At 33.1% G+C, this 71,026-nt stretch overlaps 5 protein-coding genes across 8 annotated transcripts; 3 read left to right on the top strand and 2 right to left on the bottom strand.

Moving 5' to 3' along the window:
* Nucleotides 1-31,201: 31,201 nt before the first annotated feature.
* Nucleotides 31,202-33,069, top strand: LOC108472571 (NAC domain-containing protein 43). Its single transcript, XM_017774116.2, has 3 exons — nucleotides 31,202-31,615; nucleotides 31,699-31,967; nucleotides 32,265-33,069. Exons 1-3 carry the CDS (start codon nucleotides 31,432-31,434, stop codon nucleotides 32,943-32,945), a joined length of 1,134 nt encoding a protein of 377 aa, XP_017629605.1. The 5' UTR covers nucleotides 31,202-31,431; the 3' UTR covers nucleotides 32,946-33,069.
* A 6,163-nt stretch (nucleotides 33,070-39,232) lies between these two features.
* On the top strand, nucleotides 39,233-42,094 carry LOC108470913 (protein IQ-DOMAIN 17-like). Its single transcript, XM_017772437.2, has 5 exons — nucleotides 39,233-39,814; nucleotides 39,958-40,236; nucleotides 40,354-40,602; nucleotides 40,810-40,947; nucleotides 41,043-42,094. Exons 1-5 carry the CDS (start codon nucleotides 39,680-39,682, stop codon nucleotides 41,835-41,837), a joined length of 1,596 nt encoding a protein of 531 aa, XP_017627926.1. The 5' UTR covers nucleotides 39,233-39,679; the 3' UTR covers nucleotides 41,838-42,094.
* A 791-nt stretch (nucleotides 42,095-42,885) lies between these two features.
* Nucleotides 42,886-47,853, top strand: LOC108473759 (heterogeneous nuclear ribonucleoprotein Q). Of its 2 annotated transcripts, none has more exons than XM_017775497.2 (9): nucleotides 42,886-43,468; nucleotides 44,252-44,659; nucleotides 44,747-44,863; nucleotides 44,973-45,113; nucleotides 45,201-45,377; nucleotides 45,578-45,779; nucleotides 46,815-46,993; nucleotides 47,081-47,166; nucleotides 47,259-47,853. In XM_017775497.2, exons 2-9 carry the CDS (start codon nucleotides 44,261-44,263, stop codon nucleotides 47,395-47,397), a joined length of 1,440 nt encoding a protein of 479 aa, XP_017630986.1. In that variant the 5' UTR covers nucleotides 42,886-43,468; nucleotides 44,252-44,260; the 3' UTR covers nucleotides 47,398-47,853. The 2 variants fall into 2 exon arrangements, with proteins under 2 accessions (XP_017630986.1, XP_017630987.1); XM_017775498.2 differs by having other exon boundaries at nucleotides 42,887-43,473.
* Nucleotides 47,854-48,247: 394 nt separating this feature from the next.
* Nucleotides 48,248-48,920, bottom strand: LOC108473760 (uncharacterized). Its single transcript, XM_017775499.2, has one exon. It carries the CDS (start codon nucleotides 48,752-48,754, stop codon nucleotides 48,392-48,394), a length of 363 nt encoding a protein of 120 aa, XP_017630988.1. The 5' UTR covers nucleotides 48,755-48,920; the 3' UTR covers nucleotides 48,248-48,391.
* Nucleotides 48,921-54,790: 5,870 nt separating this feature from the next.
* LOC108474033 (CBL-interacting serine/threonine-protein kinase 9-like) lies at nucleotides 54,791-59,689 on the bottom strand. 3 transcript variants are annotated; one of them, XM_017775907.2, is made up of 15 exons: nucleotides 59,281-59,689; nucleotides 59,009-59,086; nucleotides 58,833-58,904; nucleotides 58,530-58,637; nucleotides 58,340-58,420; nucleotides 57,224-57,277; nucleotides 56,994-57,119; nucleotides 56,827-56,916; nucleotides 56,590-56,712; nucleotides 56,233-56,340; nucleotides 55,928-56,044; nucleotides 55,773-55,829; nucleotides 55,370-55,444; nucleotides 55,128-55,198; nucleotides 54,791-55,041 (listed from the first exon to the last, which is right to left on the bottom strand). In XM_017775907.2, the coding sequence occupies exons 1-14, from the start codon at nucleotides 59,470-59,472 to the stop codon at nucleotides 55,130-55,132; spliced, it is 1,350 nt and encodes a 449-aa protein (XP_017631396.2). In that variant the 5' UTR covers nucleotides 59,473-59,689; the 3' UTR covers nucleotides 54,791-55,041; nucleotides 55,128-55,129. The 3 variants fall into 3 exon arrangements, with proteins under 3 accessions (XP_017631396.2, XP_017631397.2, XP_052877494.1); XM_017775908.2 differs by having other exon boundaries at nucleotides 59,009-59,071; XM_053021534.1 differs by having other exon boundaries at nucleotides 59,009-59,101; nucleotides 59,281-59,421.
* Nucleotides 59,690-71,026: the final 11,337 nt, after the last annotated feature.

Genomic DNA, 71,026 nt, shown 5'->3' with positions numbered 1-71,026 from the left:
CTAAACTTAATTTCCCCCCATTCAAACATGAACAAACCAACAAATTATAGTGAGTCAGGTACAATATTTTATTTGCTACTGATGACATCAAGAAGTCGAAGTTGCCTCAACCAAATCATGGGTTTTCTCAGTAGAATCTACCATTTATACGATAGCATCCATCAATCTACCTATATACTTGTCGACAACAGTTTTTAATGACTTTTATGAGTTTGCTTTAATTATTAACTAATTGTTTAGTCTATATGTTAGCTTTTATCAGTAAAACACAACATATTGGGAAAAGGAGATAACAACAAAGTTTAACTCCTGATTTTTAAAATGCCTTAATCACTACTCCCTTATAGCCTTATGCTTTTTGGTAATATAATATATACTATTACAAGCTTATAAACATGTCCCCTGGATTTTTACACGGAGGGAAATCATGGAGAAAATTTTGTAATTTAAACTAATCATGACGCTCTCTAACCAAATTTCACACAACAAAGCGGTTTTCATGAAAATAACGTTGCAAGTAAAATTAGTATGTTATGGGGGTGAAAAGGAAAGTTACAGGTGACCAATTGGCAAAGTCAAATCTAGCAGCCATGCCTGAAACTTCAAGGTTTTTGTTTGTTAGGATAAGCACATGGCTTATGTTTGGGGCATCACGAAATTCAAAACCCCACTAAGCAAAGGTGGAATTTACGTGCTCTGTGTATCCATAACCTATAGGAGGACATGCTAAATTGTAAAAGACTATTTTAGATAATGTTAAAATATGCTCTACTTTTATATATCTGAAATTTAATTTTCTTATTTTTATTTTTAAAATTTAGTCCTTTAACTTTTAGATTTAAAATACAAATTCAATTATTAATACGGTTAAAATTCTTCTATTGATTTTAAACTCATTACAACATTTTTTTTTTTGTTACGTAGCTACTAAGTGAATATACTTATTATTTCAAAATGTCACATTGGCGAATTTAATAGAATAATTTTAACACCATCAACAATTAGACATAAATTTTAAATCCAAAAAGTAAAAAATTAAATTCCAAATATATAAAAATATAGAAACCTGCAGAACATTTTAACCTTTAAAATTGACATAAAAATTAATTTTTCTTTTTCATTCAACTTCATACAAAAAAAATCATTTGTAAAACTATTCAAAATAACTCACTTAAACACTTAAAATTAATTTTAAATAATAAATAATTAACTTTGTTAAAATTTAATTTAATTTAATTCATTTTAATAATATATAAACTAAATTAATTCATTTAATAATAAATAAATCACCTTCCAAATATGTTTAAAACTCAAATAACAGTAAGTGGAGGTGAGTTACAATTTCATTGAACAGAAAATGATCCTTTTCATGAATCAAGGATAATAATTACAAGTCTGAAAGTTTTTAAAAAATAACTAAGAAATTATAAATAATTTCAACAGAGTAAGATATCGAATGAATACCCCTACCACTAAATAACATATCAATTAAAGGTAACATTTTCACCCATACCATCACCGACAGATTTTTTAAGTTGCCTTTCCATGTAAACTTTTACAAAGTTCAGCTTATTATATTCATGTCTTACCACACTTCCAACCAGCTTATGGGAGACAAGTAAAACTTTTCACGATTATTATTCGTTTAGGTTTAAAAGTTCGTATGAAGCTTGAATTTAGACTATTTTTAAATTTATGATAATTTGTATTATGTTATTTTATATATTATATAATACATTGAAAAAATAAATCTATGCAGGTGGACTTAAAATGGGTCTAAAAATAAACCTACTCTAAAAAGGTTGAAATGACTATAAAAATTTAATAAATAAAAATATTAAAATAAAATGAATTAAATATTTTTAAAAATAAAAAATAACACGGGTGAGTCTAAAATGAGTTTGAGTTAGTCTTTTATACATATGGACAAGTTTAGATAAAATTTTAGGCCCATATTTCGGGTCAAACTAAAATTGAAAAAATATAAAATATGTTAATATCATGTTTAGATCTAGCCAATCCAGTCCATGAACACCTCTATAGAGAAATCATGAATTTTGTATATATTACCTATTAATTTTTTTATTTAAAACGAAAGAGAAAACGAGAGATTATTCTTCAATTATATTTAGAAGAAAAGTAGAATATTTTAATAATGGTTCTTTTATTTTTAAAATGTACGGTATATACTCCAATCTATATTTATACCTATTATATATATAAATCAATTCTAAAATTATAAATAGTTATTGACTGCTCATTTTAAAATTTATTCAATCCCATTTATTAAAATAAAATTTATTTTATTACCATTACCATTAGATTATTTATTAAAGTAGAATTCTTTAATTTATTTTTATTATATTGAATATGACCTATCTCTTTCTATTTTTTAAAGTTCATTGATAAAATAAATTATTGTTGATAAAATTTAAATTATTTATCCTCCATTGATTTTTTATTTATCATATATATTTTATCAAGTAAACTATCAATTATCTTTATTGATTTTTATTATCTTTATTAAAGTAAAATATTTTAGTTAATTTATATATATATATATATATATAATTTTTCCATACAAAAATATTTGTTGGTTATTTTGATCTTATTCAGTAAAATACATTATTGGCTGAGAAAAAAATATACTCGTTTTATTGTATTTGTTTTTTTAATAACATTTATTATTTATTATTATTTTTGTCAAAAATAACTTCGATTTAAAAATCCTTCAATAAACATTGAGCTGAAAAAGATGAAAAGCCTCGGTGATATTTTGTGCTATGTCATTTCAGTATTAAACCGAAGAGCATGGAAACAACCCAAAAAAAAAAAAAATTGACAGATAAGCTGTCAAGCTAATTAATTAGAGACATATCGAGCCCCAGCAACAAAAACAGCTAATTCTCATTTTCTCATTCAACAATCATTGGAACATATGACAAATTTTAGTCTGATCGAAGCTTGACTTCTTTATTTAATTAGTGCATTTATGAGTTCTTCATACCCGACAAATGGTGATGCCATGCTAAGATTTTAGATTCTTCATAATTCAACAAAATTCACAACCATACTATACTATTGTCTCAAGAATATTCGATTAATGTATAAGTGTACATAATTGTTGATAAGTAATAAAGTGAAAAGTATATCAAGTATCATTTTATAGGGATTGTTTATGTGAATCAAGTATTGCAAAATTAATTACTAACAATTAATTGGTGATAAAAATAAATTTAAGTGGCGGGTTTGATTAAATTAAACTAACCTAAATATACATAAAATTAAATTAAATAAATGAAGGAATGAGTATGCATGTCTTTTAGAGAAATCACAGTACCATGCATGTGTCAGAATAATTATCCTTCCTAACTTAGAAATATTTAAATGCTGCTAATGATGTTACGAAAAATTCCATGGCAACTCCTATTTATCAATCCTATTTTAATTACGAGTATTTTGCCTTCTCTCGAAGGCTAAAGTTTAATCTCTTGTCTGCATATGTTTATGTCTGTTACGACTTCAACGTTACCTTTTTTAGGCATCGTCTAAGAATTCAACTTATTAAATTATTAAGTATAGCAGTGTCTATATCAACAACTTAGTAAAATTAATAAGCAAAAAATAAATTAATGTGAGGTAGCAGTAATATTTCTATATTGAAATTGTTTAATCACATGAATCCTATGCAAGGTAATAAAGTTCTCTTGAATTATTACAAACTTTAACTTAATTCTCTCGAATATAAATTAAACATGCACTATTCAGATTGTAACAACCCGATTTTGGGCCCAGTCGGAACAGTGGTTTCGAGGCCACAAATCTGACGAGGAAAAATTTATTTTTATTATATTTTTATGGTCTACGGTTTCACAGAATGATTTCGTGAAAATTTCGTTCGAAAATTTCGACGTGTGGGCATTGTTCATAAGAAAAATTTTGTAATTTTGCGAAAAGTTCTTAGAGCTTCCGAATTAGTCCCGATTTGATTTTACAGTTCATATTGAGCTTCTATAGTCCAATTAAGGGACAATATGATTATTTCTGAATATGAATTGTATTTTTGAATGATTTATTTGAAATTAATCTGTAAACTCCGGTAATGCTCCGAAACCCTATTCTGGTGATGAATACAGGTTAGGAGTATTACATAGATAATGTGTCAATTAATTACAGTTTGGTTAGGATTAAATAATTAATTCAATTGCATTCCCTACATTTATAATGCATGAATAACGTAGTCATAATTTTATTTGAATGCATAAACAGTCAAAACACATAACAACACTAGCAACATAAATAATCTAAGCTACGGAAATTAAATTATTATAACACTGAAGAAATTAAGCAGCCATAATTATATTAAAAACAATAAGTTCAGTTGCAAACATGATTTCTTAAATTGAACAACAAGAAATTAAAAAATAAAGGGAAAGAATTGCAAAGCCGTTTTCGATGATTCTCCGATCCTTGCTCCTCTTTTGTGCTTCACTCCTTGCCATAACAATCAAGCCAAAATGCTCCTCCAATGGCCAAATGGACTACTCTTAAATCCTTACACAACTCACTTGAAAAATGAAAAAATGAGAAAGAAAAGTAAAGAGAAAAAAGTGAGAAAGATGGATGAACGAGGGATAACGAAATGATGGAGTGATGGGTGGTATTTATACTAGTAGGGGACAACTTGTATTTGCTAAAAATAATAGTCAATCCCCCTTCCCATGACCGACCACCTTGAGAAGAGGAGTGAGTAGAATAGCTTTGCTAAAAATAGTAAAAACAAGGCATGTTTCAAGGAAGGAGTTGAACTATCACTTGGCAAACTTGCTAAGGTTGTTTTGCAATTTTTATAAAGTCTAGGGACCTTTAATTTAATTACTCCATGGATGGTTGGGCTATTGGTTAACTAAATTTGGGCTCTTCCTTAATTGGACGGTTTAGCTTCAAAATTGACCAGGAGGCTTGACTACTTCACTGATCCAATTTCCGAGCTGGGTTAAATCTGTCAATTATCAATTATTCTAATTAATTTTGGATGTCCATAGCTAATTCATTATCAGCCTTCCTTTGCATGACTTTTGCTACAGAAGACTGCTATAGCATCGAGCATTGAGCAAGCGAGCTTTGAGGTCAGTTTTCCTCTTATTGTACAAAACTATGAAAAACAGGTAAAAATATGTCAAATTAGCATGTAAATAATTAAAAAGAAAATTTGTCTTTAATTTAATCCATATAATTAATTTTGTAATAAAATTACAAATTTCTTTATTTAAATACTCAGAATTTGCATGAATTACAAGTAAATACATAACAAATATTATCATTGTTGAGAGGATTTTACCTAAATATTATTTTCGATCCAAATAAGACTATACTCAGATTGTAAAATGGATGAGGACACCTATAATTATTCAAAAAAAACTATATATATGATATTGTTACACCCCCTGCGACTTTGGACACAAGTCAACATAACAAGCCACTTGAGAAACGCCTACAGACAACCATCCACTCTCCCTTGCTTGAGTGGACATCAAATGACTAACGTCCCAAATAACCTATCTCCCATTGAACCATTGATCTATCATCAAATGTAGTATTCAATTCGGGTCAATTCCACACTTAAGGAGCTTATTTTCTAGACAATTTAGGATTTTATATTTTGTTTTTAATAATTAGGCCTTAGGATTAAAAATTAATTAAAATAAGTAATTTTAACACATTTTGTAGGTGTTGTGACCCAATAGGCCAATACGGGCCATAGGTTGTGCTAATTGGTTTAATTGAGTGTGTAGGATGAATATACAAAGACCCAATTGACGTGGAAGCAATGGTCGAATGATGCATAAGCTTTTCGGGATGTCAAGGCACCAAACGAATGACACAAGGCAAATTTTTGGTGTCGTGTCGCGGTACGCAAGGGGTGTGGCGTGACACACATCAACGTGTTGGCCAAGTTCATCGAGGTTATTTTCGTCAGCACAATCAAACTTATACGAAGATATAGGATCTGCTGAAGACCTAATTTGGGCTGCCAGCACCTCTATAAATAAAACATTAGGGGTTTGATGTAACTAAGTCATTCTAGACGCCTTCAAAAACCCTAGTAGTTTAAAAGTAGATTTAGTTTATTTTCTATTCGGCTTTTCAAGACTTCCTTGTTTTCATTTTGAAATTAGTCTTGATTCAAAAGTTTATTTATTTAATTCAAGCATTTCAGTTTATGTTTGTTTGCATTTGTTTTATTTCTTTATTCCAATCAAGTAATTTGCTACTTCGTTCCCCATTCAATATTCAATCCACGATTATTCAAAGCTCTTTTCTCTTACGAATCAATCGTGTTTACGTGATGTATTCAATTGAAGTTGAGATCATGAATAACATGAGTGGCTATATCCCTTAGGGGAGATTAACGAGTGGATAGGGATATAATTAATGGAGGATTTAAGGTTCCCAAGAGGGATTAGTTGGCATGAATACATGTGCTTAAACCACTAGGCTTAACAACCCTAGGAAGTTATGATAGGTTAGACGAGGTCAGGAGATAAGTTAAACCGAGCAAATCGTAATTGTAACACTCCTAACCCTTATCAGTCACTGGAACAAGTTTACAGATAATTACTGGACCTTTTAGATTAAATACGAACAATTCATAACATTTAATGTTCAAATCGAAAACTAATTATAAAACACTTAGATGGCCCTTTGAATGAGCCTTTGAGGCCAAATGTACGCATTAGAATTAAATAGGGACTAAAACGTAAGCTCAAAGAATTTTTTCCAAAATTTCAAAATTTTTCCTTAGATGCAAGGGATACATGCCCGTGTAGCCTGAGCCACATGTGTGGCTAGGCTTTGTGGCTCACACGGCCAAGAGACATGGGCGTGTCTTAGGCCGTGTGGGCATTTGATGTGAGGCACATGACCACATCCCAGCTCGTGTCAATACCCGTGTAACTCACTGACTTGGGTCACATGGCCAACTCACAAGCCCCTGTGCTTGTAACACCCTAAACCCGCATCTGTCAGCATTACCAGACTTATAACTCAATCAATCAAAATTTCATGTACATGTCTCAATCAATTCAGAAACCATTAATAAACATTCATGTGGTATCTAATACAAGCCCTCAATGCCTAAAATAATCATTACAATTAGTTCGGGGTTAAACCGAGTACTCAAGAAATTTTTCTGAAAATATATATATTTTTCAAAGAAACAGGGACACAAGCCAGTGTGGCCAGGCCGTGTGGGCGTTCAAGATGAGACACACGGTCGTATCCCAGCCCTTGTCCTTACCCGTGTAACTCTTTGACTTGTGTCACACGTCCAGCCACATGCCCATGTATTAGGCAGTGTGGACAATTTAATTTTCAAATTTTAGGTGCAGGGGACACACGGCCAAACCGCACGCCCGTACGCATGGCCGTGTGTCACACACGGCTAAGACACACGCCTGTGTCACTGCTTGTATGGACGAAAATAGACCATTTTCAAGCCACTTTTCTCACCTAAATGGTCTTTCACCTACATAACATCCAAGCATATATACAAGCCAATTAATAAACTCTCAAATCAATGCCAATACCAAGTTTTATGCATGATATGTCATGAAATTTATTCAAACACACAAGTTGCTCATTTTATCACATACTTGCTTAAACATATTTATACTTAATGTACCAATTCAACAAGTTCAAGCATATACACATATCAAGCGAATGCCAAGTCTCATATATATATATACATTCATCAAATATGCTATCAAACAAACAATCTAGATAGATCGCTAAAATGACCAATTCATTTAAACAATTATTACTTCCAATATAGCATAAGATGTCAACAAGGTATTTATAATTATATACATTTACAAAAACTAGCACCCTAAAGTTCACTAACAAAAAGGACACTATCATTGAATTTGCATCATAGGTACATGCCAAAACACAAAAAAAAAAGTCACTAACATTGAGTACGGGATTTTCACAGGATGCCGAGTCCAATTCTACCGTATATATCTAACCTGCAACATGTAAATCAATTTATCATTAATAAGTTCCATTTATTAGCTAAACACAATTCCAATCTCTCTTAATACGAAATTCTAACTTAGCAAAATAATATTTCAATTTTCTCAATAATTTCAATAACTTTATCATGAGATAAATGAACGATGTGGCACCCAGTACCTAGGGTAAATCGTAGAAAAAGGGTTGCTCCTAGTGCTAGTCGGATGAATCAACGGTAATTAATGTGAGCCCAGCTCTGGTTGGATAACCCAACAATATTTTGCACCTAGTGCTAGTTGGGTATACCGACGATAATAATTGTGAGCCCAACTCTAGTTGGATGAACCAATGGTGATTGCGCCCAGCACTAGTTGGATGAAACGACGGTTGTGTGCCCAGCACTAGTCATACAAGCTGACAAAGATTCCACCCAGCGCTAGTCGAAAGTATCGATAATTGTACGATTATTTACTTCCATAAATTCTTCATTTATTTTCTTATCATCAATTCCATAATACGCATACATTTTATATCAAGAGCTAATTTAGCATTAATCAGCTTAAATACTAATTAGAAAAAAAATTAAGTTCAAGTCCACGAACTTACCTTAGCAAAATAGTCGTAATATTATGGCCGCTAGCTACCCCGTTACTTTCGTTTTTCCACGGTTCACGTCTGATTGATTCGTTCCTTAACCAAAATTTATAATTTCATTATCAAACCCCAAAAATCCTAAATTAAACAAAAATCATACTTTGCTAAATTTATTCATAGCATTTAACTAAATTCTAGTTATTGCTAATCAATTTCATATCACAAAATAATTTATATACTTAATAGACTTAGTAAATAGGTCCCAAATTTTCCAACATACAAATAGTTCACTAAAAACAGTCCTTATATTCCACCAATTTAACAATTTTAGCTATGTTATTTTAAATTTATAACATTTTAGTCCCTAGGAATTATTATCAATAAAATCACCACACAACATGACCAACCTAGTCCACAAGATTTATACTCTAATCATCATCTCAAAGACATTTAATATCCAACAAAATAACATCAAACCTTTGAACTTCTCATCCATGGCAACTTCCAAAACTTTCATTCACATTCAAAATTTTAGCATGGGTAAACTAATTTATAACATTAACACACACAAAAAAAATTCATGTCAAAACAATCAATTATTACTTACGAATTTAAGCATGCAACTCAAACTCTATGGCCAAATGAACCCTTTCACTTTTTCCTTTCTTTTTTTCGACAAGAAGAAACAATTCTAACTACTCTCTCCTTTTTATTTCTTTTCTCTACTAACTATATGACTTACCTGTTATTATTATTATTATTTTATTCTTTATCTTAATTTTCTTTTCTAACATATTTCATAAATAAAATATTAAATAGCATAAGTTAAAACCGTCCACCATCATATACCCATATATTTTATGGCTATTTACTTGATAAGTCCTTTATACTAATTCTATATTAAAATTTAGTAGTAATTCCTACTTTTATTCATTATTTAGTTTAGTCCTTTTTTTTAATAAACATTCAATTCACTTTTAAAGTTACTCCCAAAAATATAAAAATAATATTTTTGAGTCCAATTCACGAAGGCAGAGTCTCGGAAGCATATTTCTCGACACCCCTGATTTACGAGATATTACAGTGCTAGGCAGTGTTAAGGTGTAGGGGTCACACGGCCAATACACACGCCAGTGTGCTAGGCTGTGTGCAAAAACCTGGGCATTCTATTTCTAAATTTTAAGATGCAGGGGACACACGGCCAAAACACACGCCCATGTGCTAGACTGTGTGTCACACACGGCTAAGACACACACCCGTGTCTCTGTTCGTGTGGACGAAAATAAGCCATTTTAAGGTCACTTTTCTAACCCATTTTGTTATCAACCTATACACAACATTTCAATACATCAATACATCCCAAACAAACAATTAACACAAGGCGAAATCATGTTTTAAGCATAACATAACATCACAAATACTCGATTACTTAAATTTACCTATTTAATCCATCTTTTTGGTTTATCAAAATCTACTTCCATGATACGAGTAACTCAGCCCAATTCAAAGGCCATAATAGAGATGAGTTTAGTTTTCCTCAAGGCCCAATTACGAGATCCAAATCCAAACAAATAAAGTCAAAACTCAACTTAGTGTTTCAAGACTTTATCATAAAAAAAATTCAAGAAGAAGAGTTGAAGTTTCAAGACAATAAATTCTGGAGTAATGATGAATTAGAAGAGACTAATTATGTTTGTGGGCCTAAACTCTCAATCTATGACGACAAGCCCATGTGGAAAATGCTAACAAGCTTAAGCATTTCACTTCAAGAACCCCAATTGATCTTACAAGCTTAGACATTTCATATTGGGTTTAAGTTTTAGGCTTAATTTTTATTATATATAAGCACAATATTTTGTTTATTAGCTCTTATTATTTTATTATTATTTTATTCCGAATTTTTGATAATTATAAAGTATTTTAAGTTATTTAGGAATTTTATGTTAACAAGAAAGTTTAGTTTAAAACTACTTCTTGTTTAGATTAAATTAGAGTTCTAGTATACCTAGGAGTTTTATTTAGATTTATTTATCTAGCCTATATATAGGCCTTTGCATTGTACACAGGGAGACAATTGATTATTATTCTATTTCTCTTTTGAGTTAATAAATTCTCTTTGAGTTTTTTTCTTTTGAAGAATTTCTCTTGAGTTTCTTTTAGAAGAGTTTTAACAATCTTTTTAGATTGTGGGGATCATCTTCAAACTTTTTCTTGCCAAGGTTTTTATCTTGGAGGGGAAATTAGAGCCGCTTAAAGGGGTTGTGGATTCTTCGTATTTCCAAGGCTTCTTAGGACTTCTACACGCCACGTTCTATCTTTCCATTTATCTTCTTTATTCACTTCCTGAATCCTTGATTTATTATTATTTTTAATTATTTTATCTAACTTGGATTTAATTTCGTTTCAGGTTGTGTCAAGAAAAATTCAAGTTTCTTTCCGAACTTCTAGAGCCCTAAGTCAAATCCGCGACTTTGACAAACTTTACGATCCGCTTTCGCGTTCATCCTTCTCAACCTTTATCATTTGGTATCAGATTTGGGCGTTTTAGGTGTTCTTTTTTAAATTGATTTCTCGAAAACAGCTTCAAAACAAATTTTACCCCTACAGTTTTCAAAAAAAATATTTTTCAGTGGGTAAACGATTTTCAAATGATCTAAAATTTTGCATACTATTTCTTGGCACTATTTTAAAGTATAAAAAAATATTTCCCACAAAAAAAAAGTGATAAAAAAAGTACAAAAAATAAAATATGAAAAAAAAATAAATAAAAAAAATTCTGTGGGTTGAATTTTGTGCCGAAACTTTCCAGGTCAAATCTACATTATTTTAAGAGGCTTCAGTTTAAATTTTGTGATTTTTGGAAATCGGGAACACCTTGAACGAAGTTTGTCAAGTTGCTTCGCAGTTTTTCGGGTTTTCGGGTTTCAACAATTTTCATTGACTCTTAGCTTTAAGTATTCATTTGTTTTCCTTTTTATTTGTTCCTTACGCATTCTAACACTTTCTTGTTTCTTGTGTTAGTAGGTTAAAGCATGTTGCATATTCCTTCATCCGTGCAACAAAATTCTTTGATGTCTAAGCAAATTTTGGACTCATAGTTCTATTAGGTTTGCTTTGATAGTTTGATTCTAAAACATCTTGATTGATTGATATAGACACTTTTAAAAGACTCACAAGATTAATTCTTACCTCATTGAGAATTTTTTTTTTTGAGTGCATATAGGTGAGGTTTGCTTAATTTTTTCTTTTGAAGTGTTGTGCTTTTCCAGGCTTTCACTATGACTCGTGACACTCGTGCCCGTAAAAACAATGATGAGATACCATCTGATGACAAAGAACAAGATGTTACATTGGAGAATATTGTGGGGATGGTAAAATTGCAACATTAACAATGGAACGAGGTACGTGATACATTTGAGGCCAATTTGACTACGTGTCGAACAGAACTACAAGAGAACATTAATCAGCTTTCCAATCATATTCAATTGCTCACTCAAGCTGTTGCTCGTTTGGAGACTTCTTCGAATCGACGATCTCGTGCTCGTGATAGTGATCATGATAGGGATAATGAACAACTTCGTATTCGTTCTAATCCTAGTAGACACGAATATCGTCACATTGATGAAACTTTGGGTATTTCTAATCAAGGCCATCCTTCTGTCGCTAAACCAAAGTTCAACATTCCACCATTCCAAAGAAAGTATGATCCAGATGCATATTGCGATTGGGAGGATAAAATGGAGATTATGTTCTGTTGTTATAAGTGTTCGGAGGAGGAGAAAGTTCCATTAGCTATATTGGCATTTTCTGATTATGCATTGAGTTGGTGGACTCAACTTGTGTTGAACCGCCAAAGGAATCGTGAACGAGATGTTGATTCATGGGAACAGTTGACACAAATCATGCGAAAACGTTTTATCCCACCTCATTATTATAGGGATATTAAACGAAGACTTCAACGCCTTGTTCAAGGTAATCGATCTGTTGATGAGTACTTTAAAGAGATGGAGATGCTTATGCATAGAGCAAATATCCAAGAAGATGAGGAGACTACCATGGTGCGGTTTGTAGATGGTTTGAATGTTTCGATAGCCAATGTTCTTGATCTTCAAACCTACATTGATCTTGAAGATACGGTACGTAAGGCAATTGAGATTGAGCGACAGTTTCAACAACGTCAATCTCGTTCATTTAGTACTTCACAATATTATAGAGGTACGAGTTCTAATTCTACTTTCAAGAATTCGAAATTTCCTTTTGCTACTAATAAGTTGTTGCCAAAACATGATGAGACTAAATCTTTTGAGGGGAAAAGTGGGGCTCCTACAAAACCTTCTTCTTCATCTTCTAAGCAGTTCACTTCTACTACTTCACCAAAAAAACAACGAGCTCGTGAAATTGAATGTTTTAAGTGCAAAGGCGTGGGCACTATAGCCGTGATTGTGCCAACACAAGACTTTTGTTGATCAAAGAAGATGGTGATTATACTTCGATTCGATAAAATGCACCCGGATATGCCCGAATTAATTGATGATGTCAACGATTGCGGTAAATTTTATGGTGAAGAAGAGTTGGTGGAACCACTAACTCATCCCCGATGTTTAGTTGTGAGGCGCACACTCAACATCCAATTGAAGGATGATCATGATCTTCAACGGAGTAATATATTCCATTCGAGGTGTTTGATTAAAGGTACACTTTGCTCATTTATCATTGATAGTGGAAGTTATGCTAACGTTGTGAGCAGCTACCTTGTGGATTCTCTTGCTTTGCCATGTAGCAAACACCCTACACCATACCATCTTCAATGGCTTAACGAAGGTTCGGAGGTCCGTGTGGTAAAACAGTGCTTGATCACTTTTAAACTTGGGACTTACATTGATGATGTTTGGTGTGATGTCGTTGCCGTGCATGTCGCCTACTTGTTACTTGGTAGACCATGGCTGTACGATCGTGATGTTATTCATCATGGTAAATTAAATTGATATTCTTTTATTTTCAGTGGGAAAAAGTACACTTTCACCCCTTTGAATCCGAAAGATATTCACAATGATCAAATCGACATGATGAAGTTTTGTAAGGAGGTTATGGGAAGTAAGACACAAAATTCAAAAAAGGCTGAGAGAAAAGAGGTCTCTAATGAAAAAAGCCAAATTAATAATGACCCAATGGTGAGTGCATCCTCTTGTGAGAAAAAAAGAGTGGTTCATAATTTTTATGCGAGTAGAAAAGATGTGCGACGAGCCTTACTCACTAAACAACCTTGCATCATTATTCAATTTAGGCAAAACTGTTTACCTTTGACTAACCTTCATAACTCTTTGCCTAGTGTTTTTATGTCTCTTTTGCAGGAATATGAAGATATTTTTGAAGAAGCACCTAAAGGATTGCCACCTTTGAGGGGTATTGAGCATCAAATTGACTTAATACCTGGGTCAATAATTCCAAATCGACCAGCTTATAGAAGCAATCCCGATGAGACGAAAGAGTTACAAAAGCAAGTAGATGAACTTTTAGCAAAGGGTCACATTCGTGAAAGTTTAAGTCCTTGTGCAGTGCCGGTAATTCTGGTGCCAAAGAAAAATGGTACGTATAGAATGTGCGTCGATTGTCGACCAATTAACCAAATTACTATTAAGTATAGACATCCTATTCCAAGGCTTGATGATATGTTTGATGAACTTTATGGTGCTTGTATCTTTACAAAAATTGATTTAAAAAGTGGCTACCATCAAATTCGAATGAAAGAGGGGATGAATGGAAACAGATTTAAAACTAAGTTTGGTTTATATGAATGGTTAGTCATGCCTTTCGGTTTGACTAATGCACCTAGTACTTTCATGCGCTTGATGAACCATGTTTTGAGACCTTATTTGGGTAAATTTGTGGTAGTATATTTTGATGATATTCTGATTTATTCAACTTCTTTAGATGACCATGTTTTTCATGTTAAATCAGTTTTGGATATTCTGCGAACTGAAAAATTATTTGCCAACCTTGATAAATGCACTTTTTGTTGTGATAAACTAATCTTTTTAGGTTTTATAGTAAGTGCTCAAGGTATTCATGTCGATGAGGACAAAGTAAAGGCAATTAGAGAATGACCCACTCCTAAATCAATTACCGAGGTGAGATCTTTCCATGGTTTAGCAAGTTTTTATAGACGTTTTGTGAAGGATTTCTCCACTATTGCTGCTCCATTAACTGAGATTATTAAAAAATCATGGGTTTTAAATGGGAAGAAGTTCAGGAAAAGGCTTTTCAAACTTTAAAGGATAAGTTATGTTCTGCTCCGGTTCTTAAATTACCTAATTTTTCTAATACTTTTGAACTTGAATGTGATGCTTCAGGTATTGGAATTGGTGCCGTGTTGATGCAAGAAAAAAGGCCAATTGTATATTTTAGTGAAAAACTGACAGGGGCACAATTAAACTACTCAACTTATGATAAGGAGTTGTTGGCATTAGTCCGAGCTCTACAAGTTTGGCAACATTACTTGTTGCCAAATGAGTTCGTTATCCATACAGATCATGAATCCTAAAATGGTTAAAGGGACAATGTAAGTTAAGTAAGAGACACGCTCGATGGGTGGAATTCATAGAGACATTTCTATATACAATTAAGTATAAAACAGGTAGAGAAAATGTAGTTGCTGATGCCTTATCTCGTAGATATTCTTTGATAACTACATTAAATGCTAAAGTCTTAGGATTTGAACATATAAAAGATTTATACTTAAATGATATTGATTTTGCAAATGTTTTTTCTAATTGTGGGAATGGTGCCTTTAACAAGTTTTATCTTGTAGATGGGTTTCTTTTTTGCCTAAACAGGTTATGTGTTCCACAATGTTCAATGAGAGAGTTATTAGTTCGTGAAGCACATAGTGGAGGCCTCATGGGACACTTCTTGTGTCGCCAAAACACTAGATATTCTACATGAACATTTTTATTGGCCACACATGAAAAGGACGTTGAAAAGGTCTGTTCTAATTGTATTACTTGTAAACAAGCAAAATCTAAGGTAATGCCTCATGGACTTTATACTCCTTTACCGATCCCTTCTTCGCCATGGGTAGACTTATCTATGGATTTCATTCTTGGTTTACCACGAACAAAAATGGTCGAGATAGTATCTTTGTTGTTGTTGATAGGTTTTCAAAGATGGCTCACTTTATTCCTTGTCACAAAACAGACGATGCTACACATGTGGTGACTTGTTCTTTTCGAGAGGTGGTGCGCCTACATGGGATACCTCGCACCATTGTATCGGACAGAGACGTAAAGTTCCTAAGCCACTTTTGGAAAGTATTGTGGGGTAAGCTTGGTACTAAATTATTATATTCTACTACATGTCACCCCCAAACAGATGGACAAACTGAGGTAGTCAATCGAGTCTTAGGTGCTTTACTACGAACTGTTGTGGGTAAGAACCTTAAAACTTGGGAAGAATATTTGCCATTTGTTGAGTTTGCATATAACCAATCTATTCACTCTACAACTGCATATTCCCCATTTGAACTTGTTTATGGTTTTAATCCACTAACTGTACTTGATCTTGCACCATTGCCTATAGAAAACATTTCTAGTTTAGACGGTGAGAAGAAAGCTGAATTGGTGAAATCTATGCATGCGAAAGCAAGACAACGAATCGCCAAAACAAATGAAACAACTGCCAACAAAGCTAACAAGGCGCGCAAGCAAATTATCTTTGAGCCCGATGGGTTTGGGTCCACATGAGAAAAGAGCGATTTCCAACTAAACGCAAAACAAAATTAGACCCACGTGGCGATGGACCTTTTCAAGTACTCAAGCGCATTAATGACAATGCATATCAAATCGACCTTCCCGGTGAGTATAATGTTAGTGCCACTTTTAATGTCGCTGACCTTTCTCCTTTTGATATTGCAGATTCGAGGGCGAATCCTTTTGTGGAATAGGGGAATGATACGAGTAACTCAGCCCAATTCAAAGGCCATAATAGAGATGAGTTTAGTTTTCCTCAAGGCCCAATTACGAGATCCAAATCCAAACAAATAAAGTCAAAACTCAACTTAGTGGTTCAAGACTTTATCACAAAAAAAATTCAAGAAGAAGAGTTGAAGTTTCAAGACAATAAATTCTGGAGTAATGATGAATTAGAAGAGACTAATTATGTTTGTGGGCCTAAACTCTCAATCTATGACGACAAGCCCATGTGGAAAATGCTAACAAGCTTAAGCATTTCACTTCAAGAACCCCAATTGATCTTACAAGCTTAGACATTTCATATTGGGTTTAAGTTTTAGGCTTAATTTTATTATATATAAGCACAATATTTTGTTTATTAGCTCTTATTATTTTATTATTATTTTATTCCAAATTTTGATAATTATTAAGTATTTTAAGTTATTTAGGAATTTTATGTTAACAAGAAAGTTTAGTTTAAAACCACTTCTTGTTTAGATTAAATTAGAGTTCTAGTATACCTAGGAGTTTTATTTAGATTTATTTATCTAACCTATATATAGGCCTTTGCATTGTACACAGGGAGACAATTGATTATTATTCTATTTCTCTTTTGAGTTAATAAATTCTCTTTGAGTTTTTTTCTTTTGAAGAATTTCTCTTGAGTTTCTTTTAGAAGAGTTTTAACAATCTTTTTAGATTGTGGGGATCATCTTCAAACTTTTTCTTGCCAAGGTTTTTATCTTGGAGGGGAAATTAGAGCCGCTTAAAGGGGTTGTGGATTTTTCGTATTTCCAAAGCTTCTTAGGACTTCTACACGCCACGTTCTATCTTTCCATTTATCTTCTTTATTCACTTCCTGAATCCTTGATTTATTATTTGTTTTAATTATTTTATCTAACTTGGATTTAATTTCGTTTCAGGTTGTGTCAAGAAAAATTCAAGTTTCTTTCCGAACGTCTAGAGCCCTAAGTCAAATCCTCGACTTTGACAAACTTTACGATCCGCTTTCGCGTTCATCCTTCTCAACCTTTATCATTCCATTTATATATATACAAGCATATAACATTCATAACCATATTTTTAAGTACTTCATTTCTACACCAACCCTATACATGCCATATAAACCAAAATATACATTGCAAAAGCTATCGAATTAAGCTGGATAGTATGACTTGATATGTTGATCCGATCTCCTGGCCTCACGTTAATCTACAAGAACATTAACAACACGAGTAAGCTTAATGAAGCTTAGTAAGTTCAATAGGTTAAACATAAATCTTATCGTACATATTATAACAAATCATTTAAGTAAATCATTCAATGTACATTTCCTGCCAATCAAAACTTTAATTGATGTATTCACTTATATCTGATCAATACCAATCATAACATTAAGTCTTTATACATTAATTTCATACGTCACTCACCAACCCTTGTTGAATCAGAGAACTACTTACGGATATGAGCATCGTATTTAGAAGCCCGAAGGCTACACAGAAGCACATAAGTGTTAAATAGAAACTCATAAGGGTTGAACGGAAGCTCATAGGAGCTAAATGGAAACCCATAAGGGTTAAACTGAAGCTCATATGAGCTAAACAGAAACCCATTTAGTTAAACAGAAACTTATATGAGTTAACAGAAGCTCGTGAGAGCTAAACAAAAAGTAAACACGAATGTTCGCAACAAATGTTGAACTTCAATTTACTTGGCTAATTTTTCGCCAATTCATCCTTTGCATTTACCATCAATTCATCCTTTGATACAGAACGATTGTACTCTATCCCGCGTTCCACTCGTTTTGAACAATCAATTCAATTTCATAATTTAACAATAATTTTATTTTCAACAATAAATATGAATAGATACATAATATCATTCATCAATTTAATAAATAAATATTAAATTTTAATCATACAGACTTACCTGGATTAAATTGTAAGATTTACAGTAGTTCAGGGACTATTCTGCTAATTTTCTTTTTTCACGATTGTCTACTGGCTCTTGATCTAAAATATAAAATAATCCATTCATTAGCATATATTTCAATGTCAATTCACTTCACAATTAATACCCCTTAATTTTTGAAATTACACAATTACCCTAACTTTTACAATTTTTGCAATTTAGTCCCTTATTAATTAGCCTATCAATTGAGCAAATTTTTCTCAATTTACAATTTATCTAAGTATTCGAGGCTATCTTAAAGCCCTTGATACATAAAAAATTAATAGCAAACTCAAATTATTTAATTCTTCACAATTTAGTCTTAGAATCACTATCTATCAAATTCACTGTATAAAATCATCATGCAACAAAATTAAAGCTCTATATCGATGTTAATTCATCAAAAAAATTCAGTATTCATCAATGGTAACTTTCAAAATTACCAATTAAATCAAAAACTAATGATATAGTTAGTTAGACCTAATTGTAAAAGTATTAAAAACACAAAATTACAAAAAAAAAGCAAGAATTAAACTCACTGAAGTAAAAATATGAATAAACAGCTTAAGAGGACTTTCCTATGACATTTTTTTTTGCTGAACATTGATGAAGAATTGTCTAAATTTCTCTTTTCAATTTCAAGTTGTAAGTTTAATTTCATACAAATTACAATTTTGCCTTCTATTTCAATTATTTTATTATTTTACACTTACCTGCCGCCCCACTTTTATTTTTGGCACACTTTCTCCTTAAGTCCTCCTTTGTTTAATATTTAATCCATTTAATTACTATTTCTTATAATTAACAACTTTTGCACCATTTTCAATTTAGTCTTTTTAATTAATTAACTATCAAAACGTTAAAATTTTCTAACGAAACTTTAATACTAATTTAATGACACTCCGTAAATATTTATAAAAATATTTACGGCTTGGTTTATAAAATTGAGGTCATGATACCTCGTTTTATGAACCACTTAACCGAATAAATCCTTATAACACACAAATCACTAATTCAAAAATTCTTTTAAATCACATTTGGCTCGTAGATACTAAATAGCAAAATTTACAAGCTCATTTACCAAATTTGGTGGTCTTGAACCACTGTTTCTGACATCACTGAAAATTGGACTATTACAGTAATTTATCCTGATTGAGAAAGTGAGGTTGGGAGATAAGTAAGTATCACCCAATCGATTAATTAATTAGAGACCGGAAGGTAATAATTGGTTAATCGATAGCTAATGCACCCTAAAATCCTAATCCGAAGTTAGTTACAGACCTTGAGGCGATTTAATCTTCCTTATTAGTTTATTGATTTATTTCGTTTGTTTATTTTTCTTTATTTATTCCTTTTTGTTATTTATTTATTTTTATTCTCTTTATCTATTTTATGATTTATATTAATATAAGAATTAATTAGTACCATTTAGACTTATTGTTGTAAAAGTGTTTTCATTATTTATTCCAGTCTCCCTTAGGTACGATCTTTGGAATACTTCCCAGTATTTCGTTGTATAACTATATTACAATTTGACCCATGCATTTGCAGACAGCGCCGCTTTTAATTCTTATATTTTTTGTATTATATTTAACTATAAACGATAACACGTTTATAGGTAGTCAACCCCCCTCGATCTTTTTATAAAGGTCATCCACTCTTAAGGTTAAGTCATTCATCCATGCAAATGGACTACTCACCTTGTTTAGAAGGGTCTTATCCATCCGCCTTTGTGAATAGGCTACTTGCTCCTCAAGGCACTCACTTTTCTAGTATGAACATTCTTAGTGTGAACGTGCCCTTTAGGCCACTAGACCTTATCTTAACATAACAACTTTATACCATCTTAGAAAGAATGACAAAATGAGTCTCATTACGTATATCTCTCCCATTTGTTCTATGATGATGGCTTAATGGTAATAGATTTACTATATTAACACTACTAGAAAAAAGAGTTGTACTATATATACTATTCAACACAATGAAGAAAAGGTTTTAGTTAACCTTTCAAAAGAATTATTTAAATACTTAAGAAACCTCGCAAAGAATCAGTAAACTGTTAGTCACCAATGCAATTTCCTAGACTCATTCAGTTATTTGTATTCTAGTTAAGGGTTTAGTCCCTCATTTCCAAAAGGAAAAAAAAATCAAAAAAGGGTTGGATAAAAGATAGAATGCATTTCTTAACAAAAAAAAATTATAAAATGATTTTGAAAAGATAAAAGATAAATTAAGGTTAAATATGGCGGTGAGTAACAAAATTATAAAGCAGTTGATGAAGCAAAAGTAATGATTAGAGTTAAGGAATTGAGAGCATAAAAAATGATTAGAACGATGACTTTTGAAACTTGCATAACTAGAAACACAATTACGGATAAGGTTGGATGAAAACTAAATAAGAATAAATAAATTCAGCTCTACAGTTATTATTTAATTAAATCTGTTATTTACTTCACATGTCTAAGCACTTCATCTAGAAGTTGGTAAAAAATTATTATTTTAAGGTTTTTGCATTACAAAATTAGTATAATTCGTTGATGCAAAGGTGGAAATGTTTTTATTATCTTAAATTTTAAAATTAAAAATCTTTATTTTTAAATAAGCTTTTATTTAACTCCTAACATCTCAATTTTCATATCAACTATAAATAGTATATATTGTCCGCAGAGAAGTGATATTTGACTGAGGACTTCTCAAGAGTCAAGACCTTGGACCTCCTTTTAATATATTAATTTTGTCCTTCAATGTTAGTTGGAACAATTGCAGCACATTCTTTGAACCCAATATTAGAATACAAAACCAAACGTCTCAGCATCACATCAGCTAGGTTTTTGTTTATAATACCAAACAAATTATAGAATTCTAACCATACATTTTATTTACTATTTCTCACTTAATTAATATATCAATTAACTCTATAAATATCATTTAATACTTAGACATATTCAATCAAGCAACAATTAAGAAAATTTATCTAGAGATTGTTAATTAGCAATTTTAAGTTAGAAATATATTAACAACAATGCTTCTTCAAAAATGCAGATTGAATTATATTCGAACAACAATGACACTAGAGAGATGAAAGATTATTTTAATTGATGACGAGGTAATAGTTAAATAACTATTACAAATTTTATATTATTTTGTGTTGAAAAAGTTTTCAACTATATGGTTTTAAATTTATGTGTTCTATCATAGTGTAACAATATGTCAATTTGAAATGTTTAATTTTTTAATTTAACTTGAACAATTTTACTCGACTCGACTCTGCTCGAATCTAATTTTTTTTTAAATTGAGTTAGAATGATAAAATAAGACTTCTCAACCGAAATTTTTTCACTTAGTTCGACTCGATTCGATCGAGCACTCATCCCTACCAAGAGATGTGCAAAGAACCATTGCTTGCATAGAAACAATAAGGTAGTATGGTAAGGCTTGGGCAGAATATGGTCAAGTATTGTGACTTGTCTTTACCTGTCGTCTAGAGGAATATTATAGGGGAAAGGAATGTTGGAAAAATCTTGTTTAAAAAATAGGTTTTTGTTACAATGGAATTTTTTTTAAATCGAGCTAGTTTGTGATATTTATACCAATAAATTTTTCTCAAAAACTACTTGTGTTTTGAGCGAGTTGGATCCTAAATGTTCTCAACTTTCAACCGAACGACTTTCTCTGCTATTCTTGTACCACGACTTGCTTTGAGTGTGGACTCGAACAATTACAAACCAAAAAGAGAACCAAAAGCGGTTTATTACTTTTAGTGGGAAAGCAATTCTCTTAATAGAAATCGGCAGAATTGTTTTTTTCCAGAAAATAGGATTTATCCTTTAAAAATAAATCTCAATATTTTCTAATAGAACAATAATATTGAAAACTTATATGAACTCTTGTAAATAGCTTTACCAGTGCCATTAATTTATCGAGAGAGATAGAAGAATCCTGGTTGAATTAGTATAATATAAATAATAGTTATTTAATAGAAAAATTAGTCTTCTAGTTTAACTAGAAAAGGGGGCGACCACTCCCTAGTACACTAGGGATACCATCCCTTTGGGGTTCTTCTGTATTGGATCTAATTATATGTGTTTTATAGACTTTTAACTCATACTTTATACTAGACACGCCCGTGTCACAAGCCGTGTGAAAACAGGGCATACATATTGACTTGCACCACACGGCCGAGGACACGCCAGTGTGCCATGGCCATGAGAAAACTAGGGAGGTTATTGACTTGGGTCACACGACCGACCACACGCCCATGTGCCAGCCCGTGTACCAACACGACTAGTAGATACGCCCGTGTGCCTAGACCATGTCAAAATTGTAGAGTATATTGACTTTAATTAGAAGGGTACCCTATGGGACACACGGCCGTGTAACATGACCGTGTGTCGCACACAGCTGAGACACACACCCGTGTCTCTACCTGTATGGACAAAAATAGGCCATTTGAAAAGCCAAATTTGCCACCCTACTTTCATATACACAAAGCAACCCAAATTGGTACTAATTCAACACATAAATAGGCAATCACATCATGCCAATTCATACATATATCATGCCATCTATCATCAACCAATTACTCAATTCACAACCAAAACATACCATTTCATTATGCCACAAATCATCAAATTTGCATAACTTCTAAATGCAATTACCCAACAACTTATCACCTATTTCATGCCTCAAAATATACCATTTTATCATTTCAAAGTCAAGCCACGATATGCCAAATTCCAAGCATTAGTACAACAATTTAATAACCAATCAAAAGAACAACCATTTAACTATGTCAACAACTTTGGTAAACATACCAAATTAAGCCAACATATAAGGCATTATATACATCACATAATAACTTATCAAACATATAAATTAAGCCAACTTAAATGGCCAAATCCACACCAACATTTACAAGCCAAATCTCATGGCTAAAATCAAGTTTCAAAACATACCACAATTACAATAGCCTATACATGCCATATACCATATATACAAAGCTTCAAAAGTACCAAAGAGATAATTGATAGTGCGATAAAGTATTCTCAATGATCCTCGAGTCCGAGCTAGCTTCGATAATTTATAAAACATGGAAAGAACACACAGAGTAAGCTTTAAAAGCTTAGTAAACCATATACAAATAAAACCATCATATGAACATTTGCATATCAATTCAAATATGTTAAGCATAGTTAATCACATATATGATCACAAACCTTTTTCATGATACATATATTCAATTTCACAATTGAGTTCATCAATTACTTTTCTTTTCAATACTCGTATGAATCTCGTACGTACCTGAATCACTTAGCTCATTTACATATTCTTTCTTTACTTGACTTTGCCCGTTGAACCATTTGGAATTACTAAGGATACTTGAAAATCACATAAGCTCATACAATGCCATATCCCAGATATGGTCTTACATGTTACCATATATTGATGCCACTGTCTTAGACAGGGTTTTATACGAAATCGATTAACGATGCCAATGTCCCAGACATGGTCTTACACGTAATCTCAATACAATGCCAATGTCCCAAACATGGTCTTACATGTAATCACATCTCGGTAGCCTAATGTCATGACATCAGTATCCTATACTATTCCTAGGGTTCGTATGAGACTTTCAAATGTCGTAACTTCATCGATCATTGCTGAAACTTGCTCATTCGATATTCATATCAATTCAATGATAATAAAACATATATAATTCAGTTCAAATACATTTATTTGCATATTAACTTACCTCGTAGTCAAAATAAACGGACAAGGTTGACTATTCGATAACTTTCGTTTTCCCTGATCTAAATCCGATTTCTTTCGTTCTTGATCTATATACATTCAAAATTAACTATTTTATTCATCAACACATTCAATTTCATCCACTAACACATATTTGGGTATTTTTTCACTTTTACCCTTAAAGTTACACATTTTTTCAATTTAGTCCTTATTTCAAAACAACTCAAAATACACAAAATTTCAACATGCTCATGCTAGGCCGAATTTTCATAGTGTACATATTAGCCCATATTTATTATTTATTCACACATTTACTCTATATTTTCACATTTTCACAAATTAACCCCTTTTATGCAATTTCACTGAAAATCTCTTTACAAAACATGATAATCTATCAACAAATACTCATTTTCCATCATCAAACATTCAAGAACTCAAGCATTCATCAATGGAAACTTTCAAAATCATCAATACTTTCAAAAATTAAAGCATGGGCTAGCTAGCTAGAACACGAAGCAACGATCACAAAAATATAGAAATCATCAAAAACCGAGCAAAGAACATACCTTAATCATAAATTCAAAGGGCAGAACCCTAGATGAGTATAGAATGGTGTTTTTCACTTCCAAAAATCGGCTAAAGCATGAAAGATGGACAAAATTCATATTTGATTATAGTTTTATTAACTTAATTATCAAATTCCAAATTTACCCTTGATGGTCATGAAACTAACTAAAAATTTGACTTAAGGCAAGCGCAGCTATCGAACAGTAGTATAGTTATGGTGAGACTGAAAATATCGTATCCACGAGGATTAAAAGTACTAGTAATTACTATCTTCTTATTATCTAGCCTAAAATTTAAGAAAATATTTTATCTAAAACTAATTATCTAATTAACTAAGATTGCGACAGAGATTAAAGTTGAAAAATACTTTTTTAAAAACCAATCGAGAAGACAATACCCAAGGAAGAATCCACCTAGACTTCATTTATTACCTTTGAATTAGACGATTTGTTCACTTGACTTAATCCGTAAAAATCCCTGATTTATGTTAATATCTTTCTCGAGACTAAAAACAACTGACTCTAGGTTGATTAATTGAAATCTCTTTCTAATTAAAACCTCTATTGTCGCATTAACTCGATTTATGGATTCCCTTATTAGATTTGACTCTAATTCGGCAAATTTATGTCTTCTTATCTCTAGGATTGTATGCAACTCTGCTTAATTATGAATGATCTACTCTTAAAGAGGGACTTTTGCTCCACTAAATAAGTACATCAAAAACCTAAATTAATATCCTAGAATATTAAAGCAAGAGTTAAATTCACAATTAAGAATAAGAACAAGTATTTATCATATAACTCAAATAATAATAAGATCCGTCTTAGGTTTTATCTCTTTTAGGTATCTAGGGAGTTTAGTTTATAATAATAATGGAAAACATCTCAAAGTTTGGAAAACAACAAAACATAAAGAAACCCAAAGAACTTCTAGGAAATTGGATGGAATTCTTCAGTCTTGATGTAGATCCTGCCTCTGAGGTGATTCTGATGGTTGTCCTTGAGTATTTTCTGCCTTCAACTCTCCATGTCCCCTTTTTTCCCTCTTTTTAGGTGTTTATATATGCTTTAGAATGCTTTAAAACCCTCAAAAGTGGTATTTTCCGAGTAGAATTAGACATGGGCTCGACAGGGACACAGCCGTGTGCCACGCCCGTGTGCAGGCGTTCAGGCTGTGTACAATTCTGACTTGGATTAATGTCGACACGACCATGACGCACGGGCATGTGGTCTACCCGTGTGTCTAACACTGAATCAGGCCTAATTTGTCCATTTTTGGCCCGTTTCTTGCTCTTTTTGCTATCCTAAGCTTTACTGAGTATAAAACATGAAATTAAAGGATTAGGAGCATCAAATTCAATGAAACCAAGGAAAAATCATCCATAAATATGTCAAGCATGGGGTAAAAATATGTACATATTATGGTTTATCAACCCTTAATGAAAACATTATAAAATCACCTAATATATGACCATTTATGACCATTCCCACTATCAATGGTCTAATTACAACATAAGGACCTTTCATTTAATAAGTCATATCAAATAAACACTTTTAACTTATAGATGTCACTTTTGTATTTTACGCGATTTAGTTTTTTTCTCAAATTGAGCTATTAAAAAATAAAATTAGCTCACGAAATTTTCACATATATATATATTCACATGCTATAATCACCAAAAATAATATTAAAATAATTTTATGACTTCGAATTTGTGGTTCCGAAACTACTGTTCTGATTTAGCTAAAACAGGGCTGTTACACTTTTTATTATTTAACAGATAAATTCAAGTGATTGATTAAAACTAAAATTAAATTAATTAATTAACTACGAATGCGACAAAGAACAAATTAGGAAAATATCTGATTAACAACCAAGTAGTAAAACAATACCTAGGAACCTAAATTTTATATGTCATTATTGATCGGCTGTAAACGTCACAGCAATAATGTGCAAGTGTACGCTGTCGATGCAAGTATAATAGCCAGATGTGAGTCTGTCGAATATCGATCCTACAGGGATGGTTGTCTTTTATCTATTAATGTCGGTGCAATAACTAGATGGAAATGAGATAAATTGTGAGTATAGTTGTCAAAGAAATAACTCGAAAATAATAAGATAAAGTATGCTATGGATAAATTGGGATCCCCAACATGAATCTTCAGCGGTGTACTAAGTACTCACACGGTATAAAAGATAGGTGATTGTTGACACAATAAAATTAATATATATTTTACCAAATGCCACTCTTTTGTTTAATTTGGGACTTAACCATGCACATTAACCTCACCTTCCGATGATGGCAATATGACACTATTAAGAACAAGTGGACTAAATTCCTTTAGTCTTTACTTAACTTCTGCTTAAATGCTTATTAGCTCAAACTGTCACTGCACCTTCCAGTGTTAGTGACTGTAATAACACTTCCTTGTTTAGAACATTCAAACCCGCAAGATTAAATAATAAAAATAAGATTTAATAAGATAACATTTAACAAAGCATCCATTGTACTTCCATACAGTAGAAAACATAGAGTAATCACCAGTGTTTTCAAGAAATGAGAATGAATCCTATGGAGAATACTATTCCTAGGCTACTTGATTAAATCTATCCATTTCTCATTGTTCTGCACTTAGATCTCCTCATCAGGAGTGGATCTGCATCAGCCTTCATGTTGGCTCTCCCAAAGGAGGCTCAAGCTGTCATGGCCGCAAGCTTCAAAATAGGGTAAAAGAATGGTGGTCCAGCAAAATTCACTTTCATTCTTCACACATTATCCTTTGATGTTTTCCTCAATAGTACAGGTGTTCTTCCCTCATGATTCTTCTATCCTTGGTAGTTACACCGGACTGGACAGCTCACTCATGGTTGGCTCTTATCAAACAGCTATCAACTGCGGCTACAATTCTGACGCAATATGGAATTAACTCATGTAACGACATTACAAAAATCTATCAACTGCGATGACAATTTCGGACTCAATCTGAAATTAACTCATGTAGCGACATTAGTGCAGAAAGATAGCAAAATTAAAGATAAAATAGGCTAGGATTCATTGAGTTGTAAAATGCAATTTACTAAACTTAACATGTTAAAATGCATGCTAAGGGTAACTAAATGGGAACAGTTTAAACAATAAGTAGGGAGAAAACATATGTTCTTTCTACTACAATCAATTATCAATCTAAATTACACAATTTCTTCACTTAGTATCTTGATCCATAGAAATCCTTAAATTATGCTAATATCTCTCATCAAGAATAAGAGTAACTGACTCTAAGTTGATTAATTGAAATTTCTTTCTAATTAAAACCCCTATTATCGCATTAACTCAATCTATGGATTCCCCAATTAGATTTGATTCTAACCTGGTAGATTTATATCGTCTTATTTTTAGAATTACGCTAGATCTACTCTTAAACAGGGTCTATTTCTCCTCTAATTTATGCACATCAAATATGGATCAATAGTCTAGAAATTTAAACCAAGAGTTAAACCCACATAATTGAGAACAAGATCTAAGTCTTTATTGTGTAAAATAAAAATTAAAAGATATAATTCATCATAGGGTTCATCTACGCTAGGTATTTAAAAAATTAGTTCATACTTACAAATAAAAACATCCCAAATACAGTATAACTAAAGGACATAAAGAAACTCATGATAATCTCCTCGGAAATCAACTGGGAGTCTTTAATCTTGATGGAAATCTACTTCAAAATCGACTTTAATGGTGTTTTTCAAGTTGTTTTCTTGACTATTCTATGATGACTTACTCCTATCTTCTTATTGTTATCATATATAGGTCTTAGAATGCCCGAAAAACCCTAAAAATTACGTTTTTTCGCTGTTCAGAGTGCAATTCGCGAAATCGACACAGCCTGCCACATGGCTGTGTAACAGCCCATGTGGCTCAAACGACCGTGTGGAATGGTCCAACCTATGTAACTCCTGTAACTCGCTCCGATTTTTTGGTTTTTGCTCGTTTTTCACTCCTTTTACTCCAAAATACTCTCCTAAGTATAAAAATATGAATTTAAAGGATTGGGCATAAAATTCACCATTAACATAGAATAATCACCCAAAATCGCATTAAGAATGAGATTAGAACATGTTACTTTTAGCACTTATAAACCGTTAATATTATGACAACTTTACCATAAAAGAATTTATGAGAAAATATATTTAATTTTCAGTTTAATGGATTCACAATAACTAATTAATTTAATTCCATTTTCGAACTTCAATTAATTAATTAAATTACAATTTAAAAACTTAAATTAATTTTCAACTCATTTTATACTTAATGAGAAAACACATTTATTCCCGAATGTGACCCATTTCACTAACTTTATCATTTTCATTCATTTATGTTCATTTGATTCTTTATGCAATTCTTTTATGGTTTCAATGAACTAACAGATGGAAAGATTTAATATATATAATTAGGGTTCAAATGATTTAAGATTAAGTTTTAATTTTTCAAATGATTTAAAATTAAGTTTTAATTTTTCTCCTATTAATTATAAGCTCATTTAGTCACAAAGTCATTCCATTGTAATATCATGAATGAGCTCACCCTAATTATATACCATTATGAAAGCTACTCAATTAGTGCTTGTCTAATTACATTTTCATAACTGTGTTACCCTCATAGGATATATCTCTTTGAGATAAATTTGTTCTTTCAATATAATCCTATTTTTTCTCATGATAACACATTCCTTCATGAAAAGTCAATTACTATTAAATACTAATTAAATCATTTATCACAAAGACTAATGATTTGTAGCCACGTTTACTTTTTATCTATCATGTAAAACCAATTAAAGGATATCATTCACCCATTTCTTGGATTATAAATTCCACTATTGTGAATGATGCTACATACTGTAGAAGTTGTATACTCAACGCATCAGTTTTTTGTTCCTTATCTATTTAAACTCAGACTTTTACTTACACCAAAGTATATAAGTCACACATATATAGTCTATCATCCACTCAGGATTAAGATAGGTTACAATATAAATGTCACAAGTGAATAAATTTATAAATGGATTTATAATCTATTTTACTTGGGTCTTTTCTGATATATTGTGAGTCCAGTCAATCACATTTATATTTATCTTTTGGGAGTTATTCGCTCCGATGCTCAAGATAAAACATATGTTTAATTGGACTTGTTAAATGACATGTCAGTCTTTCAATCGGTTTGCTTATTTTCGATTAGATTAAGAACATGTTTAGATTAAATTACTAATATAAGTTGTCTTTACGTATTGTGATCTGACCATCGATTAATATTAGTTAAATGTTAGGTAATTAATGAGTCTGAGATTTATTTTCATTTTGCTTTGTGTGTAAAAACTATTAAGGACAATATACAATAGTATTAATTAAGAGTGTAATTGTGCATTTTAACAACTACACCAATTATGTGCCGCTAATTTTGTTTGAAAAGAAATTTAATAATGTAAATTTAATTGATGTTAAACAATAAGGAATATTAAGCAGCAATAGGAAATAATACGGTTTGTTGAGTGCGGTAAAAAAGATGATTCACTTTGCACCCAAAAAGTGTTGCCAATAATTCATCAGATATATTGAATTCATCATTCAAAAGTACAGTTGACAGCACAGAAGGGAAAGCCTGAAAAAAGAATTCTCAAAGAAAGAGATATTGGCATGCATTACTATTCAGTAGAATGAAAATAACTAGAGACAAGTATCAGCCTTTCACATTTATACATGCTAGCTAACTTGAAGTGAAAACAAAAAGTAAAATAAAAAAGAAATCCAAAAATAGATGGAAACAAAAGGTGAAGTGAAGACAATAATCATGAAGGGGAAGCAAATGCAACTGAACAATGCAAATAATCACTCTTGCTGCTTGGAGTTTTTCAAGAAAAAAAAAAGGTAACCAGTATGTTATGGGGATTAAGTTTTGCTAGTACTCATCATCATCCCAGCTCCATCCCACGTACACCTTCAAATTTGATGCCTACTACATCATCCCTTTCTTTTTAGGGCTGAGTGGTTGCATAAAATAAGGGTTGAGGGAGAAGAGAGAAAGAGAAGGGGGGAGGGGAGGTGATGATGGATAGGTTGGGTAGTTAAAGAGGTGCTTTTCTGTGGAGATTTTAAGGTCGAAGGTCACAGTTTTGATGGAGGCATGCCCCCCGCCCCGCACTCTGAGTTGCCCCCACCCTGGGTCCTACACCCCTCTCATTTTGATAGTTGATACCCACAATTTGGATCCCACTTCACCATTTTATCCCAAAATAATGCCGTTTCTCTTTCCAACTAGGTAGCTGGCTCTTCTCCAAAGCACAGTAAAACGTTTATGTACCCCACACTTCCTCTCTTTGCCTTTAGCCTTAGCCACCCCAACCTGTCCCCATCAAATACCCGAACCCCTCCTCCCCCCCATCCCCCCTTTTTTTTTTCCTTTTTCTCTTTTATTTTTTCTTTGCATCTTGATTTGGCCTTTTTATGTTTGCAAACGCACATATATATATAGCCTTCTCTACACACGATCCATTTGGTACACAAGCTTTGGAATCAGTTACTTCTCTCATCTCATCTCCTTTTCCTCGGTCTTTCTTCGTTTCAAATGCCGGAAAATATGAGCATATCTGTAAATGGACAATCCCAAGTCCCTCCCGGTTTCCGATTTCATCCCACCGAAGAGGAGCTCTTACAATACTATCTCAGAAAGAAGGTTTCATATGAGAAAATAGATTTAGATGTAATTCGGGATGTTGATCTTAATAAGCTCGAGCCCTGGGATATCCAAGGTATATTATATTATAATTTTGTTCTTTGATTTTATGTTCCGTAGTCATTTACTTTATCAAGGTTGATCTTAATTATGTTGCAGAGAGCTGCAAAATTGGAACTACTCCTCAGAACGATTGGTACTTTTTCAGCCACAAAGACAAAAAGTATCCAACCGGGACTCGCACGAACCGTGCCACGGCTGCTGGCTTTTGGAAAGCGACCGGCCGAGACAAGGTGATATATAGCAACTGCCGGCGGATCGGAATGAGGAAGACTTTGGTGTTCTACAAAGGGAGAGCCCCTCATGGCCAAAAATCTGATTGGATCATGCACGAATACAGGCTAGATGATAACATCGTTGAAACGACTGTAAGCCTTTAAGCTCCATTCTCCTTCTCCCTCCTTCATTACTTGGTATTTTTCAATGATCAGGCACGATCTTTTACTATTTGGAAACCAAAGCTGTCACAACTTTATTGCAAGTTTGACGTTGTAACAAGACAGGACAAAGGAATATAAATATATATATATATATATATAGTATAACGTTAGGTCCTAACCTAAAAGAAATACTATACCCATATATAACTCCGATACTATTTTTTTTGGGGGGGGGGGGGGTCATTAAATTAACGTGCATTTCTCATTCCTTTTTAAATAATGAAGGTGTCCAATGCTATGGGGGAGGGGACACAAGAAGAAGGATGGGTGGTATGTCGTATCTTCAAGAAGAAAAATCACCACAAAACCCTGGATAACCCCAATAGCTCATCTCTCGGTTCAGAGAGCAGGAACCATATGTTGAGTGCATGCAACGAAGGAGAGTTGGAGCAGATACTGGAACACATGCGAAGGAATTGCAATGAAGAGGGTGTAGCAAACAACAGTTGGAGATTGATGAGGCCAATCGAGACAGCCATCAGCAATAGCTACCCAGACTCATTCATGAAACTCCCAAGCCTCGAGAGCCCCAACTCCACCAGTAGCCAGAACTGTTACCAACCCATGATAGTAGACAATGAAGGGTCAATCACAAATCAGATGAGTGGTGATCCCAACTCAAGGCTCACAAACTGGGCAGCACTTGACCGGCTTGTCGCATCCCAGCTCAACGGCCAAACCGAGACATCTAGGCAATTAGCATGCTTCAATGACCACTCCATCTCCATGGGCTACAGCAACCCCAGTGCTGATCATCATCATCATGATCTCCAATCACCAGCCCTTCGATACAACAGGTCTTACAATGGAACTCAGGATTATAACAGCGAAATGGACCTCTGGAGTCTCACCAGATCATCCTCATCGTCCGACCCATTGTGCCACGTGGTGAATGCTAGTGTATAACAGAATAACCCTACATATAAAATCATACCTTAGCTCCTAAAGTCAGAAGGTTATTATTACAGCAGTTATGTTGATGAGTATATAGATATGATAAATAAAAATAAAGCAAATTTTTTTTTCGATAGATGGGGACCATTATCTTTACTGAATCAAGATGTCTTCCATTTTCATAAATGTGCTCTCTAGAAGCCTTGCAAACTCTAGCTGATATGCTAATATATCTCTTTCCTAACCGCAAATAATCATTATAATCCTCTCACATTTTTTTTTTAAAATTTTCTCCCTTGTACGTACAATGATCAAAGTGGCCATGTTTTCTAATGATCTCCGAGCCACATGGCCTGTCGGATTGTTTTAGGTGTTTGAAGGAAGGATACTCGTCCATGCATTTTCATTTTTCTCTCAAGTGTAGCACGAGCAATTGAGGATATATTTATTTCCTCAACCCATTATGGGATTACTTATTTCACTATTTCAAAACAAAAATAAGACAGAATAGTCACTGTCATACACTTGGGCCCGCTAGCTAATGAAAATTAATTTTTAGTCCTACTACCGCATCACTATATAATCAAACAACTTGATAATTTTATACTAGTTTGATTGAAGAGATTCTATATAGGTACTTATTAAATTAGCTTGGATATACCCTTCAGAGAGAAGAAGTGTAGCTATCAATTACATCTGATATTAACCGACAAAAAGGGTAGGAATTAACAGTTTTGTATATATACACATAATTGATATTTAGTTGAGAGAATAACGTCAAGAGAATGATCCATCAAGTTGTTGTTGAGAGAAGAAAAGGAGAATGTTCTAATGATATATCTTTTTGAAACTTCAAACTCATTCCCTGCCCACCATTGGCTCTCTATTACCAAACGGTGTCATCTTAATCTCCATTAAAAACAAAGTCGTTGAGTGGCAACAAGTAGCGGGATTCTAGGCCATGCCACCAACCCATGGGATACCAAAAAGTCGACCTACGTAGTATTTTCACCTGTCTCAAAATATACTACTTTTCATATAATTTAAGAAGCAAAAATAAATAAATAAACTTCGGTGTATATAATTTCAAACCCGAAATTAATATACCATAATTTTTAAAATTATGAAAAATATATTATTGCATAAAATATTAGCCTAAATATAAATTATAAAGTTTTTCAGACATATGAAAATATATTTTCTCTCACTTCATATCATATCTGAGTCAAGGTCTTCCAAATTGTTGTACTATGCCCCAAAGAAAGTCTAATCACTTTTTTTTTTCTTTTTTTCTTTTTCAGAAAGAATTTCTCTGTTTCATTTTAATCTCCTTTTTTTTCTTTGATATGCAATACAAAAAGCCTAAACGAATATGTGTATATGTATGTTCACACTATTTGCACATGAATCCCTGATTCCATCTCAAATATCGTGAAGAAGATGAAGAAGACCATGAGATGAAAAAAAAAAACCATGAGATGAAAAAAAAAAAAAAAGAAAAAGGAAAAAGACAGTATTCCTTAATCATAGTTTCACGCCTCGGGCTTCACCAAATGCTTCCTCTTTCTCCCCACCCATGCTTAAAAATAAAAGCTCGACATTTTTTCAAACAAACAACTTTTGCATTACAAAAAAGATGTTACACTTTCCTTGCATGCACTATAGCTAGGCTTAGCATAAATTGTGTCTAGCCATCGGCGTGTGACTGTCGGCTAATTCCAATATATATGCCGTCATATATTGCACTCGATGCTTCCGTAGTTGCAGGCAGCAGCACAAGTTTAAGTGTTAAACTTTGATTGTTAAGTATAAAATTGTGATTCAAATATCAATTAAGTTGCTGGTTGGTTGAAGGGTTTCCCATTGAAATCTTTTCTTTCTTTTCTTTACCTTAATCATCATGCCAAAGCCGTGTTATGCTTTCTATCGCCTTTCCCTGTTGTCGTTTTGTGATATGGAACTGTAATAATTAATTTTGTTAGTGAAAAAAAAAACTAGTTTAAGTCAAACTTCAATCCCACCTTTATGAAATTCTAACCTTGTTTTAAGAATATTTATTCTTTTGCACTGTGTTATACAATCACAACAGCTGCCACTGAAATCAAGAATGCCAATTTGGTGCATAAAGCAACGAAATGAAATAAAAGCCAATGCCTACAGCCCTACCCTATTGAGTTTAATCAACATTTTAAACAATATATATATTTGTTAAAGTCAATATCCAACTAGCTCTTTATTAGATTCTTCTTGCTTTGATTACACTGTCTTTTCCCTACGCGGCATTTAAAAAAAAAAAACACATATTCCATTAATTGTACAAAATCAATAGAACAAAGAGGGCAAAGCATAGGATAAAGGAGAGATACTGATTAAATTTTAGAGGTTGTTTGTCGTCAGCGACTCCTCCAAAATGGTTTTTCTTCCGCAGATAGCGAGAATTCTCCTGGAAAAAAAAATAAAGAGTTTTGTTATGTTGTTCACCATCCGATTATCCAACTGGGATGGACCGATCTTATTATTTTAGTAGTAATTGTTTGCATTATTTGCATACATGAGTTTGCAAGAAATGGGTTCGTATCATTATACAAGCGAACCTTCATTTAAGGAATATGTGTTAACTTTAGAATAAGATACGTGTTAGTATGCATGGGACCTATCTAAAACGTTATGTTCAGAACTACATTATATAAATAGAGAAATTAACCTTATTGAGATATTTAGACTCACAAAAACATTCAACAAATTTCAACGAAAGTGATGAATTAATATGTGTAGCAAATGGAAATCTCGTCCATAACCCATATTTGTATTGTGCTTGCTGTCAATATCCGGGAACAAAATTCTGTGTTCATATTCCTTTCTAAGCTGCAAGATTTGTTACCAAGTCAAAGAATTGATTTTCAAGAAAGAAAACCGAACAAATAAATACAATTTGTGATTTAAGCAAAGTCTAAATTTGATTATGAATCAGTTTACATGCAAATACGAGTCATAGTTAGAACATTATATTTTAAGTCACAAGCCACAAAATGAAAGTGGAACCCAACGGTGTTAAGGGATTTGCCGACAAGGGCTTGAATTTGCTAGTCGGCATAGAAGCCCATACGTAGGCTATCAAGGCAAAAAGAAAAGGTTGGTGGTGAAGGGCTTTCAACGAAACCTGGTCGCCGTCGATGGGTCATAAATATTCTTATTTTTCTGATCATAAGGTCTAATCATGGTTTGGGACAGCTAATTCACAATTAGAGTGAAATATTAGAGAGTTAATATCATGTTAGGTACGGTGGGGTCGGACCATGCAGGCAAGGTGTTACATCTTAGATCGAAATCGGGGCACATAGAATAATTTTTATTTGCTGATGGATTAAAGCGGTTAGCTTTGGAAAAACAAAACAAGGCCGGAGAATCAAATCTCCAAGGATATTTGATGTGATTAAAAGATGGGAGTCTTATGCCTTTCTTTGAATTTTACGACACACTCCTTTTTTTCTCAAATTAAATCCTTTATCAACCAAATAATCCTTTTTTTTTTCGCTAACTTCCAGGCAGCAAGAAAACACATTTCTTCCAAAATAATTCCAATCGATATATAATTGTAAGAAAAAAAACATAATCTTTTGTGTCGTACAACTACATAAGAAAAATTTTCTTAAACGATTAAGTTGCGCATTGACTCTAATAACAGCTTTACTGCCAAATACAATAGATTTAACAAGTCAATTTAAACTAACGGTAGTTGATAACTCTTTTGATAGAATTAGTATCTACACCCATTTTTGTATATAATACTTAGCATATCTTAATTCGCAACAAAGCACAAATATTTAAATCCACCCATTCTAGAATTGCTCTATTCCTCTCTCTCTCTCAACTTACAATCGTAGTATATTCATAAAGTGATTTGGGGAAAGCCATTACTTTCATATATGTAACTAACTTACTTCGATGCTAAAATAAAACTTAATATTTATTTAGTTTAATAATTTATTTTAATATCGTAATGCTGGAGAGTTTAAAGTACTAAGGTTTTGTTGTTTCATCACTTGCATGCAGATGCAGACACATTTAAGTCAAGCCAATAATAACAAAAAACGATAACCCACCCTGCCAAAAATACCCAATATTCTGGAGTTTAATTACTTAGGGATCATGTCAATAACTGCTTACTTTTTAAATCACGTGAGTGATAATATATATATATATATATATATATATATATATAATATGATTATTTAATAGTAAATTAGATTCAGCACAAATCTAGATTAGAGGACAATAGACCAAAGCACTTGGATTTGTAGGCTAAGAAGAAGACAGCAGAATAAACATACAGTGAAATGGAAACGTTTAGTAAGCATCTTAGGTGAGTGGTGAGATTAATTTGACATAATTTGGAAAATATTCGAAAGGTAAGTATCTTTGCTGCCGCTTATCACTTCCACCCACAGAATAGGAATAGGAATAGGTAAGTTGCATATAGATATATGTTACCCACTTGTGTTAGGACACGTGACAAGTCTAGAGGATATTTAAATAGTAAATTTGTCATCAACGAGTTGGGAGGTTACTTGTGAAATCATCCTCCCGAGAAGATTACCATCCGGATAATGGATAGTCTGGTCTTCGTTAGAAACACGAAGTCATTTGATAATCAAACATCACGTAGACTTAACTATTTTATATTATCAGAGTCAAGATGAACAAGTCAAATACATCTCTCTTACACATTTCATAATGATAACTAAAGGGTAAGTCCAACACATTAACACTATATTACATGGGACTTTAACCTTCAAACTCTCTCCACCTCTATTTTTCATAACTTCTGATTCTTCACCCCGACTGAGTGAATCGACCTTCTCAATAACCGTTCCCCTCTCTTCTATACTCTCCCACAATATCAACAGTATATATGAAATCAAACACAACTATAATTTATGATATCCAACTACTGAGGATTTGGTGTTTATAATTTTCTGCTAATTATTGTATATCAAAAGGTATACTTTTTTGGTTGGGCATCTTCTTTTTTTTTTTTTTTCTTGGAGCCCCGTCTTCTGGTCGCCCCACTACCACCCCCTTTTCAAAAGGCAAAACTTTTCATTTTCTGTAATTAAAAATTTTGAAATCTTAACGCACTTCATTTCTTTTTTTGGACAAAAGAAATCATCAAATATTTCTATAAAGAAGTTTGTATCAAATAAAAAAATTATTGGTGATCACGTTACTGATAGAGTTTATAAAAAAATTCAAATTTCAATCTAAAATTTGATACTTGTGAATGATGATGTGGCAATGAAAGAAGGCTGTTGGCCCATTGAGCTTAGTTGAGATTCAACATTCCAAACCCTGGACTATTTTGAGGATCAGTTAGTTGCCTGTGAAAACCCAACAAATTTAGATAAATTTGGGTTCACTCCCTTCATACAGAATGAAAAACTAAAGATGTTACAACGCTCTGAAATTGGGCCACAAAAGCTCAAGAGTTGTGAAGCTCTTGCTCCTTTGAGGCTGAGCCCATCACCCCTCAAGCTTTTATGCTACCTACCTTGATCGATGAAGCACCAATTCAACCCAAAGAAATAAAAGTTGTGTTGTAGCAACCATTCTGAATGAATAAAGACTAAAGAGTGTGCGCAGCCTTTATCTTTGGCATACTCTGTAAGATCCGACGGGTGGCAGATTAGCAGTTTAACACCGAAAGCTGGCAACTATCGTAATCATAAACATACTCCACATTGGACCACGTAATTAAATTGCCGATTCCTCTTAATGTCAATTTCCATGTATTAATTAAATTAATTTTAGGCAGTATATTATGGTATCATTACTATTAATAAGGAAGTGGGTATCGATTAAAGCAAAGAAAATTGGACCACCCAACCTTTCCACCCTACTCTATCCACCCTCCTATTCCACTTATTCACTGCTTGCTCAGCTCATATCACGTGAAACCACGAGAGGTGTCCAGTTGTTATTATTTTTATTTTTTTAAAATTCTCTAAGTCAAGTAGAATGAAAGAAGGAAAGAGGTGCGAAAATTAATAATAATAATAAACTCAAAAGGTTGCTCTTTCAAGTAATGATTTTTATTTTTATTTTTAAAAATGAATGCTTGAAAGAAAAGAAGCCTTTGGCTCCGATTTATGTGCAAACTCAACGTGCTTTCCTTTGTTTATTTATAGTTTTTATCTTTTTTTACTATTCCTAATTTTCTAATGCGGCTTTCAACGTATCTCGATATCGCACCACCTCCACCACCACACCACGTCCATTACACCCTGTTTCTCACGTTCTCCTTCAATTAATCCATTATTATATTTATATTTTTGACACCCAGTTTTAATATTTATTTCATTTATTAACATGTAAAAGTTGTTTACGTACTACATTCTGACACCCCCACCGTCGATGTCTTCCCATGCCCACTATTAAAAAACAAACAAATACAAGATCAAGCTTTAGATTAGATAGACTGTAGATATATAGAATGAATGAATCTAAAGCTGTTGGCTGGTGGCTTGGTTGTTTCCCTCGCTGTTGGGCAAATAACATATATCATTAAATTTATCTGTTCCTCACTGTCTTCCTATGGCAGTTAAAAGAAGTGACCACTGTCATTCTATTCAAACAAACAATCCATAATTCCCCTCATTATTCATGTTTATATTTACAGTCCTGCCTGTTTCTGCCTTTCTTTTTTAGCTGTAAATGCACCCCTTTGTAATTTAACCATACCTTTTTTGATGGGGAAGAAAGGAGGGACTTCCTGGTTGACTGCTGTGAAAAGGGCTTTTAGATCTCCGACTAAAGACGGTCATGATAAGAGAAGTAACAGAAGAAAGGATGAACCTGACCACCAAGATGAGGATGAAGACAAGGTTTGTATTATAGTATCAATGAACTCTTCATTCATTTCTATACATGAAAACAGAAGAAAACAAAACAAAAATAATAATAATAATAAATGAAGTTGAATCTTTTACAGTAAATATAATTCTTGATCTGTTACTGGTTTTGGTAGAAGAGAGAGAAGCGAAGGTGGATCTTCAGGAAACCCACAATTCAAGAACCGGTGATTCATCAGCAAAAAACACCAGTGAAGGCTACAGGTCGTAATGGTGCAGGTGCAGCATCAGATGGTGCAACCGCAACGGCCGCAGAGCAAAGGTATGATATTCCTATGGCAGCAACCGAGGGTGCAGCAGTGGTACAAGTGGCTCGCCCAACTAGACCTTCAAATTATGCTAGAGAGCACCACCTTGCTGCCATTGTTATTCAGACCACTTTTAGAGGCTACCTGGTACAAAAATCTAGTAGCTGCAGGAAATCTGTGTTTATCATTCGTACTTTTAGATTTAGGATTTCATCAATGTTTTTCTGCGTACTGATGAGAAAAATTGAATCTGTGATTGTGAAGGCAAGGAGAGCTCTTCGTGCACTGAAAGGATTAGTGAAATTGCAAGCTTTGGTAAGAGGTCACAATGTGAGAAAGCAAGCCAAGTTGACACTCAGGTGCATGCAAGCTCTGGTTAGAGTGCAGGCTCGGGTTCTTGATCAAAGAGTGAGGCTTTCGCATGATGGAAGCAGAAAATCCGCTTTTAGCGATACCAATAGCGTATTGGAATCACGGTATCTTCAAGACATTTCAGACAGAAGATCACTAGTGGTAAGTTGTTTTTGTTAGCTGCTGAAAGAATTGTTCTTTTCAAGCAATGATGATATTTCAGTCAAATCAAGGTTCTGTTTGAAGAGTTATGCAAAGAAATCATGATTTAAGCTTTGAAAAGCAATAGTGTTGTAAGCAGGATTAAGTTGCGCGGTGTTTGGTATATTGGGACTAATAGTGTTTCCATGGCACGTTTGTACTTTTCAGTCAAGAGAAGGAAGTAGCATTGCAGATGATTGGGATGAAAGGCCACACACAATTGAGGAAGTTAAAGCTATGTTAGAACACAGGAAAGAAGCTGCTCTGAAGCGTGAACAGAACTTATCTCAAGCTTTATCTCAACAGGTTTATCCTTTTGCTCTTAACCCGTATCTTAATTACTTCCTCTGTTTTGTTCTACTGATTCCCTTAACCTAACTGGTTCCTTCTTTTGCAAATAGATGAGGAGAGCTCGTAGGAGCCCATCGATGGGTGATGAGGATGAGGTCGATGGTAGACCGAAATGGCTTGACCGTCGGACCCCTGCTAAGCCGTGGGACAACAGAGGAAGAGCTTCAACTGATCATAGAGATTCTGTTAAAACTGTTGAAATAGATACATCCCAGCCTTACTCATATTTAGCAGCTACTTATAAAAGAACAAATTCAAACCAATATCACCAGCACGGACCCCAAAACCAAAGGCCTAGTTCACCTCTACATAGAGCTCAACAGAACGCACCGATGCACCACTCTCCTATTACACCCTCTCCATCCAAAGCCCGGTCCATTCAAGTTCGGTCATCGAGCCCTCGTTGTGTTAGAGGAGATAGAAGCTCAGTTTCATCTCAAACACCAAGCTTAAGGTCCAATTACCATTACACTGGTAGGGTTGGTACTCATGCTAGCAGTAGTGGCAACAATGCTGCTACATTGCCTAATTACATGGCAGCAACTGAGTCTGCAAAGGCTAGAATCAGGTCTCAAAGTGCACCAAGGCAAAGACCATCTACACCAGAGAGGGACAGAAATGGTTCAGCAAGGAAACGGCTATCGTTTCCGGTCCCAGAGGCGTGTGGTGTGGGGATGGGTTATGGAGGTTATGGCCATAATTTGAGGAGTCCAAGTTTTAAGAGTGTAACTGGTTTACATTTTGGATTCGAACAACAGTCTAACTATTCTTCTTGCTATACTGAAAGCCTTGGCGGTGAAATCTCCCCATCTTCAACTAGTGATCTTAGAAGGTGGTTGAGGTGATCCTTGTCTTCAGTTTTAATTTTAGAATCAGTTTAGCCACTGTGTAGCTTCTTTTCCTAGTTTGCTTTCCCCAGTTTTTAACTTTTATAGAGGTTTGACTGATCAAAGTGTGTGGTTTTTTATTTAATTTCTTTTTTTTTTTCGTTATTTTTTTCTCTTCACCAGTTTTAGTTAGAGACTGAAGCTACAAAGGAGGTAAATGTAATGACCATCTTGAATAAAAATTGTAGATAAATGAGTTGGAAGTTATTGGTAAATTTTTCAGTTTTTGTTCCCCTCTGTCTCTCCTTATCTTCGTATAAGGAAATCATTTCGTTGATGACTTTGGAATTCTTAAACAGTTGACTATCACAACTCAGGAACCTAATTTTAATCCAGAATCAAGTAAATATATACAAAATTATAAGATATCTACAACAGCAGCATCTAGCTTCCTTGTAGTGAATGGCCCCCACCAAAAAAAGGAGCCTGACAGTCCATAAAAGTAGCAAGCAGCCTCACCACAATGATGAAGACGAGGAGTTGAAAAAGAGCATGTGCCATGAGTTATGCCATTGCATATCTGCCAGCAGACTTTTTTTATCTTTCACAGATTCATAAAGATCAATGGAATCGATTTAAAGTAAAAGGGGTTTGGGGGGTTGTTGACCGCCTTCATTGGCATTGCACGTTGAGATGTAGAAATGATGAATCAGTGACGGTGAATGAAGCACTCATTGAATTTGTTGCATTTCTACGTTACACAATATGTACGTGTGAATCGTTCCAATCATACCAATTAAAAGAAGAAGCCAGGAAGCTTATGGAGCTTCCCGATTGAAATGCATTTTTGCTATTGGTCAAACAAATCGAGCTGCACCATCACAAACTCTTTACCCAAGGGCAGTTTCGCCGAGCAAGAGCTCGATTCGCTTTTGTGAGTAGCAACCGAAGAAGCCCAACAAAAAATGGAAGTGGTTACACGTTTCTCTCATTCCCATGGTCAAGACCGGTTGCTTATTGCAAAAGGTTAATTGTTTATTAATAGTATAATAAAATGGTCCAGCTCAGTTAAGTGTGGTTCGGAAATTTAGTTTGACAAAATCAGCAAAATACCCACATGTCAAATTGTCAACGACGTTTCTAAAATTGATTCCTAAATCCCACAGAAGCAGTAAAATCAGAACCGCAGCCTAACCTTACCCTACCCTAGTTACATGGCAAAAGTGATTGGCTTATCTTACTTTAGCAGTAATATCGAAACCGCACCGTATCCTTACACTCTTCCAATTAGGGTTGTTCTGGAACAAAGAATCCACGCTGCTCATTAGGCTCTGTCGGATAATAAAACTCACAAAACGATACCCACCGGCGAAACCCCCCCCCCCCCCCCCCCGAAAGAAAAAGTACCGCACAAAAACTTTCAACCTATGTTTTTCAATCGCCATTTCCCCCAGAAAAAAACAAAAATAACCATAATTTCAAATTAGGTACTATTCATGTCTTATGATTTCTGATGCAATATCCAAAAATTTTTCCTTGTAGCTGAATATCCTGCTTCTTTGTTGGATTTTGGATTCAAATTTTCAATTATCCAAGAGAGAAAAAACCCATCAAATTTTAGCTTATAAAGCCGATAAATTTATTAAGTGGTAAGGTAAGCCCCAATTTCACTCTCCTTTATTTTGTATTCTTTAGTATTTTTTTCTTTTTCTTTTTCTTTTTTTATGGTCCTTTTGACTGCCCTAATATCTGTTTTTTTCTTTCATCTTGTTTGGATTTGTCGCATTTACATCTATTTTCTCGTTGCCATTTATTTGCTTATAGTTTATTGTTTAAATTTGTTATCGTTTGAATGCGGATTTAAGGGAAAATGTAAAGTTGTAAGCTTTTCTTAAGTAGGATTGACGTTCGTGGCATTGAATTTCAGCTTTCTTTAATTTGTTTCTGGGTTTTATGGGTTATGTGAATTAGGGATTGGTTTTCCTTTTAGCACACTGTTTAGCCCTTGTTTAAATTTCAGTTAATATTTATACAAATAGATACCCAGTTGCTACTTTATTATTGATTGGTTGGTTGGTTTGTTTGTTTGTTTGATTTCTATTCGCTTTTGGAATTACTGAAGCAATTTGTTTCCCTTTACTCTTCAAATTTATTGTAGTACCAGTTGAGCTCTATTTGGTTGCTTAGCAATAAAAAAATTTCATCTTTGTTCTTTCCTTCCTTCCTTCCTTCCTATCTTCTTTTGCGCTGTTTTCTCCAGCTGTTTATTTGCTATTCCTTTTTACTTCTTTTTTTCATTCTTGGACCAGGATAATTTTGAATGTTATGGATGTTCATTTACTACTGCTATGCACTTGGACCTTTTTTTTTTTTTTTGTGAAGTACAGATATATAATAAGGTTTCATTTGCTGTGTTTGAATAATCTGAAAAGGGACCATACATGGCGGAGAATGCAGAAGTTGATGAGAGGGTGGATCTTGATGACAATTACATGGAGGAAGAGGATGATGATGTTGAAGAACATGTAGATGAAGACGGAGTGGATAGTGGTGGTGATGAAAATGGGGAAGAAAATGATGAAGAGGAATTTGAGGATTCAAAATCTGGGATGGATGGAAAAGATCAATCATTGGAAGTAGAGAGAAGCCACATTGAAACAGAGTATGTGGAAGATGAAGAAAAGCCCACAGCCTCTATTAGTGAGGAAGAAAAAGAAAAGCATGCTCAACTTCTTGCCTTGCCTCCTAATGGTTCTGAGGTTTTCATTGGAGGGCTTCCGAAGGATACCTCAGAAGAAGACTTGAGGGAACTTTGTGAAGCAATAGGAGAAATATTTGAGGTTGCAACTTCGTGATTGTGATTTTCAAGCTCTTCCCCCCCTTGGGTAATTTTGGCTTTTCACTTTTAATAGTAAGTTATTTTGCAGATTAGGTTGATAAAAGATAAAGAATCTGGTGAAAGCAAGGGCTACGCTTTTGTGGCATTCAAAACAAAAGAGGTTGCTGAAAAGGCTGTTGATGAGCTGCACAGCAAAGAGTTCAGGGTAATTTTGGTTGCTTTAGTTTGCTTGCTGATGCAATTTATTGCCTTCATTGCTTCTTTTAACAATGTAGTTTGGTTTTCTTTTTCAATATATGTAATAATTTCTGCAGGGTAAAACTATAAGGTGTTCTTTCTCTGAAACTAAGAACAGATTATTTATCGGTAATATTCCAAAGAGCTTGACTGAGGATGACTTCAGAAAAGCCATTGAGAGTGTTGGACCCGGAGTTGAAAATATAGAACTAATAAAGGTGAAAATTTGAACTAGATGATGTTTTTATCTTATAAAAGTGTGAACATTGGGAAATCCCTTTACCATTTCGATTTGCGAATTGCAGGATCCTCTGAATGCAAACCGAAATCGCGGTTTTGCTTTTGTCTTGTACTACAACAATGCCTGCGCTGATTATTCAAGGCAGAAAATGGCGAGTGCAAATTTTAAGCTGGATGGCAACAACCCTACTGTCACATGGGCTGATCCAAAGAGTTCACCTGATCATTCTGCTGCTTCGCAGGTAATTCTATTTTTCAAATTCATTTTGAAGTGCCATCTTGAGGGAACCACTACTGGGTTTGTTGGTTTTGTTTGGGGGGGGGGGGAGGAACCTCCTGTTTGGATTATTAATTGCCAGATGCTAATAGTTGGATGTATGCAACCTCCTGTTTTATTTATACCACCAAGCGAAGTTCTAATTTCATGTTATGAAACTAACAGGTGAAGGCTCTATATGTCAAAAACATTCCCGATAACACTTCTACAGAGAAACTAAAGGAAATATTTCAGCGCCATGGGGAAGTAACAAAAGTGGTTATGCCACCTGGCAAGGCTGGTAAGCGGGATTTTGGGTTTATACATTATGCCGAAAGATCAAGTGCTTTGAAAGCTGTCAAAGATACAGAGAAGTATGAAATAGATGGTAATTTTCCCTTGCAATACTTGTACTCTTTCTGAAAACAAAATTATTGCTTTGATTGGTGTGGCTGCTGCTTAAATTATTCAAGCTGTCTTCAAATTATTTTAAGGGAAAAAAGTAGTGCTATCTTCTGCATGTAATCAACTTTGTGGCCAACATGCCATTTACTTATGCATATCGGTGTTGGATATGTGTCTTCGGCATTCAGTTTTTTCTTTCTCTGTCCGTAGTTGCATAGAAGTTCCTGCATTCTTTGCTTTGTCTCTAAACATCTTATCCACTTTTACCTCTCTTAGCTTTTTGAAAGTTATTTTCTGATGTAAAAGCTCCACTTTTATAAGCTCTGTAACATGTTGTACCACATGCTAGCTTGTACATATGGATTGAGATAATTTGGTCCTTACTTTGGATCAAATATTTGTTCTCTCGGTTTAAACTGTTGCCTTTTATTAGTTGAATTTTAAACCTTATTTGGTTGTAACAGAAATTTAATGATAAGAAAGTTTTGTGAAGAATTAACTGTATGTGAATGAAAAATAATACTTATATAAAAAAGATGCATAAAAAATATTCTTATTGTTGTGTCCTGCTGTACTTGTGTCTTAGTTCTTTTAGAAATTTACATCTTATCATGCTCATATTGCATGTGCATTTTTCTTCAGTAATCAATTTTCAGTGAACTAATTTTGAGACTGCTGAGATAATTGTTCTTTTATGCATATATTGAGGTTTCTGAAGAACATAAGCAGTTAATTTATTCTTGATCTAATAACCTCAGAGGAATGTCCTTGTAAGTTATCACCTCATGAAATATATCTGGAAAAACTAACTCCAATTGTAGGATTTGCTTAGAGTTGATTGTATCTAAATGGACTTATTTTTTATCAGGATTTGCTTAGACTTGGTTTATTTTAGATCAACTTATTTCTAATTTTGACTTGTAAAGAGATCCCTTTGTGTGGTTGTCTATGAGATATGGCATTAGAAAATTTGTTAGATGCCTTTCCCCTAAAAATATTTTGACTGACATGACTGTAGGCCAAGTCTTGGAAGTTGTCCTTGCCAAACCTCAGGCTGATAAGAAAACTGATGCAGCATACCCTTACATTGCTGGGCTTAATCCAAACCACCTTCAACATCCTGGGTATGGTGGTTTTACTGGAACTACATATGGCTCTCCAAGTGCTGGATTTGGTGTTGCCACTAGTTTTCAGCAGGTACTCAGGTTGATTTGTGTATTTTTATTTTTCTTAGATGCAGTTCTCGTATTGGTAAAACTAATTTATAATCATGCACATTAACAGCCAGTAATATATGGAAGAGGCCCAATGCCTACAAATATGGCTATGGTGCCCATGGTTCTACCAGATGGCCGAATAGGATATGTCCTGTAAGTCACCTTGTTTTGGTTAAATTATAATATTTTCCTCAGTTGACAATATATTTTCAACAATTGCTTTTGCTGTTGTGGAATTTGGGCAGCCAACAGCCAGGAGTGCAGATGCCAACCCCACGTCCTCGAAGAGTTGATCGGGGCAATGGCCCGGGAGGAGGAGCAGGGCGAGGTGGAAATAGTGGAGGTGTTGAAGGCAACCGCAGTAGAAGGTACAGACCCTATTAGTTTGTGGGAGTGTGGACATCAGGTAGCGCTTTTGCTGGGAAACAGGAGACAGATGTAGTTGGAGGAATGGTGAAGGGGACTCTTTAACCACCCTCTTATCTCTCTCGTTCACTGCCTCCATACCACCCAAAATCATGGATTATAAAACGAAATTAGAGAGTGAAAACAATGTTGGAATGGGGAAATTTGGAGCATCATATAAAAAACTTAAAAAGGTCTGTCGGAGAGGTAGTTGAAATTATATTGTTCGACAAGTTTAGTTGTACTTGGTGGATTGCTTTATTGTTACATAGCAGGAAACAAAAGTTGGGTTTTGCTTTTAACTCTCAAGGGCTATATACAGGCTCCACTCCGTATTCCATGTTTGAAGTGGATTCCTTGTAGTTTCCTCTGTTTCGTGGATATGACCTATCTGGATTGGTTTTGGGTAACTCTCAACGCAACTTTTTTGGTGCAGCCTTCGTCTTTTCATTTATTATTATTATTATTATTATGATTATTATTATTATTGGTCTTCTACCATCTTGTCTTCTCAACATATCCAAGTAAGTGGGTAAGACCATCAGGACTAAACATAGATAAAAAGTATTGTTTTAGATGGCAAAACTCAATAGAAGGTACACCTTTTTATGGGTGAGGGAAAGCTTGCGAGGAGGAACTGAATTGATTTCACGATCTAGACCTGATAAACAGCGGAACAGGTGCAGCAACGTGCAGTGAAATTGTTATTGTTGTTGCTGCTGTAACGAAAGAATGACGTGTATTGAAGATGTATTTTCCTCCCAATCGAACTCCGAGAATATAGCTGATTAAAAACCAAAAGGAACATGGTAAGTAGCAGAATCCAAAATGATGATCAATGAGCAAATTTCTTAAGCTTGTCTTAACAAAGAAAAAGATGAGCAGAAAATTATGCAATTTTGCGTACACTTGAATTGTGTTTCCAGGTAAAAATCAAACATATCGGTTATCACAAAAGAAGGAGATGCTTAATTTAAGTGGTGCCTTCCTGTTGGAGCACGTGAAGACGCTTTTCCAGCTCATCCAGCTTAAGGCTCCACTCAGTCCTTATCTGCAAGGGCTTGACATTAGTGTAATCGATGGTATCCTCCAGTCTTTGGGTGGCTTCGGGTAATGATGCTGAACCCGTCTTCTTTCGGTTGGCTTTCTTCTTGTGGGCGGCTGCTCTCTGCAGAGCCCATAGCACGTCGGACCCACTTATTTCCTTTCCATCATCTTGGTTGGAGGCGGCTGGGTGACGAGGTAAACGCACGTTGAGGGGAAAAGGATACCTGGTATGTATGGGTATGGGGGCAGGCAAGTAAGGTAAGGAAGCAGCGAGAGACGTAGCCCACATAATTCTTCTTCTTCCTCTTTCTTTATGTATGATCTTTTTTACGATTTTCTTTCTCAGCCAAAAGAAAGAAAAAGAAAAAAGATTTGGGAGCTAATCCACAAATGGGGTGAATTTAGTGAGGTAGGTAGAGGCTAAAAAGCATATACTTCGGGAACACCATAAGTAAAGATCAGGATAACCATTAAAACAGTGTCTTAAATACGACGACGGATCAATTCAAATTTTTAACATCTTACATATTTTCTAATGCATATATGTACTTTTCTTTAATATCACTTTAAATTCTATAATATAAATTTATTCTAATTTTTATTTAAAATAAATTGAAATTTTTTATTGGAATTGTATTTTATTACTAATTTATATTAGCTAAAGACTAAATAATACTATACCTAATTAATATTGTGAATGAAACATTAATTATTACTAAAATTACTGTCAATGCCTAAATAGTCTTTATTACTCTTTATGTTTTTTATAATAATACAAAGAGTCTTAAAGAATTAAAATTAGTTAAAAATATTTGCAAAATGATTTCTATTTTTAAAGCAAACCAAAACGTTTTAAAATTTTCAATCTTATAACGCACCATAAATCAATTAGAAATAGACTTTATTAGTCTTCTTATCCATATTTATTTATATAATATATAAAACAATAAATTAATTATTATTAAAATTATTGTCAAATTAATCTCTAGTTACGGGTGCTTTACAATAAAATAAATGGCTGATCATGAAATGTGCTTCATTTCCATAAGTAGGGATCAAACTCTTAAATCACATTGTTAAGGGATAAAGTGAGCAACCTTTTGGAAAAATCTAACTTAGAAAACGATTTTCGGTCACAATTTTTTTTTTTAAATCGAGTCGGTTTGTGATATTTATAACAATTTTTTTTTTGAAAAATACATGGGCTTTGTGCAAGACGGATCCTAGATGTTATAGGCTTCCAACCGAATAATCTTTTCTACTATTCTCGTACCACAAATTATTGCGAGTGTAGTCTCAAACAATCACGAACCAAACACAGAACCAGAAATGATTTATTACTTTTAGTTGGAAAGTAATTGTCTCTCAATAAAACCCAGTAGAATTGTAATTCCTAAAAAAATAGGATTTGTTCTTAGAAAATAATTTTTTACAACTTTTTGGTAGAATAACAATATCTCAAACTCGTGTAAATAACTCTACTAGTACATATATTTATATGGAGAGAGAAAATCTTGGTCGAATTAGTAAAATACAAATAATATTTATTTAATAAAAAACAATAGTCTACTCTAAGTAGAATGGGGTGAACAGCACACCCTAGTAAATAATACTAGAGATGTCGCCCCTTTTATAGGGAGATTTAGGTCTCTCTTGTATTAGATTCAATTATATTGTTTATTGGAATTTTAACCAAACACTTTATAATTTAATACAACCAAATAAATGTTTTCTATTTCTCAAAATAAACATTATTTACTTAATTAATTTAATTAGATAAATTATTTTCTAATCAAATAATTTTCTCAACCCAATTCTAATTCCATTAAAGTCATGACAACTTTACCGTAAAAGAATATATGAAGAAATATATTTAATTTTCATATTCAACGAGTTCATAATGATTAATTAATTTAATTTCAATTTTCAAACTTCAATTATTTAATTGATTAAATAATAATTGAAAAACTTAAATTAGTTCCTAAATCATTTCTATACTTAGTAAGAAAGTACATTCTGTTGTGAACGTGACTCATTTCTCTAACTTTCATAATTTTTATCCATTTTTGATCCTTTCGTTCTACATGCAATTCATTTATGGTTTCAACATGCTAGCAGAGGGATCAATTGAACATATTTAATTATGGCTCAAACAATTTATAATTAAGTTTCATATTTTCGTCTATTAAATATAAACTTGCTTAACCACAAAATCATTCTACTATAGTATCATTATTAAGTTCTCCCCAGTTACATATCATTACGAAAGGTATTCAATCAATGCTCGTCCAATGACCATATTATAAGTATGTTACTCTCACAGGATATCCTTAATCTTTTTAAGATAAATTTATTCTCCCAATATGATATTATTTTACCTCATAGTAATCATTACATCATCCTTCATAAAAAGTCAATTACCATCACATAGTAACAAAGTCATTTATTACAAAGGAAAACAATCAGTAGCCATGTTTACTTTTCATTTATCATGTAATGTCGATGAGGGAATATCATTTACCCATTAATTGAGCTATGAATTTCACAATTATGAATGATGCATACTATAGAAGTCATATATTTAATGCACCAATTTTCAGTTCATTATCTATTTGAACTCAAATTTTTACTTACATTAAAGCATTCTAGCAATGCATACATAGTCCATCATCAACCAATGATTAATATACGTCACACTAAAAGCGTCACAATTGAATAAATTCATAAATGAATCTAGGATCTATTCTACTTGGATCCTGTCAAATGTACTGTCAGTCCAGTCAGTCACATTCATGTCTCTATCTTTTGGAGTCACCCGTTCTAATTGCCAAAACAAAACATCTCCCCAAATTAGACTTGATAAACAACATATTAGTTTTTCAATTGATTTGCCCATTTTTTATTAGAGTAAGGACACGTTTAAGTTCATTTATGATCCGACCACGTAATACCTTTTGATATTAGTTAAACATTAGATAACCAATGAGTCAATATTTACTTTAATTTTACTTTGCGTGCAAAAACAGTGAAGATAATATAAAAAGAACATAAATGTAATTAATGAATATTATTATTAAACTAATGTATTTGGAAAATATAAGGATGGCGACACACTTAGTCAAGAAATTAATAATATAAAAACAAAAAAATTTGAGAGGTGTGTTTATATTGAATTTAAATTATTAGTATTTTATAAAATTTATATAAAATATTAAACCAAATAAAAATAATAGCAATACGCATTACTTTTTTGTTAAAAGAATAGTTTTTAAATGTCTTCAAGTCAAGAAATTAATAATATAAAGAAAAATTGAAATGAAACATTTGATAGTGATTTAATCTTTGCTTCATTTCAAAATTGAAAAGAAAATGCAAGTATCATGGTTCTTTCAACTACCCATCAAATTACTGAGTCAAATATGATTCTCCAACAATAAGAAATTACAACAGATATGAACCAAAAAAGAAAATAAATTACAAGAGAGTGATGAATAGAAATCGGAGATATCAAGCAAGAGGAGCCTTCACCGGATACTCACCCATGGGAGTCGACCTAAGAGCTCTCCAAACAGCATTGTTACACTTAAAACCTGACCCGAATGCAATCTGCCACACCCTCCCCTTAGCCTACATATAAGCCAGCTCATACCACAGGGAGCTACTTGATGTATTCCCAAATCTATGCAATGTCATCCTTGACCGCTCCATGTGATTCACCAAGTTGACAAATATCTTATATGAGTGTAGTATAATATTTAAAAATAAATATTAAAAAGAGACATTTAGACAATTTTAAAACTGTTTTATAGAATATAAAAAGTACATTGTTAGTATACTAAATACTAACCCAATATTAATTGCTTAAATTTCAAAATATTTTACAAAATAATTCTAAAAATTAAGTAAAATGAATAACTCTTATATATTTTTTTGAAAAATAACTTTTCATATAAAAAACTTCCACTATTTTAAAAATATAATATATTTATCTTTATATCATAAAAATAATTTAATTATAAATGAAATTCGATTATATAATCATAATTTTTTAAGTTGTGTATCAATTCTTGGTGGTTTAAAATTTTGGTGTCAATAACCAAAATTCAAGCTTCTACAAATTTGGTTTAAATTGCTTGTTGTTTTCTTTTAATAACATTCAAGGCACTTGGGAAATTGGAGAAGAAAAATAAATGGCAACCTATACGTTAGTTTCAAAGTATTTGATTGACTGACGAGAAAGCAACAAAAACACCTGCAACTCAAAGTGAAAATAACTTGGAATTCAATTGAATGAAAGGTTACTTTTACGTGGTAGAGAGGGATGTCTTGATGATGAAACCCAACAACGAATTTGACGTTTTATTGCCATTTATGCTGGAAGAAGAATTATATGAATATGTGATTCCACATTATACTTATCTCTTTCCAATAAGAGAATGATAAATTAGATTTTTCCTTCTCATTTTTAGCCTTTTCCTCTTGAAAAAATTCAAATAAAACTAAAAACACTAAAATCAGAATGAAAAATCTGATTTGTTATTCTCCCGTTAAAAAGCATAAAATACATAATTTAATTTCGGCTCCTAAAATAATTTTTGAATTCACCTTGGACAATTTGTAAAACAAGAGGTAAAATTAGAAAGAAAAACAAATGATGGAAGCAAGGATGCACCAAAATTGAAACTCGAGCCGAAATTGAAAAAAAAACTTTTTAAGAGGTCAAAATAAAATTTTACAATTGTTGAGGAGAGATAAACTCATTTTCTAAAGAAATCAAAATCAACAAATCCTTCAACACATTATTATTTCTAGTGAAAGTTTTATCTTTTTAATTCTACCAAAAACTTAAGGACTTGACCTACAAAGGACATACATGTCGTCGTGACGTAACTCACTGAGATGACGACGCCGTGACGAGAAAGCTTTGAGGTCGTCGTGTTGTCGGTCCAAGAATTTTAAAAATATTACGTTTTGGTCCTAATTCATATTTGAGTTAGTAAAAGAACTTTCATGAACTCGTGTGAGACCCAAAAATGATTATGGGACATGTTGTGAATGTATTTAATGCTTATTTACATATTTAAATGGTTGAATGGTGTATGATTGCTCGTAGTTGCTCCAACAATAATCATAGCATCTTATGACTTGGACCCGACGATCAAGTTGGATAAAGGGTATTATAAGGTGCCTGAAAAGTTATCTGTGATACATGACTGGTGAGAAACCAGGAGATTGGATGTCATGGTTACCTCTTGGTGAGTGGTGGTACAATTCCACTTTTCACTTAGCAATCCAAATTACACCATACGAGGCCTTATATGGGCAGGCCCCTCCTCAGCATTTGCCTTACTTGGCTGGTGCATCATCAGTCGATAGTGTTGATAGGAGCTTACAGCAAAGAGAAATTGCAAGAAGGCTACTCCAGTTTCATCTTAGAAGGCTCAGGACAGGCTACTCCAGTTTCATCTTAGAAGGCTCAGGACAGATGAAACAATTAGCAAATCAAAATAGAAGTGAGAAAGAGTTCCAAGTAGGTGAGTTCGTGTATCTCAATTTGCAGCCATAAATGTAGCATACTGTCAGAAAAGTGTTGAACCAAAAGCTATCTCCTAAGTACTTTGGTCCTTTTGCCATTAAGGCCAAGGTAGGGAAGGTGGCGTATAGGTTCCAACTACCCTCGAGTTGGGAAAACTCTTGTGCAATCTATTCTTCCAGTAGTTGGTACTAATAGGGCTCTGCTTAAAAAGTCTACTCGTATCCCAGAAAGGCACATGGTCAAGAAACGGAATCGGGCAATCACCGACATGCTGAAGGAGTGGACTGCAAAAGATATTTCCTACTTTAGATCCTTGAGGACATGGATCTTTTTTTTTGGGGGAAAGTAAGACAAAAACAAGTTAGTTAAGTGGGTTAGTAATGAGTTGCGTTTTAGTAAACCGTGTTCGGTGAAACGGTGCATTTAATTCTTTAGTGAAAAGGGTGAGTTTTTGCTTGGGAATTATTGTTGTAGTGTAACAGCTTCCCTAATCGGTTCATGTAACTGCCATTTTTCTTCCATTTTTAGCGTTGGTGCGAGTAAGTAGACAATTATGATAAATTGCTAAATGAATCTTCTTCTTCTCTACTTCTCTCTCTGTTCTTTCCCTTCAATCTTTTCTATTTTTCTGAAACGAAGTGCATCATATAGCTAAATGAATCTTCTTCTTCTCTACTTCTCTCTCTGTTCTTTCCCTTCAATCTTTTCTATTTTTCTGAAACGAAGTGCATCATATAGCAAAAGCTTCCTTGTTTTGAACCACTTAACTATGAACTAATGTCCGAGGTCTTTTAGTTTTCCAAAACTTTCTAGTTTAATATAAAAAAGGGGAATATCTTCCAGAAATAGAGCAACAAACAGAGCATTTCTCCATTTGATGAACAGCAATATAGCTGGGCTAGATGTTTGCAAAATTTCAATGGATTTGATTACTCCCTAAAGGAAATTAAAAAAAGGCAATGAACCAAGCGCCTCACGCGTTTTGGGGCATCTAGTCCACTCATCTTCCCAACAGTATATACACGAGGCTTTGTTGTGACCTGCGCAACCAAATTACAAGAAGTCAGTAAATTTTGCTCATTAGTCAGTACGATGATAACATAAAGCAGGGAGCAAGAGAGATGACCTTTACGCTTCTGCAGTTTCCCCCGATTTCCACACTATATCTTTCAGTTCACTCGAAAAACTTTTATAGAACTGTCATTCACACAACAACTTGCATATGAGTTTAACTTACATATTCAACATATTATTATTTACTGCACATAAACTCAATTGGGACAAATTTAAATGGAAGAAAAATTCCTGTTAAACTGAATTACTGAAACATTTTCTCACCAACAAAGCTAAAATTAAAAGCAACTGTACCTTGTGAAACTCCAATGTGTCACCACCAGTTTTACGAAGCTCCACCATATGTAAGGAGGGAGCCACCTCAAACACCTGAGATCGAAGAGCAATTAGGTTTACATGTTCCTCAGATATGGAATAATCAAAGATCTTAATAACATCTTCAAATGCTTTGAAGGGTAGTTTAGAAAATGCTATCTAAGCTAAACCTCGTACAATACCAAGCTTCAGACTAAAATATCTGGGTCGTCATAATCCAGTATTGCTATTTGCTAATCCCATGGCAACATTATCCAAAATGATGTAGTCTCTAAATAAGAAATATGTAACTAATGCGCTTTCATTTAGATAATAAACAGTAAATTTTTCATTGCGCTCAACCGAACTTAAAAAGGGGCCTGACTGGCTACAAATTCAATACCTCTGTAGCTACAGAAAGCTGGCCCTTTCTCCCACTTTTGTCACCTTTCAACTTCATCTGTGCCAAAACCAGCAGAACAAACGCATGAGAGTTGAATCTGAACTAGATGTTTTGAATAAGCAAGAAATTTAGCTTGCCCGACTTATAAAGCAAACCTTGTAGTTTCGCTTGTGAACATTAAAGCCCAGAGGTTTTGCAGCTTCCTCAATTTTGGACAGAATTTCATTAGGAGGGCGTTGGGAAGCGAAACTGGTTTCTGGCTTCACAGAACCCTGCAGTTTCAATTCAAACCAGAAAGGGAAAAAAATATATATACACACTTAGATAAGAAATACTTTCTAATAATTATAGGAGGGAAAATGGAGATGAAGGCTAGAAATATTTGACAGAGAGAAATGTTCAAATTCTACGATTAACACAATATCATACAAGGAAAGCCAAAGGGATCTTAGTTACGTACACACTGCTTCTCAAACAATTTGTCAAGACTAAAGCTCTGTGACCTAGAGATAAGCTCAAAAGCATTCATTGACACAGGTTTCTCTTTCCTTTCTGTTACAAGGTGTTCCTGAACAACAAAAAAACCATAATTAGCATTAGATGAAATTTATTCTCTTATTAATCTTTCATTTAGGTTACATAGTTTCCAAAGCAATGGACACACAACAACAACAAAACTAGTTTAAAGGGTCAATGTTCAAAAGTTCAGGACAAAAAAGTTGATCCGCCGACATTCAAAAGTGCTTGCAAGGGATTTTGGTTAGAATGGACCTCTTTTCCCAGAGCAACAAAACAGACAGAATATAAAATGTCTTACAGTTGAGTCATTAAAGACAGCATCTATGTCATCAAGATTTACATCCTCATCCTGCTCAAATTTTGGTGGCTTGTACCCTTTCTTGAACCATTCATCTTGTAGAATTTCAGGAATAGTTATACGCTGCCAAGAAGAACATGCAGAATTCAACCAAAATGCACGCGTTAAAGCTTATACTGAGATCAAAGATTGCAAGTAATCACAAAGTTTCATAGGATGAATTGAATTGAAACTTACGGTAAGAGGGTTTGGATCAAGAATACGCTTAATCAAATTCCTAGCACCAGATGAAAACCATGATGGACAGCTGAAAGAAGCCTCCCAGATCTGAAATTTATCAAGGTACAAACAATTTTAATGAAGTTCTCATCTAAAAAGACAAGCCAAATCTGGAGGGTACTTACTTTCTTATACAAGCCTATAAGGCTTGGCTCATCAAAAGGCAAATAACCAGCCATGAGAACAAAGAGAATAACTCCGCAAGACCAAATATCAGATGATGTACCATCATAACCTTTATCTTTGAGCACCTGAAAATAAAAATATCAGATAGCAGAATGAAAAGGAAAAAAAAAAAAAAAGAAGAGTTGCAGCAATACAGCTAATTATTTTCTATGAGTTCATGAGTGAAAACCTCCGGAGCAACATAATTTGGAGTCCCGCAAGCAGTGTGAAGCAACCCATCCTCCTACATTTTCAACGTGTCAAAGAAAATAAAAGATTACACTACTAGACATGGAGCTTTCTTTCTTTTCCTTCATTATTGATAGTTAACATTTATAAGATGTTACTGCCAACTAAATGCCTTGACCATCTGTTTCAACCATTTTCCCATACAAATTATTGGTTTATAAATGGATTTTTTTCGTTTCGCCATATGAATTCCATCATATCTTCTTAATATTTTCCTCTCCTTTTTAATATGGAAATTTTCCTTTACATCGAGACTCTTCTTTTTTTTTTTTTTTTGTTAAAATGAAAGAATTATTAGGCATCTCTGTAAAAAAGATAGTCCCCTTAGAAAAAGTATAACAAAGCTCAAGAGTGTATTTCTTTAGCCATGCGGGCGATATTTTTGGAATTTTGAGGGTTTTTTCTCTTTTCTTTTTGATAATTTTTACTTTTTTTATTCAATTTCAATCCCTATCCATGCCTCTCAAGCCCTTAAATAATTAAAATTTACACCATTAAATACTCTTAAACCCACATTTTTTTCATTATTATAACAACGGTACTAACTAAAATAAGGTTGGATCAACAATAATTTTTACTCTTCTAAATAAATATCATAGAATGTCTTCTATGGGTAATTAGCATTTGCTAACAGTAGTAGAAATATATTTTAAAAATAAACATCAACAATACGAATGAAAAAAAAATCATATTAACAAATGAGAGTTTAACTGAATTGATAAATTTGATGCAATTTGAAAATCATAATAAATTAAAAATACTTTATAGATAATATTTATTACTTTATAATTGAAAAGGGTTTTAATTATTTTCAATTTAACTGATAACTCAATCAAATACAATATATTGTATAAGTATATAACTAATAAAATATTTTTTAAAATTTTAATAAAAATGTATTGCATGTAGTTTCTTTATTAAAGTAATAAAGAAATATTTTTCAACCAACTCAAAGGGGTTTGATTAAGAGAGTTAGACGCACCCTTGTCAACGGGCATAAGAAAAATGACCTACTCTACCCTATTCTATATTCAATAACTGAACAATACAAGCTTACCCGAACTTGCTGCGAGAATGCACTCAATCCAAAATCTGAAATTTTAAGAACACCATACGAGTCCAGAAGAAGATTCTCTGGCTGCAAACGTATAGCAATTAACTATTAAATATATGTGTCTAAAAAAACTTTTGAAAACAGTACTCATTGATCAGTTAACTTAATGGGGGGAAAAAAAAGAGTTGAAAACCTTCAAATCTCTATGGTAGACGCCTCTACTGTGGCAGTAATCAACAGCATTGATAAGCTGATGAAAATAGCTCCTTGCTTCATCCTCTTTTAGTCTCCCGTTCTTGGCCTACAAATATCAAATATTATTTTCACACCTCATACACAATAAACGACTACCTTCCCTCAGTATAATTAGAAAAAGACGATCTAACACTTATATACGTATAGATCGAACAAGGTTCCTTGAGGGTTACAATTTTATTTACACATGTTCATTTCACCATAAATATATCCGTAAGTAAATTATTGGTAATTCCCTTACAATTTTGTCGAAAAGCTCGCCTCCATCAACAAATTCGATGACGATATAAATCCTTGTCTTGCTTGCCATAACCTATGCATTAGAATTTAGAAAACAAACAACTCTGAATTAAATAATTTGATGAGCAATGCTAATTAAACAGAACCAGCCTTAATGACAGGGATTCGTTTATTTACCTCAAATATTTTAATGACATTGGGATGCTTGATAAGCTTCATTGTTGATATTTCTCTTTTTATCTGCCCCATACAAAACTGAAAATCTTAAGGCTTCAAAGATTTAACACAACAAATTAGCCAACGACCTTGCAACAAAATTTTGATCATAAGTACAAGTGAGACCCATGTTTATTGACGGCCGAGATCTATCTTAAATGTTTTTGGTGTTGTTTGTGCATGGACCATGGAGGAGATTGAAGGGAGGGGAGTTTTTAGTTTTTAGTTTTTACCTGTTCGACCATTCGGTGACGGAGAACTTGGTCACGGTCGAGGATTTTAATGGCGACGCACTCGCCGGTCTCAACATTCTTAGCGAACTTAACCTTTGCAAAGCTCCCCTCGCCCAAGGTTTTCCCAAGCTCGTACTTCCCTACACGCGTCCTCGTCGTGTTACCCTGCAACACCTTCCTCTTAGAGCTCATTCTCTCGTCCTCAACCTTCCGATCAGATCTCAAGATTACAATTTTTTCCTTGGTTGTTAGACTCTTTTTTTTTTTTTTTCCTTGTAGTAAGTTGAAAATTCAGGTTGTGGCAGAAATGGCGATTAGAAAGGGGAGGGAAAGTGGGACAAATAATTAATAATGCGAGGGAGAGGAAGTAGCAGGGTGGCATGGAAGGGATATGGGTTATATCAGGTGGGGCGGGGTCCACTATATGATGAGGTGGATACATTATCATCTGTGGAGAAATATCCCCGCGTGTCTTCCGTGGCTACCCACCCAATTTACTAATCTCTCCCTCTTATGTCTTGTCCCAAATCTATATATGGTTACTACATATTAATTGAAATACACACATGGGGATTTAATCCCATTTTAACATCTTTATTTATTAAATGCTTCATCCGTTTTTTTTCTAATATAACATTGTTTTTCACTTATACTTATATTTTAGATTATTATATTTTTTTAAAATGATGTTATGTGTTTTAAATTATAGTAAAAATGATAAATTTTAAAAATATTTGGAAGCACTGTTTATAAAGTTTTTACTTTAATAAAATAATTATGTAGTATATATTTCAATATTTGACTCATGCGTTTAATGGAATAGTAAAATGGGACTATCAATTCGCTCAATATTTTGAGTTTCGTGAGTTTAATGATTAATTTTTATATTTTATAGATTTATTAAAAGAAACATTAATCAAAAGTTTTAAGATTATTTCATATTCAAGATGAGAATTTAATATTCATTAAATTTAATGAAACAATTAATAATAAGTATAAATTTATTTAGATGAATAAAAAACTTGACAGTCATTTTCATAAATTTAATATACTTTTTAGAAAAAATAATTATGTATAAACGATCAAGTAAACTAAACTAAAATAAAATGAAAGGTTAGATTCTTCAAAATGATGGATCCAACCATCAAAACAATTTAGATTTGATAAAATTACTTTATTCTGTCTGTTCTTCTGAATGATAGGTAGAAGATAGAAAAAGAGGCAGAGGGGCTTTGGGACACCCTATTGGAAAATCATTTTTGACAAGGGTATTGAAGTAATTGAACAATAACTAAGGATAGATCAATAATTCAATTTTTTTATTGGAATAATTCAGAAAATGCTGTGGTCCATATTTCTTGTTCACTGATTAAATAAATGTATGAATGAATAAATAAAATATTAAAATAAGAAATTTGTCGCCTTGTTTTAATCAAAGAAATAAAAGATTGCTAGTTTCGGGGAAGATTCCAAGTGAATTGAGGAGATCAGCATGTGGTAGAAGGAAGGGCTTAGTTAAGTAGTGGATGGGACAGGGAACTGTGTCCACAAATGAATCCTGTGGGGGATTCTTTTGCCTATATCCACTACTCATATTTGGTCCTGCCTCTATTTGCTTTCCTTCAGTATTTTAATCGTGTAAGTCGTGTCGTTTTAGAACTACTTTATTACTTATTATTATTTGGTCATCACTCTATTTATTGTATTTGGACATAATAAATAAGTGAATTATTGTAGATAAGGATGATTAAAATTCTATTCTATTCATTAAACAAAATTCTAATTAAATTAATCAAATTTAAATTTCAAGTTAAATTTTCAAATTAAAATAATTCGAATAAACTAAGTATAAAATCATTTTATTTTCCTTCTCCCAGCCCCCTAAAATTCTTTTATTTTTCTCCTAAATTTTTATTTTCCCAAATCCTAAAAACTCTCTAAAATATTTTTTAATTTATGTTCACTATTTATATTATTGAATTAAATGTCACATTTTGTATTATTTATATTATTGAATTGTTTAATCGTCTTGAATATTTATCAATTTCTATTAAATTTGAATTATTGATGATGTTATAAAATATTTGTGTTAAAAAATTTTATTGGTATCAATTTCATATTTTATCTCTAATATAACTTTTATTAAAAAATCATATTTTTTTATATTTAATATAGTTTTAATTTCAAAATAAATAGTGACAAAAATAAGAAGATAATTGAAGCAATTAAGCAAGAAAAAAGTTAACACAATATAAAATATTAATGAATAAATTATGAGAGGATAAACGTTAATAATAAATTTGATTACGGTGAGCGGCAGTGGTTATAAGGACATTTAACTCAAACAAATATATTTGATTCGATTCAAATTCCATCTCACTCGACTCGATTCGAGAAAATTTTAAATCAAATTAGAATGATAAAATAAGATTCGTTAACTTAATTAACTTAAAAAATTTTATTTCGATTCGATCATATGCTGATCCCTAATTATAAGTCTAGAGTGTTTTGAGCAATGAAAAGTTATATCAAAGAATGAGGCTTTAAATTTTTTGAACTATTGGGCTTGTGGGATCATATAAATCCATTCACAGATTACACTATTAAGTATTCAGTTCTTGGGAGCATATAAGTGGGCTTTTCAACCTCATCATCATCTCAGGTTTCTTAAAACTTTGAATTTGGTGACTGCTCAGTGCTCAACTCAAGTTGTTCAACACTTCCTTCCTTGTTTTTTAACGTATCTCTCCCCTCTCACACTATATGTATTGTCTGTGAGTTTCAATTTTAGTTTTTTACTCTTTATAGGTTTTATTCCTTTTTTTTTATATCCAAATTTGTTAAATATTTTCAAATTCTTATGTTGCAAAATAGCACAGGTGTAATATCAATTAACTCGTTATTACCATATAATACTCACAAAAAAGTCATGTCAATTTAATAATTGGATTTAATAATTATTAAGTTTAAATTTTAAAATTCAAAAATATATAAATTAAAATTGATCAAATTGGAGAACAATGACAAAATACACAACTTATGCATGGTATGAAACTAATAAATAATAATATATAATTTAATAGATTTAATTGTTGTTGTTTGATCGAACTGAAATTCAAAATTCTAAAAGTATAAAAATTAAAACAGCCAAAATAGAATATAAAAACTAAATATAATTTGACCTATATTTAATGCAATGATAATGGAGTGGTGAACCATTTCCTTGAAATTTGATTAAGGTAATTTTATTTTTTGAAACTATTTGATTGGGCTTATATTATTAAAAAATAAACCAAATTACAAAGTCTAAATACAAGCTTATTATCCGAACCAGCCCACAATTCAAAATTATTGAAAAACCGATCCTAAAGAATTCAAATGGCCAGAAAAAAAATCTAGATATTATAATTGTTGTTGTTTGATCAGAACTGAAATTCAAAATTCTAAAAGTATAAAAATTAAAACCAACCAAAATAGAATATAAAAACTAAATATAATTTGACCTATATTTAATGCAATGATAATGGAGTGGTGAACCATTTCCTTGAAATTTGATTAAGGTAATTTTTATTTTTTTGAAACTATTCCAGATTGGGCTCATATTATTAAAAAATAAACCAAACTACAAAGTCTAAATACAAGCTTATTATCCGAACCAGCCCACAATTCAAAATTATTGAAAAACCGATCCTAAAGAATTCAAATGGCCAGAAAAAAAATCTAGATATTATAATAGAATAGTCTAAAATAGCATTTATTGCGTCGAACCAATGCCCAATCAGGTTCTCTGAAATCTGTCATCCCATCAGTCCATCATTTCATTTCTTTTTTGACGATTTCACTCCATCAGAAAGCTTTTTCCTCTTAGAACGTTTCATTTTCTTTTGTTTTGAAGCTTCCTCTTCTTCTCTTTGTTCCACTGAGAAACTCCCTAATCTGGTTCATGCTCCCATTCCCGTCTCATTTGTTCTTCAGCGTACTCAGAGACTGCCCTTTCCAGGTATATTTCTTCCTTTCTTCTTAGAGTTACTGTTGCCAAAATGTGTGCAATATTATTAGCAGATCTCAATATGTGCTTGAAAGTGATATTAATGGGTTCCTTTATTTGCTGTTTGATATCATATATATATGCTCCTATCAATGACCGATCTTGACCTTCTGTGTTGCATTTCTATATTATTGCGAGTGAGTCTCCTTTGACTATGATTGACTGCCATCCCTTTGCGATTTCAATTTGTACCACTTTCCAACAGGCTATGGCCTCAGCAACAAATGCAGAGGCAATACCTTGGTGGATCTCGGAGTAGGATAGAAGAACTGTCCCATCCGCATCTCGAGCCACGATACCTGAAGTCGAACAATTTTGACCTTCATTGTAAGCACCGTCGAAGTTAATCTTTATGAACTCGCCAGTTGGGTGTCTCCATCTATTGGGTTCTGTTGTTTTTTCTAACTCTCTTTTTTCGAAACCATTAAATTCATTTATGTAACTATTGATGAACTTTGCAATATCCTTCACAGTACTAACTGTTTTCTCATGTATTCATTTATTTCGGTCTCCCCATATGGCCCAGATTGCGCAGCAGAAAAGGCAGCATTGACAAGGGGTTAGCTGATTAAACACCCAGGTAAGCCACTGTACAAAGTCCATGTTTTGTATCCTTACAATATGCTGTAATGTCAATGCTGTCCATGCTTCCACTATAACAGGGCATTCTCGAAATAAGTGGTCCATTGTTTTAGCTCTTTCACCACACCTGGGACAAATTGTATCAGTTGCTAGCTTCTTGTACTGCATATTTACTTTCGTAGGTAGATAATTCCATGAGAATCTCTAGATTGTAATCTTTATTTTTGTTAGTAAATGCAAAGTCCAAAGCTTTTTGTAAAAATTCCTGTAGATGGTTTGTAAAGCATAAGCTCTAGAGTTTTCATCACAACTCTGTAATAGTTTATAGGCACTTTGAACCGAGAATTCACCCGACAATTCACTCCCCCAGATAAGGAAGTCATCATGAAGTGTTCGTGCCAAAGGGATTCGGAGAATTCTTTCAGCGTCTTCTTCTGCGAAGTTATCCTTTATCAACTCTCTTTTCTACAATCTATTACTGTCAATTAGCTCATTAACTTTAACATTATGCATATAATTAATCGTAGTAGATAATCTGAAATTAACTGCATTTGGAATCCACGCATCATCATTGATCGATATATTCATACCCGTACCAGCCCTTCAGCATAGTCCCTTTGCCAACGTAACTTTCGCTGCCCAAATACTTTTCCACACATAAGAACCAGAATCACCTAAACGAGATTCTAAAAAATGATCATTCAAAAAATATTTGGCTTTAAATACTTGCGTAACAAGAGCATTCTGATTATTAATAATCCTCCATCCTTGCTTGGCTAATAAAGAAATGTTAAATTGGGCCATACTTCTAAAACCCATACCACCCTCCTCTTTCGAGCTGCACATGACCTTCCATTAGCACCAGTGAATTCCTTTTCTTCCTTGGCCTTTTTGCCACCAGAATCGAGCAAAAGTATTTTCAAACTCTCCACATAGTGATTTTGGTAGGAGAAAACATGTCATCGCATAAGTTGGAATTGCTTGAAGTACTGATTTTATGAAAACCTCTTTCCCCCTTGAGATAGCAGTCGTGCACTCCAGTTTTCAATTATTTGTTTAATTCTGTCTTTCAGGTTTTGAAAAGATTCCTTCTTTCGTTTTCCTACCACATTAGGAAGGCCTAAATATTTTTCCATGTTTGTTGATTGTCTCACTCCCATTTCATTGGAGATGTTTTCTTTGATTCCTGTTGCTATATTAGAGCTGAAGAAAATCTTGGATTTACTAAAGTTCACACATTGGCCGGAACAATTCTCATACTCCTTTAAAATATTTTTTAAGGTCTCTATTCCTTTCTTTGTAGCTTCGCCAAACAAAATACAATTATCCGCAAATAATAAGTGGATCACTGCTGCTAGTCTTAACTACTTTTAGCTCGCCCTCTCTTATTGCCAGCCTGGTTATGGATGAAAGCCCCTCACTACAAATCACAAAAAGAAAGGGACTAAGTGGATCACCTTGTTTGAGTTCTCTAGTAGGTTTGAAGACCCTGCCTCTACTTCCATTAATGGAGACTGTATAGGAGACTGTTGAAATACATCTCATGATTAGTGACACCCATTCCTCTGCAAATCCATACGAAACATTACTGCTTTCAAAAAATCCCACTCCACTCTGTCATAGGCTTTACTCATGTCTAGTTTCACTACCATAAATCATTTTTTCCCTGTTCGCTTTCGACGTAAAGTATGTAGAATTTCATAGGCTATCAGCACGTTATTAGATATTAGCCTTCCAGTAATAAACGCACTTTGAGCACTGTCTGTAACACCCCCTAACCTCGAACTGTCGCCAGAACAAAGTTACGAGGCATTACCAGACGTATGAGACAACTTATGAATAATTCACAAATAAAATAATATTCATAGCATAATTTAATTACTAAATCCCTATATTGAACTATTCAAATCTAAATCATACATTTAAGTAAAACGGAACTAGTTTAAGTACTCCAATTTTATTATTATTATTATTATTATTTTATAAATTTCGACAGCATTTCTGCTTATTTTTACATAAAACCCCCTGCAATTAAACCATATTTATTTCAAACATAACCAATTCAACCAATTTATTTCACACATTCATTTTCAATTCTAAATGCCTTCTAATCAACTTAATCAATATAATATCAATTTAAAATTATCATTGTACTAATTAAATTGAAATGGATAGACTTTTCATTATAATTCTTAGACTTGCAATACTAATATTTTAAACCATTTATATTCAAAACATAATAACCTTTATATACATCCTATGAACATGCCACATTACCAAAAGAAAATATACATCACCAAAAATTTGTTGAAGTCGGGTCTAGCTTTAGATGCTGGTTCAATACTTGACTTCTACAATCTGCGCACGGAAACAACCGTACGCTGAGTATGCATATACTCAGTGGTATCACTATAATTCAGTTTATAATTAAATACATTAAATCACACACATACTTTTACATTACAATTATTATCACTTAATGAACAATTCAATCTTTTTATATTATCATTCGATTATAAATATATCATTCTTATTTCTTTATTTCAATTCTCAACTTTCACATATACTATATCATTCAAATTTAGTTTTATCGGTAGATTTATTTCATTTGTCCCTATTAACTTGACTCGGACTCGGCGGATACAGTTCCAACCAACACACCAAGATGGCACAATGTGCCTTAACGATACATGATATCTAATCGATGTCGATGCTAGATAGCGATGGCGATAATAAGATATTCAACAGACAAAGTGTTGAATCATAATGATAATGATAACGATATTCGACACACAAAGTGCTGAATCGATATGATATTGGTAACAATAACGATGAGTCGACACATAAGTGCTCGATCGATAGTTTCGGCAAAAACCCGTACTCTTCCATATCCTATGGCATGCCAACTATATCCGACTAGTCCGACTAGTTAATAGGGTATTTAAATCATTTTTCAGTACAATTTCCATTTCGATTCAATATTAATTATAATTTATTATTTTGATCAATTTTCATAGTAATTCAGTAATTCACTTCATTAGAAATTTTACAGTTCAATGCAATATACGTAACATTATTCAGTAATTTCACGGTTCAATTCGGTATTCAAAACAATATTCAGTATCCCATAATTCAGTTTAGCATCAATCTCAATTTTAATACCCAATCACAAATTTTATTAGTTCGTTAAATACTTACCTTAAAAATACTTACCACACATTCATATTAAATTAAACACATATTAATTATAAAGCTTGAGTTATAGTGATACAAACCAAAATTCTCTTCGGATTTAATCCTCGACGATCTTTCCTTTTCCTTTTTGGGCCGATGCTTCAGGCTCGATATTAGCAATCAAAGTTTCAAGCTTCAAATCTCTAGTTTTTCCTTTTTCTTTTTCTTTCCCTTTTTCTTTCTCTTTTCTCCCCTGTTTTGAATGTTTCATTTCTATTCATTTGTTTAGTTTCTATTTATTTTATGCTTTATCATTTTTTACTTTATTTAATTTATATTATATCTAATTAATAAATATCTATTTAATAGCAATTATATATATAACAATTGTACACAAACATGTTTTACATTTGTCCAATATCACCACCCTACATTTGTCATAATTTTATCTAATTATCACATAAAAATCTTATGATATAATTATTTAATTATCAATAATTTAATTTAATCTAATTATCTATTACTTTAATATTAAGTAAACAAATTATTTTATAACAAGTACACATGTATCTATTTATTACAAATATACCAATATTTTTATTACCATACAATTCTCTACTATTTGATTTATTTAATAATAATACTAATAATAATATAAAACCATAACAATTAATAATTATAATAATCAATTATACAATATTATATAATATATATAATCTAAATAAAATCTTAGATTTTTTTAATACATTTATGCCGCCTCAACCATTACTTAATGGCATATTTGTCATTTTGACCCTTTTACTTTCTATTGTTTTAGAATTAAACTTTTACCTCTTATTCAATTTAATCCTTTTCGCTAATTACTCTAAATTAAGCTAAATTTACTTAATTAAAACCTAATTAGACACACCATTAGGCTCATAAATATTTTTAATAATTATTTTCGAACTTATTTCACTAAGATGGAGGCCCGATAACACACTTTTCCGGTGCCCACGGATTTTGGGTCGTTACATTTCCTCCCCCCTTAAAAAATTTTGTCCTCGAAATTTTACCTAAAAATAAGTGAGGATACTGTGATCTCATAGTTTCCTCCGGCTCCCATGTTGCTTCTTCTACACTATGGCTTCTCCACAGTACTTCTACCAGAGGGACTCGTTTGTTTCTTAATTCTTTCACTTCTCGAGCTAGTATTTGAACTGGTTCCTCTTCATATGACAAATCTGGTCTAATCTCAATGTTTTCAGTAGAGATAATGAGATAGATCCGATCGATACTTTCGTAACATGGAAACATGAAAAACATCATGAATTTGTTGTAATTTCGGAGGTAAAGCCAATCGGTAAGCAACTGGTCCAACTTTCTTTATAACTTCATATGGTCCAATAAACCGTGGACTTAACTTTCCTTTTCGGCCAAATCTTAATACTTTATTCCAAGGAGAAACTTTGAGAAACACTTTATCCCCGACTGAGTATTCAATGTCCCGACATTTCAGATCAGCATAAGATTTTTGTCTGTCAAAAGCTATTTTTAATCTCTGTTGAATCTTCTTGACTGTTTCTTCTGTTTCACGAATCAATTCAGGTCCAATTATCTTCTTTTCATTTAATTCTGTCCAACATACAGGTGATCGACATTTTCTACCATATAGAGCTTCATACGGAGCCATCTGAATACTGGACTAAAAACTGTTATTATAAACAAATTCATCTAACGGCAAGTAACGTTCCCAACCAGATTCAAAATCAATAACACAAGCTCAAAGCATGTCTTCCAAAATCTGAATTACTCGCTCAGATTGCCCATCAGTCTGTGGATGAAATGCTGTACTGAAATTAAGTTTAGTACCCAAAGACTCATGTAACTATTTCCAGAATCTCGATGTAAATCAAGGATCTCGATCAGAAATTATAGAAGCCGGTATACCATGCAACCTTATAATTTCTCGAATATAGACCTCTACAAGTTTCTGAAGTGACCAATCCGTTCTGACAGCTATAAAATGAGCCGATTTTTGTGATTCGATCAACTATTACCCATATAGCATTTTTCTTACTTACAGACAATGGCAATCTTGTAATAAAATCCATCGTAACACGATCCCATTTCCATTCTGTAATAGTAATCTGTTGTAATAATCTAGTAGGAACCTGATGCTCTGCTTTCACCCACTGACAAACCAAGCATTTACTGACATATTCAACTATATCTTTTTTCATCCCTGGCCACCAGTACAATTCTCGTAAATCACGGTACATCTTTGTGCCTCCAGGGTGTAGAGCAAATGGACCATCATGTGCTTCTCGGAGAATTAATTCTTTAATCTCTAAATTGATTGGAATACAAATCCGATTTCGGTATCTCAAACAATCATGCTCATCAATACTAAAATTCCCTCCTGTGTCACTCTGGACCATTTCTTTTTTCTTCATTAGCTTATCATCTTTTAATTGAGCTGACTTGATTCGTTCAAACATCACTGGTTTAATTCTTAATTCAGCCAATAAACTTCCATCATCACTAACACTGAGCTATGCAAACATCGCTCGCAATTCAATTACTGCTTTCCTACTCAATGCATCAACTACCACGTTAGCTTTACTTGGATGATAATCAATAACACAATCATAATATTTTAGAAGTTCTATCCATCGACGCTGTCTCAAATTCAACTCTTTTTGTGATAGAAGATACTTGAGACTTTTATGATCTGTATAAATGTAACATTTTTCACCGTATAAATAATGTCTCCATATTTTTAAAGCAAATATCACGGCTGCTAATTCCAGATCATGTGTCGGATAATTATGTTCATGTGGTTTCAATTGCCGAGAAGCATAAGCTATCACTTTCCCATTTTGCATCAGTACACACCCGAGCCCATTTAAAGAAGCATCGCTATACACAATAAAATCTTTTCCTGATTCTGGTAAAGTCAAAACTGGTGCCTCTGTCAGCATCTGCTTCAATTTCATAAAGCTTTCTTGACATTGATCATTCCAAACAAATGGAACATTCTTTTGCAATAATTTTGTCATCGGTAAAGTTATTTTTGAAAATCCATTCACAAAACTTCGATAATACCCAGCTAATCCAAGAAAACTACATACCTCTGATACATTTCTGGAAGTCTTCCATTGGACGATTGCTTCAATCTTCTTTGCATCCACTCTAATTCCATCTGCTGATACCACATGACCAAGAAATACCACCTCTGATAACCAAAATTCACATTTACTCAATTTCCCATACAACTGTTTCTCTCATAACGTTTGCAAAACAATTCGGAGATGCTGCTCGTGTTCAGATTCAGACTTTGAATATACCAAAATGTCATCAATAAAAACTACCACGAACTGATCCAAGTACGACTAAAAAATTCGATTTATAAGATCCATAAAAGCAGCTGGGGCATTTGTTAACCCAAATGGCATCACTAAGAACTCGTAATAACCATATCTTGTACGAAATGTTGTCTTTGGTACATCACTTTCTTTCACCTTTAACTGATAGTAGCCCGATCTTAAATCAATCTTTGAAAATACTGAAGCTCCTTTCAATTGATCAAATAAATCATCAATACGTGGTAATGGATATTTATTTTTGATTTTCACATTGTTCAATTTCCAATAATCAATACACAATCGCATCGAACCATCTTTCTTTTTAACAAATAACACTGGAGCTCCCCACTGTGAGGTACTAGGTCATATAAAACCTCGTTCTAGTAAATCTTGCAGTTGTACCTTCAACTCCTTCAATTCAGTAGGTGACATAAGATATGGAGGTATCGACACTGGATCTGTACCCGGGTATACTTCAATTGCAAATTCTACTTCTCTGTCAGGTGGCAATCCCGGTAACTCTTCAGGGAATACATTTGGAAATTCACATACAGTTCTAATCTGACTACACTGACTTCCGACTGAATCAGAATTA

This window comes from Gossypium arboreum, chromosome 11 (genome assembly GCF_025698485.1).
Source record: "Gossypium arboreum isolate Shixiya-1 chromosome 11, ASM2569848v2, whole genome shotgun sequence".
In the NCBI taxonomy this organism is placed as follows: Eukaryota; Viridiplantae; Streptophyta; class Magnoliopsida; order Malvales; family Malvaceae; genus Gossypium; species Gossypium arboreum.
The sequence above is the reverse complement of the archived record's forward strand: the minus strand, read 5'-3'. Positions and strand labels throughout refer to the sequence as shown.

What these genes read in the sequence shown, in the direction of transcription:
- LOC108472571 (XM_017774116.2), top strand. Translation starts at nt 31,432, where the DNA reads ATGCCGGAAAATATGAGCATATCTGTAAATGGACAATCCCAAGTCCCT. An exon ending in CGAGCCCTGGGATATCCAAG is followed by an intron (nt 31,616 to 31,698) that starts GTATATTATATT and finishes ATTATGTTGCAG; the next exon opens with AGAGCTGCAAAATTGGAACT. An exon ending in ATAACATCGTTGAAACGACT is followed by an intron (nt 31,968 to 32,264) that starts GTAAGCCTTTAA and finishes TAAATAATGAAG; the next exon opens with GTGTCCAATGCTATGGGGGA.
- LOC108470913 (XM_017772437.2), top strand. Translation starts at nt 39,680, where the DNA reads ATGGGGAAGAAAGGAGGGACTTCCTGGTTGACTGCTGTGAAAAGGGCT. An exon ending in CAGACAGAAGATCACTAGTG is followed by an intron (nt 40,603 to 40,809) that starts GTAAGTTGTTTT and finishes TGTACTTTTCAG; the next exon opens with TCAAGAGAAGGAAGTAGCAT. An exon ending in CTCAAGCTTTATCTCAACAG is followed by an intron (nt 40,948 to 41,042) that starts GTTTATCCTTTT and finishes TTTTGCAAATAG; the next exon opens with ATGAGGAGAGCTCGTAGGAG.
- LOC108473759 (XM_017775497.2), top strand. Translation starts at nt 44,261, where the DNA reads ATGGCGGAGAATGCAGAAGTTGATGAGAGGGTGGATCTTGATGACAAT. An exon ending in TGCACAGCAAAGAGTTCAGG is followed by an intron (nt 44,864 to 44,972) that starts GTAATTTTGGTT and finishes TAATTTCTGCAG; the next exon opens with GGTAAAACTATAAGGTGTTC. An exon ending in GGCCGAATAGGATATGTCCT is followed by an intron (nt 47,167 to 47,258) that starts GTAAGTCACCTT and finishes GAATTTGGGCAG; the next exon opens with CCAACAGCCAGGAGTGCAGA.
- LOC108473760 (XM_017775499.2), bottom strand. Translation starts at nt 48,754, where the DNA reads ATGTGGGCTACGTCTCTCGCTGCTTCCTTACCTTACTTGCCTGCCCCC.
- LOC108474033 (XM_017775907.2), bottom strand. Translation starts at nt 59,472, where the DNA reads ATGAGCTCTAAGAGGAAGGTGTTGCAGGGTAACACGACGAGGACGCGT. An exon ending in TTGATCCAAACCCTCTTACC is followed by an intron (nt 56,713 to 56,826) that starts GTAAGTTTCAAT and finishes TCTTCTTGGCAG; the next exon opens with CGTATAACTATTCCTGAAAT. An exon ending in AGCTTTCTGTAGCTACAGAG is followed by an intron (nt 55,445 to 55,772) that starts GTATTGAATTTG and finishes CTTCGATCTCAG; the next exon opens with GTGTTTGAGGTGGCTCCCTC.